This window comes from Barbatula barbatula, assembly GCF_947034865.1.
Source record: "Barbatula barbatula genome assembly, chromosome: 11".
NCBI lineage: Eukaryota > Metazoa > Chordata > Actinopteri > Cypriniformes > Nemacheilidae > Barbatula > Barbatula barbatula.
The window spans coordinates 906,462-978,550 of NC_136774.1; the positions used below are offsets into that span (position 1 = coordinate 906,462).

The 72,089-nt window shown below is 41.6% G+C and overlaps 3 protein-coding genes across 7 annotated transcripts; 1 reads left to right on the forward strand and 2 right to left on the reverse strand.

Annotated features, from left to right (window-relative positions):
* Nucleotides 1–15,721: 15,721 nt before the first annotated feature.
* tlr9 (toll-like receptor 9) lies at nucleotides 15,722–23,451 on the reverse strand (the record flags this gene model as incomplete). The annotated part of the gene is made up of 3 exons (XM_079467104.1): nucleotides 15,722–18,898; nucleotides 22,752–22,889; nucleotides 23,377–23,451. The coding sequence occupies 3 exons, from the start codon at nucleotides 23,449–23,451 to the stop codon at nucleotides 15,722–15,724; spliced, it is 3,390 nt and encodes a 1,129-aa protein (XP_079323230.1).
* Nucleotides 23,452–23,697: 246 nt separating this feature from the next.
* Nucleotides 23,698–34,067, reverse strand: LOC306900363 (acylamino-acid-releasing enzyme-like). Of its 5 annotated transcripts, none has more exons than XM_079467261.1 (24): nucleotides 33,638–34,067; nucleotides 33,338–33,467; nucleotides 32,738–32,864; nucleotides 32,152–32,239; nucleotides 31,630–31,705; nucleotides 31,298–31,389; nucleotides 31,154–31,216; nucleotides 30,942–31,079; nucleotides 29,143–29,234; nucleotides 28,916–28,956; nucleotides 28,728–28,849; nucleotides 28,593–28,653; nucleotides 28,357–28,454; nucleotides 27,655–27,706; nucleotides 27,473–27,561; nucleotides 27,245–27,383; nucleotides 27,074–27,157; nucleotides 26,924–27,004; nucleotides 25,403–25,491; nucleotides 24,673–24,863; nucleotides 24,482–24,584; nucleotides 24,217–24,323; nucleotides 23,997–24,138; nucleotides 23,698–23,915 (listed from the first exon to the last, which is right to left on the reverse strand). In XM_079467261.1, exons 1-23 carry the CDS (start codon nucleotides 33,698–33,700, stop codon nucleotides 24,033–24,035), a joined length of 2,232 nt encoding a protein of 743 aa, XP_079323387.1. In that variant the 5' UTR covers nucleotides 33,701–34,067; the 3' UTR covers nucleotides 23,698–23,915; nucleotides 23,997–24,032. The 5 variants fall into 5 exon arrangements, with proteins under 5 accessions (XP_079323387.1, XP_079323388.1, XP_079323386.1 ...); XM_079467262.1 differs by having other exon boundaries at nucleotides 31,154–31,213; nucleotides 33,638–33,736; XM_079467260.1 differs by having other exon boundaries at nucleotides 28,728–28,956; nucleotides 31,154–31,213; nucleotides 33,638–33,709.
* A 7,901-nt stretch (nucleotides 34,068–41,968) lies between these two features.
* On the forward strand, nucleotides 41,969–45,125 carry LOC306900113 (G2/M phase-specific E3 ubiquitin-protein ligase-like). Its single transcript, XM_079466828.1, has 8 exons — nucleotides 41,969–42,060; nucleotides 42,220–42,417; nucleotides 42,535–42,621; nucleotides 43,045–43,301; nucleotides 43,384–43,509; nucleotides 43,896–44,036; nucleotides 44,390–44,501; nucleotides 44,617–45,125. The coding sequence occupies exons 2-8, from the start codon at nucleotides 42,234–42,236 to the stop codon at nucleotides 44,832–44,834; spliced, it is 1,125 nt and encodes a 374-aa protein (XP_079322954.1). The 5' UTR covers nucleotides 41,969–42,060; nucleotides 42,220–42,233; the 3' UTR covers nucleotides 44,835–45,125.
* Nucleotides 45,126–72,089: the final 26,964 nt, after the last annotated feature.

The following is a 72,089-nucleotide window of genomic DNA, read 5'->3' on the forward strand; positions in this document are numbered from 1 at the left end:
ATGTATCTTCGATGGAGCTGTAGCCATTTAGTTGTTGTGAGACTGGTCGAATCCAAAGCCAAGCTGACCCCTCTCGACCACAGAGGTGATCCTGTGAAAGCTGAGATGTATGGAGCCGTATTCGCAGCCTGCCTCAAGACCTACTTCCATAGACACTGCCGACTCCAGGTCGAGAAATGGTACCATCTTGTCGACAGTCAGACCGTCCTGGGAGCAATACAGCATGAGAGTTATGGCTGCCAGACCTTCTTTGCAAACCGTGTTGGTGAAATTCAGAGCAACACCGATGTCCAAGACTGGTGTTGGATTCCAGGGCTAGCAAACATCGCAGACATTATCACCAGAGGGTCCAATCCAAATGCCCTAACTGAGGACTCCAAGTGGCAGTCGGGTCCAAAGTTCCTCCAACTTCCTGATGATAAGTGGCCAAAGAAATCCACCCGAAACGGGGCTGCCTAAGCTGCTGTCAGAGTCACTAAGAGAGCTCTCCAAAGTCTTGGAAATGTAGAAGGCCTTACCTTCACTGAGTTCCTGACTGTGCTCCAGCTATCTGCCAGTCTTGCTAACGAGAGACCTATCGATGATAGAGTTCAGAGCTGAGAAGAATGCATCCAGTACATCACGCCGAAAAAACGGTTATTTTGTTGAGCCACAAAGAGTGGAGACTTCATTCACAGTAAGTGGTATACTGCTGAAAGGAATGTTGCTGTTGGAGACATAGTTTGGCTTTGCAACCAAAACGCACTAAGAGGGCAGTTCAGACTTGCAAAAAGAGTCATCGGCGTAAATCCTGATTCCAGAAATGTTGTTCGAGATGTTTATGTAAGGGTCTCTCTAAGCTACGGCATTTCGGTGAGAAATCCAAAACCGGGTGCCGGAGATCCCGAATCAAGAACCATTCTGCATCGGGATGTCCGGTGCCTTGTGGTCCTCGTACCAGTGGAAGATCAGGTCGAAGACCAACCCACTTAAGACTGCAATCTTTCCTGGCATCACCACGGAAAAGATTGAGTGGGAGGTGTCACGTTAACTCTGTGGAGGTGTGGCTGTCTTCCGGGTACCCGTCATTTCTTTTTCCTGTGCGCGTGCTCTGGTGCAGGCTCAACCAGGTGAATTGAATTGGGGAAATTAGAAGCTCGCTCGCACCTAGTTCAGTGTTTCAAAGATGTGCATCAGTCATTTGACTGGGGTGCGACAAACAAAGAGGTGGACAGAGGCAAACGCATTCACTGTGAGGAACTGCTGGGACATTTGATTATGACAGGCTATCGGTAAGCTTACGTGGACATTGACTCTCGTTTGGATCATTTGTCTGTTTGGTATTTAATGTGGTAAATGTGTTAACGTTACAGGTAGAGTTTGAAAATAATTATCACTGCATGGTTAAATATTTTAGATTGATATTAGTTTTATATAGAAAGTCTAGTAATATGCAGGGTAAAAAACCAAGCTGTTGTTGCCTGTAAAAAAAGCATTTGACCTTTCCTGTGTTGGGAAAATACTTGTTTATTTGAATTTTTTTGTGTTTATATACAGCGGGGAAAATAAGTATTTGACAGTAAGGGGATTTCTAAGTGGGCTATTGACACAAAATTTCCACCAGATGTAGCCATCAAGCCAAATATTGAAATCATACAAAGAAATCAGAACATTTAAGTATACAAGTTGAGTCATAATAAATAAAGTGAAATGACACAGGGAATAAGTTTTGAACACACTTTATTTAATACTTTGTCGAAAAGCCTTTATTTGTGATTACAGCTTCTAGACGCCTCTTGTATGGAGAGACCAGTCGTCTGCATTGCTCAGGAGTGGTTCTGGCCCATTCTTCCACACAAATGGTCTTTAAATCTTGAAGGTTCCTTGGGCCTCTTTTATGAACTTTGATCTTCAGTTCTCTCCATAGATTTTCTATAGGATTTAGGTCAGGTGATTGACTGGGCCATTCAAGCAGCTTGATTTTCTTTCTTTGAAACCACTTCACTGTGTCCTTGGCCTTGTGTTTGGGATCATTGTCTTGCTGAAATGTCCACCCTCTTTTCATTTTCAGCTTTCTGGTAGATGGCAGCAGATTTTTATCCAGAATGTCCCGGTACATTTCTCCATTCATACTGGCTTCAATAATATGAAGTTCCAGTAGCCCAAACCATGATGCTTCCACCCCCAAACTTAACTGTTGGTATGGTGTTCTTGGGGTGGTGGGCAGTGCCATTTCTTCTCCAAACATGGTGTGTAGAATGACTGCCAAAAAGTTTAATTTGGCTTTCATCTGACCATACTATAGTCTCCCAATAATCCACAGGCTTCTCCAAATGCTCTTTCGCTAACTTTAACTGAGCCTCAACATGCTTTTTGTTCAGCAATAGAGTCTTGCGTGGTGATCGTGCATGGATGCCATGGCGGTTCAGTGCATCACTTATAGTTTTCTTTGAAACAATAGTACCTGCTGATGCAAGGTCTTCCTGAAGTTCTGAATCTTGGAGGACTCTCCTGATTATTCTTTGGACTCCTCGGACAGGGATTTCACGTGGAGCACCTGATCGTGGCTGGTTTATGGTGAACTGATGCTCTTTCCATTTCCGAATAATGGCCCCCACAGTGCTCACAGGAACATTCAGCATTCTGGAAATGCGCCTATAACCATTTCCATCAAAATGCTTTTCAACGATAAGATTACGAAGATCTACAGAGAGTTCTTTGCTTTTACCCATCATGAAGTCTTTCCTGTGTGCCTCCTAGGTAATGAGAAGCCTTTATAGGCCATCAATTTTTTTGCACACTTAAGTCACTTGCACTTTTTTAGTCTAAATTATTATCTGTTCATGTCCACCTGTACATTAATGTTCATAGTATATACCTACTGTCATATTTTCATAGAACATACCTACTGTAAAGTATTTTCATAGTCCATGCCCACTGTATTATATTTTCTCAATATTGTATCCTGTATTTATTCTAACTGTATATCCTGCACTTGCTAATTGCACTTCTGGTTAGACCTAAACTACATTTCGTTACACTGTACTTGTATATGTGTAATGACAATAAAGTTGAATCAAATCTAATCTAATTAGGACTAAAGCAGCTGATTTCAATTAGTACTGATAGGGGCAGGGTTTTTCTCTCAATGCTGACAGATTTCAGATGATCTCCTGGCTTTCTATGCCATCTTGCACCTTGTTATCTTCATGTGTTCCCTGTGTCATTTCACTTTATTTATTATGACTCAACTTATATACTTAAATGTTCTGATTTCTTTGTATGAATTCAATATTTGGCTTGATGTCTACATCTGGTGGAAATTGAGTGTCAATAGCCCACTTAGAAATCCCCTTACTGATAAAAATCCTGATGTGTCAAATACTTATTTTCCCCGCTGTATATATATATTTTTATTTTATTTATTTTTTTTGAAGGTTTTTCACCTCCGAGTGGCCGCTTCGACAATGGAGGCAGAGAACTGTGGCCGTAAGGTCTCCGGTGCCTGTCGAGGCGGGAATCCCCGCAACCGGTGGTAGACACCGGAAGTAAGGGAAACCGTCAAGCTGAAGAAGGAGTCTTATCGGGCCTGGTTGGCTTGTGGGACTCCTGAGGCAGCTGACAGGTACCGGCAGGCCAAGCGGACTGCTGCCCAGGTGGTGGTGGAGGCAAAAACTCGGGCCTGGGAGGAGTTTGGTGAGGCCATGGAGAAGGACTATCGACTGGCCTTGAAGAGATTCTGGCAAACCGTCCGGTGCCTCAGGAGAGGTAAACAGTGCCCTACCAAGGCTGTTGACCTCAACTGGGGATGTCGTCGGACGGTGGAAGAAGTACTTCGAGGATCTCCTCAATCCCACCGTCACGTCCTCCATTGAGGAAGCAGAGCCTGAGGGCTCAGAGGTGGACTCGTCCATCACCCAAGCCGAAGTCACTGAGGTAGTCAAGAAACTCCTCAGTGGCAAGGCACCGGGGGTGGATGAGATTCGCCCTGAGTACCTCAAGTCTCTGGATGTTGTGGGGCTGTCTTGGCTGACACGCCTCTGCAGCATCGCGTGGCGGTCGGGGACAGTGCCTCTGGGATGGCAGACCGGGGTGGTGGTCCCTCTTTTTAAGAAGGGGGACCGGAGGGTGTGTTCCAACTGCAGGGGATCACACTTCTCAGCCTTCCCGGGAAAGTCTATGCCAGGGTACTGGAGAGGAGAATACGGCTGATAGTAGAACCTCGGATTCAGGAGGAACAGTGTGGTTTTCGTCCAGGCCGTGGAACGCTGGACCAGCTCTACACCCTCTACAGGGTGCTGGAGGGTTCATGGGAGTTTGCTCAACCAATCCACATGTGTTTTGTGGATTTGGAGAAGGCATTCGACTGTGTCCCTCGTGGCATCCTGTGGAGGGTGCTTCGGGAGTATGGGGTCTGTGGTCCTCTACTAAGGGCTGTCAGGTCCCTGTACGGCCGAAGCAGGAGCTTGGTTCGCATTGCCGGCAGTAAGTCGGACTTGTTGGATGGAACGGGAGATTGACAGACGGATCGGTGCAGCTTCTGCAGTAATGCGGTCGATGTACCGGTCCGTCGTGGTGAAGAAAGAGCTGAGCAGCAAGGCGAAGCTCTCAATTTACCGGTCAATCTACGTTCCTACTCTCACCTATGGTCATGAGCTTTGGGTCATGACCGAAAGGACAAGATCCCGGATACAGGCGGCTGAAATGAGCTTCCTTCGCAGGGTGGCTGGGCGATCCCTTAGAGATAGGGTGAGAAGCTCGGTCACCCGGGAGGAGCTCGGAGTAGAGCCGCTGCTCCTCCACATCGAGAGGGGTCAGTTGAGGTGGCTTGGGCATCTGTTACGGATGCCTACTGGACGCCTTCCCCGGAAGGTGTTCCGGGCCCGTCCGACCGGGAGGAGACCCCGGGGAAGACCTAGGACACGCTGGTGGGACTATGTCTCCCGGCTGGCCTGGGAACGCCTCTGTGTCCCCCCGGAAGAGCTGGAGGAAGTGTCTAGGGCAGTGGTCTTCACTATTTTTGTCATGAGAGCCACAATAACAGGACAAAGTCAAAAGGGGAGCCACTTTTCATCCAGTCTTAAAAAAAATGTCTGCTTATCAATCTGGCATCCGTACAAATATAGAAGAGGGAAAATTAAACAAGATGATTTACTTTAATTACAAAAAGCAGGATTACCTTAATGCTGCGATGAGCGGAAGCATGCATGCATTTCTTTAACTTTCCTTATATTGTATTTGTAGCTTGTTGTTGCGATGCGTGTGAGGCATTCAAGATGTTCAACTCGGCAAACAATATTTCTGCTGAAGCCAGAAAACAATCTTTGACAATTTCTGAATCTGAGAACGTTTTTTTCCCCCGAGCCAAAATCCACGCGATCTCAAAAGAAGCCTCGGTTAAACGTTCAGCTGTAGAAGTTGTCCTGTGTATGAGCCTTTGTTGTCCAGAAAGAGAGGAAGAAAGCTGTTCTATTTTTCTTTTCCTTATTTCACTTCCAGGCGGGTAACTTTTATTGAAATTTGGATGCGTTGTTCGGAAATGGCATTCCAAATTACTGTGCTTGAAACCAGAGCGGGTTTGCTTGCATAGTAAACACAAAGGGTTCGATCCATGGAGAACAAATAAAAATTCATCTGTCCACTTTTCTTGAAATTTTCTATGCTCATCCTCTATGACTCGTACCTTTCTCTTTTTAGCAGGCGCTGACTCTCCACAAACTCCGTCTTCGTCATCTTTCTGTTGATTTGCGGTTGTTGCATGCTCCGAATCTTTAGTTCCCTGTTTTGTCACCGTCGCATCGCTTTGTTGCTGTCCACTTGGTGCACGACACTGTTTGATAAGAAATCGATAAATTTGTAGTCTGTGTGAAACTCAAGCTGACTAGCCTGAAATGTTGGAAATCACAGTACCTAACGTCAAGTGTTACGTGCTGGAAAGAGCGCCTGTCATGATTCCGCTATCATGTCATGTTTATTCTTTGTCTTGCAGCGGAGTCATGGCATAGCCTTAGGTTTTGTGTGAGAAAGACATGGCTTTGTTTTGATTCTGACTTGCCATGTGCTTTCTCGTGTTTGTCAGTGTTCCCGCCCTTTTGTCTCGTTAACCTTCCCTGAGTGTTTCAGTACCCGCACCTGACCCTTGTTAATTATCCTTTGTCTGTCTCCCTTTAAAACATCCTCGTGTTCTTTGTCCTGTGTATTCATTGTATTTTGTACCTGTATGCTGTTCATGTATCCTGCCCTATTCCCAGTCATGTTCTTGGTCTAGTGTATGTATGGTTTCAAAGTTCCTTGTTTTAGTCCTAGTTGTTTATGTTTGTCCCCCTTGTGGGATGAGTTTGTTTTCAGTTTTTTGTATCCAGTTTAGTTAGTGTTTTCCCATCGTGGATGTTTGGTTTGTTCTTGTTTTTTATAATTAAAGTATATCTGTTAACCCCTTCCTCCGTGTCTGCCTGCACTTGGGTTCTCCCCTCACAATTCATGACAGCGCCAAAAACCGGCACCTGCGCAGTCAGTTAGTATTACGTTAATGGACGTAACGGGAGAGAGAGTATATTTTCTAGTCTATATTCCCATATCGTCATGCCACTGTTTTGGGTATTTTTATATAAATTATTTGGTATAGGCTATTGCAGACACAGAATTCTCTAATTGGTTATGTCTAGATTTTTTTTAAATGAAATATCTTTATTGACCTGCGTGACATGCGAGCCGTGAATTAAAGCTTGGCGAGCCGCAGGAGGCTCGCGAGCCGCGTAATGAGTAAAGCTGGTCTAGGTTGAGGGATGTCTGGGCATCTCTGCTTAGACTGCTGCCCCCGCGACCCGGCCCCGGATAAGCGGTAGAAAATGGATGGATGGATGGGTTTTTCACCTGTTACATCTGATCCTATTACATTGCTACATCAACTGATCAAATAAATATCATTCTGAGTGAAATCCCAAGTCTGGTCCTTTTCAGGTGTGGGCAAATCACAGTTAGAAGACACTTGGCAGTTGGTGTGATTTAATGCACAATTATTCCGGTATTTAAGCTGAAATATAGATCTCACTCATTAACTTAACCTGGCGGACAACGGCAGATAGCCATCTCTTGTGCTTTGTGAATGAAAACAGTGGATTTACCTTGTGTATGTACACTCACCTTAAGGATTATTAGGAACACCATACTAATACTATGTTTGACCCCTTTTGCCTTCAGAACTGCCTTAATTCTACGTGGCATTGATTCAACAAGGTGCTGAAAGCATTCTTTAAAAATGTTGGCCCATATTGATAGGAAAGCATCTTGCAGTTGATGGAGATTTGTGGGATGCACATCCACAGGGCACGAAGCTCCCATTCCACCACATCCCAAAGATGCTCAATTGGGTTAAGATCTGGTGACTGTGGGGGTCATTTTAGTACAGTGAACTCATTGTCATGTTCAAGAAACCAAATTGAAATGATTCGAGCTTTTTGACATGGTGCATTATCCTGCTGGAAGTAGCCATCAGAGGATGGGTACATGGTGGTCATAAAGGGATGGACGTGGTCAGAAACAATGCTCAGGTAGGCCGTGGCATTTAAACGATGCCCAATTGGCACTAAGGGGCCTAAAGTGTTCCAAGAAAACATCCCCCACACCATTACAACACCACCACCAGCCTGCACAGTGGTAACAAGGCATGATGGATCCATATTCTCATTCTGTTTACGCCAAATTCTGACTCTACCATCTGAATGTCTCAACAGAAATCGAGACTCATCAGACCAGGCAACATTTTTCCCGTCTTCAACTGTCCAATTTTGGTGAGCTCGTGCAAATTGTAGACTCTCTTTCCTATTTGTAGTGGAGATGAGTGGTACCCGGTGGGGTCTTCTGCTGTTGTAGCCCATCCGCCTCAAGGTTGTGCGTGTTGTGGCTTCACAAATGCTTTACTGCATACCTCGGCTGTAACAAGTGGATATTTCAGTCAAAGTTGCTCTTCTATCAGCTTGAATCAGTCGGCCCATTCTCCTCTGACCTCTAGCATCAACAAGGCATTTTCACCCACAGGACTGCCGCATACTGGATGTTTTTCCCTTTTCACACCATTCTTTGTAAACCATAGAAATAGTTGTGCGTGAAAATACCAGTAACTGAGCAGATTGTGAAATACTCAGACTGGCCCGTCTGGCTCCAACAACCCTGCCACACTCAAAAGTGCTTAAATCACCTTTCTTTCCCGTTCTGACATTCAGTTTGGAGTTCAGGAGATTGTCTTGACCAGCACCACACCCCTAAATGCATTGAAGCAACTGCCATGTGATTGGTTGATTAGATAATTGCATTAATGAGAAATTGAACAGGTGTTCCTAATAATCCTTTAGGTGAGTGTATATTGTAATATTGCATTTAAACAATCGACAGCCTCTGGTTAAGTTTCATAAACGTATGTCGTAATTAGAAAAGTTGCAATCTTGTAGTATAATACCAAGTACTCATGCATAGTTACCTTTTTTCCTCTGTACTACAGCAACTGTTGCCTAAATGTTTGTGAAGATGCTTGCAACAATGCAGACCTGTGAATAGCCACCTCCATCGTGAACTGATGATATGAAACCAATAGCTTCCTGGTCCTATCTTGAGTTTATAAAGACAACATGTGTTTACACACAAATACTGTACACGTTTATACAATTGATTTCTACTAATGTGTATTGATAAAGCCAGTAAACCACCGACAGGCCTTAAGAAATTATCCAAAGCGACGCACAAATGAGGGATCAGTTACCATTCAATGTTCAATTTGCTTAAACCACTTTCTTTATTCACAGGTCCAGACATCACACCCAATGTTGGTATTGTCTTAAATATTTTATACACCATGTTTCACTTGCTATCCAAACTTTGTCTCTGATGCTCTTTGCTTTTTGTATGATTTTTGCATATCGTGACACAGTAAAAACCACATTGACACTGATGTTGAGTTTATCAGTCTTGGACTATAGTTTGCATTTTGGCTCAGATACTCTCGATAGGCCGAACAAATGGCAGTATTTCTAATATACTTGTTGACAGTTGCATGTCATCTTCACTTTTATTGTCTGGATATGGAAGAAAGGCAGTGATAAGATCTATTGTAGTGTTATGCCAATAGTTCTTGTACTTCCATATGGTCCTGTCAAAACAATCACCTCTGAAAGGCGGCGGTTGCGGTTGGACCATGTGCGTTTTGTATATTGTGACACAGTGAAAACCACAATGACATTATTGGGCTTCAGTGCTCGTCCATTCTGTATGCAAAATATGCAGTAGGGCCACTGAACACCTTGCTCTCAAAGAGGTTTTGATTATAAAAATCAAGTAAATATTGTTATAAAATGCAAATATACAGTATATGAGGATTCAATTGAAGGGGGTTAATCTGGATTTTTCCTTTAGTACTTTAGATTGATTAAATAACATCATGCAGTGCGACAGGTTACCAGTTTGTTTGACTTCATGCAGTGTTCCACAGACCACTCGCCGTATGACATCAAAGTAGAGAAAATGTAAACTGACGAAACTGCAAGAAGGTAGTAGACAATGTAATTGACCATATTTGTTCATGACAACATTTATTCTATTGATTTGTGTTCATGGACCTGAATTACTCAGCACGACTTTCAACCGAATGTGACTGTATAAACATACAGTGCCCTCCACTGTTATTGGCACTCGTGGTAAACATGAGCAAAGAATGCTATAAAAGCAAATCTGCATAGTTTCTGCAAAATTCCAATATTTCATTGAAGGAAAACTTTTTGTATCACATTATAAGAAAAAAAAATCTTCCATACATGTTTGCCTTGTATACATGCATTCTACCATGTTCCATACGATTATTGGCACTCTTGTATTTAATACACGCCAGAACCTCAGTTTGTAAGAAAAACAGCTCTCAGTGTTTTCTTTTGAGTCTGATGAGGTTTGAGTATACAGAGTCATCTGAGTCCATTCCTCCATAAAGAATGCTTCCTCTTCTTCAGTTCATCCCACTCATGTTCTATAGTGTTCAGATCAGGGTTCAGGGATATCTTTGGCAAGATCTTGATTTTGTGTTCGGTGACTCATTTTTTGTTTATTTTGATATTTACTTTAAACCAGTGTGCTGATGGAAGATCTAACCACAACCCATTATAATATTTCTAGCAGATCAAGTCAGGTTAAGATTTTTTATTTGTTGCTATTTGATATAAAACATGATGCCATGTATCTGCACAATATGTCCAGGGACCCGTTTCAGAAAGCAGGCTAAGTGCAAACTCAGTGTTAGTTAACCCCAGAAAACAGGATACTCTGGGTTTTCAGTTTCAGAACGCGAGGTGTATCAAACCCGTGACCGCGGGGTAAGTCAAGCCCGTTTCAGAAATCAAGGTATCTTATACTTAGAGTGAGTAACCATAGTAACCTACTCTGTGAACCTAACCTGGTCGGCAGCAGGTTTTATTCCACTAACCCGAGGTTTGTTACAATCTCCGCCCCTTTTAGAAGCGCCAGCGGTGTTGAAATTGCCTTCGCCGTTTGTTTTTTCATTCGTTTTCCTTAATCGCACAATTTCGTAACGCAGACATTTAAATGGCATGTCCGTTTATTCAGGAACCCGTAGATGAGGAAGCTGCATTCATTCGGAGAGAGTTAAATTTACGTCGGGAGAGAATATGGTGAAGCCCCATTTGGCTGTTTTTTCATATCCGGAGGATTCTTTATTTGAGCGATACCGTTTTTCTTTACAGTCCATTAAATATATTCACAATCTGCTTCATCCTTACATCACAAACCTCACTCGCCAGGGTCGCGCTCTTACATCTGAGCAGATTATTTGTATGGCCTTACGTTTCTTTGCTAATGGAAGCTTTCTATATAACACCGGGGATGCAGAACACGTTAGCAAGGCAACTGTATGAAGAGTAAGTTAACTCTTGCATCGCTCTCAAGCACTTTTATCGCTCTCAAGCACTTTTTATACATTTTTGTTAAGTTTCCTGTGAGAACCATCAAAGAGGAGTTTCATAGGACTGCAGGTGAATGGTGAACGTCTTTCTGAATTAGGCTGATCAAATATATGTGGTCTTGCTGCCACCTCTAATAATACAAATACCCTTTAGGATTTCCCATTGTGATTGGGTGCACATTTAAAAGGTCCCACTTGCCCCGTTCTGCTCGGGCTTCGAACTGATGTCGGTCCGAATGAGAGACGGGCGCTCTAACGAGGAGGCTAAAGACCGCAGTCCCTATAGCGTCTGTCAGTAGAGCGTCTCTGTTGGTCGGGGAGTGAGGCTTATACACTGCACAGCTCTTCACTAGCTGGCCTCCGTTACACATAGCTGAAGCAGGGGCGAGCATGGCCAGTTTTCTGTCTTCTACAGCCACAGTGCTCGGTTCTCATGTCCTCATAACTTTCAAGGCCAGTTTATTAAATATATCAAACATTTCCCAGTCAGGCATCCTACAAGCAAGAGCATTTAAACTCACCGGACTGAAGGATGTTTTTATATTTCATTTTCAGCTGCTGCCATGTTCTTTTTATTGCAGAAGGATTGCACCTACATGACAAAAATCGTAGGTATATATGTTTATATAGACATATATATATATATATATATGTATATATATATATATATATATATATGTATATATATATATATATATATATATATATATATATATATGTATATATATATATATATATAGTGCCTCCAATTAGACTGGCGAGAAATAAACGGAGCGCTTTTTGTCACGTGCTGTTGCCATGGTGAATCGTGTTATCTTCGCTCAATTGATGATGTCTTTTTAAAGCCGCGGTGATCACGCGTAACCTAGAGTAAACTTACTCAGAGTGGATTGAACTCATTGAAACCAGCTGTTCTGAAACAGAAAACTCAGAGTAGCGATTATCTTATCAACTCAGAGTTCATATTTTAACTCAGTGTTGCTTGAACCTCCTTATTGAAACGGGTCCCAGGACCTCATAAATCATAAATAGTAGGTCCACAACAATACAGATCTGGCGGTATATTTAACTGTGGACATGGGGCAATTTTTAGCCCTATGTGCACCAAACCTACCTTGGTGTAAATATCATTGGGAATATACTTGGGAGATATTTTAAGGGTGCCAATAATTGTGACCAGGGTGTGTTTGCGAAAATAAATCATACAAATTGTTTTTCCTTGATGAAATGTTGGAATATTGCAGATGTTTTTAAAGAAAGGATCAAAAGGAGACACAATGCAGATTTATTTTGACAGCCTTCTTTGCTCATATTTACCAAGGGTCAACGCGATCATATTTGTATTATTTGTCAGAAGTATATATAGTAGGTACAGACATCCATTGTGGGTGTTTTTCTGAGGCTTTTAACATTGTTCATATAGTTATTGTAATTCTATCGTATCGACCAAAATAAAGAAATGTTCCTTGTCAGTTTCAGTCTTTGCCCAAGTGCTTCTCCTTTGGGAGTGTGAAGACCCAATTTCATTTGATGACATCTCCAAACCCACAGAAGACTTTTTACAGGAAATTGAAAGTTAAGCTGACTGAACCGAAAAAAGGGGACATTTGTGTCCATGAACACAAATCAACAGCTTCTAAATTTGGTGTCACATAGGACAGCACTGAGACTAGATCGCACAGTCACAAAACATATGAAGGCTAAAGGTAGCACCTAAGTTTCCAATTTAATAATTGCTCTAAAAGTATTTTACACGATAAAATAAGCTCTTAAATCTGTGAAATTATTGAAAATAATTGTTTTGATATGACAATAAACATAACAGTGATTTTTACTATCAGCCTTGATAATCTAGTCTATTCATTTAAAGGCTGCTCATGTCAGCTCAGATATATAAAATGTTTAAGTAAATCTTTTTATGCAACATTAGACATTGTTCTATACTATTTCTTTAATTAAATGACTGACAGAGACCCGTACCCAACTGTCTCCCAGCTTGCTTACTATCACAGTTTCATAGAGCATACCTACTGTGGCAGGCATAAAACGAGGCAGACACAGAACTATACAATTTTAGCCCCGGAGGGTCATTTATTGGAGGTGCTCTTTAAGCAGAGACTTCTGGAGAGAAAACCGTGGGGAAGTCGGTGCGTCCTCAGTCCCCTGAAGTCTTGTGGTGCTTGTGCCTCAAACGTGAAGTAAGTATTAGTCCCGTGGAAGTAAAAGTGCTGTCTGCATAAAGGAAGAAAACCACACGTTGGTCATTCGTATCCCTGTTGAGAACAAGCTCACCCTTTCTTCTTCTTCTTCCTCTGCTTATAAAGGGTGAGCTTGATGGGGATCAGGTGGTGATGATCCGCAGGTGTGGCAGCTTGCCTTGGCGACGCTGAATTGCCACTGGCCCGCTCATCACACTACTGTAAAGTATTTTCATGGAACATGCCCACTGTCTAGTATTTTGTATTTATTCACTGTATATCCTGCACTTGCTAATGTCACTTCTGGTTAGACCTAAACTACATTCGTTACACTGTACTTGTATATGTGTAATGACGATAAAGTTGAATCAATCATCAATTGCCACAAGGTCAACCCCGTCCATTTTTCACTGCATAAGCGGCGTGCGTGTAGGATAACTTCTTTTTCAAATTCTGAACTTTTATTTCACAATGACTTAAAAACCAGTCGAAATGGATTTAATATATACTGTAACTTTGACTGACATTCGTATGAAGTTTGTTCATGAATTTGTTATTAAATTGACAAGAAATGTACTATGTGTTGGTTCCAAAATGAGAATTTTAATTTTATTGTGCAGTCCCATTAATATCAATCAAACTGCAGTTGGTTTCTTTTGATTAAGCCATAATTCATGAAATTCAGCTCACTAACACAATAAAAAACATGATTTCTTTTTTTTAATCCGAGTTATCTCATTTTGGAACCAACTCTTCAAGTACTATAATATAAGAACAATACATTAGATATATATCACAAAACAGTCAGAGAGGCCAGAGACAGACAGACACAGAGGAGAATAAAAAGGATGTAATAACATGAATGTGCGGTGGTTTCCCGGAGCGGGCTTCAGACTATTCTCCGACTAATTTAAATGTAAAAGACGCATGCTGACATTCAAGGTTGATCAGACAGGACACATGCCTGAATGCCCCCACAAACATCCTCACATCAATGACACATGGGACAGTAGTTATTTTTAACAAATGTAACATTATTTTTGTATGTAAGAGTGACTAGACAAACTCGCTTCAAGTCCACACAGAGTACATCTAAAAACATATTCAGTCCAATCCAAGTTGTTGTCAATCAAGAGTGTGGGCACTCCGTGCGGACTTACACCCGGGGACGGCGTGTGTTGCTCTTGCCCTCTGTTGGCCGAAGCAAACCACAACACTGGTCACAAGAGGTATTATTTCAAAACAGGGCTGAAAACCTTTTGATTTTAGCTTGGGGTCAGACTTCCTGGGCGGGTGAAACTTCGACCTTTATGATGACTTTTGTGAGGAGCCCTTCTTTAAAATGTATATCCAACTAAATATGTTTATATATTGTAAACCTGAAGTGTTTATATATCACGTCACATATTGGTCTGATACGCAGCATATCTCTTCTTCATTAAATAAGAAGTCGGAGAATGAAATATTTTACAGGATTGGTGGCAACCCTACACACGGCCCTGCATGAGAAAATGGGTATGTGGCGTGAGAGCGTCTCACACTGAAAATAAGAACTGTCCCCAGACGAGAGGGACATCTGCTCGATTTGTGGGGGGATGGCATTTCCTTGTTGAAGAAAATGAAAAAAAACATCCCCTCTGTAAAACCCCCATCTTGCCATTGATAATTATAACAAACCTTTTATAACATCATAAAATAATTTATAATTCGATCACTGGGTAAATGAGTCAGCACCATCTAAAAACAAACATGATGTCATTTCATCTTGTGGTCCAACAGGTGCTGATGGTTCCTCATCAAAACTTTCAACCTGAAAAAACAACTCAGTCTTTCTGATTTCCCCTTTTTATGCTTCATTTTCTCCCACATATATTTATAGTTTGTAGTTACAGACCTGTTGACACTTTTTGTCTAAAAGAAAATGCTGAGAATCTTTGTTTTAATTTTAAGTGCAAAGTACTTTACAGTGAGGTTGAAAAATGCATGAATAAATGTTGAAATCAACATTCATAAAAATGATGGCCTGGTGGTTAGAGAGTTGGGCTTGTGATCAGAAGGTTGCCAGTTTTAATCTCAGTGTCAGCAGGTCATGACTGAAGTGCCCTTGAGCAAGGCACCTTACCCCTGATTGCTCTGCAGTAATGTGTCACTGTAAAAAAAAACTACTTGTAAGTCGCGTCTGCCAAATGAGTAAATGTAAATGTAAATGTAAGCAAATGTAAAAATTAACAAATGTACATTTATTGTATACTCCTTAAAAAATGTAGCAAATTAAGTGTAACCCTGTGACAATAATTGATCCTGTTGGTAGTTAACCATCCTTTCATGTGGCTAAAGTTATTTAACAAGATTGCATACTGAACAGTAAAACGTGATCAATAGCAGATTTCAAACTATTTATGAATGAGATATATATACATGTCAAATATGACAGTCGGTTATCGTAGACTTTCAGCTGTTTCCTGACTTTTTGGCAGATCACTGATGCACATATTTTCTGATTGACATTTCAAAAAGCTGAAACAACCATGACGTTGGATTGTGAACAATTAAAACAGAAGACAGAAAACAAGTCATTTTTGGGCTTTCAGAGGAAGCTCTCTGTGACGTTCTTGTTGTATTCGCTCACGTTGTTAGAGAGAAGAGCGACACTTAAATTGTTCCAGAAAAGAGGCTGTGCTCGTGGGTTCTTGGGCCAGGACAGAACAGACTTTCTGCAGAGCCATTTTCTCATTTGAAGGTATTTGAATTTAGGAAAGAGAAGGTCTAGCAGAACCAGAACGGCAACATCCACCTTCTCGTCTAGAAGCCTCTGCTGAACCAGGAGGAAGGCTTGTTTCACCACTCCACTCGCTTCAGAGTAGACACTGGGGCTGGTCAGCACAAACACTGTCTTCCGGCTGTTGTAAACTGCCTTGTGGAGATTCTCTATGCACGAGACTCCGGGCATCCAGTCACGTTCCTCCAGACAAAGTCGGAAGTGCCATCTCCCCCTGTTCTCCAGTCTCTCGATCATCTCCTTGTAGATCCATTCTCTGACTGCCTTGTTACTTGTATCAAAAACCACAAACGCATCATAGTGGTTGTCTGATGTGTGACCATTAGCTGGTGTATGTCCCTTGTGTCCGGTCCACAAAATCTGGACGAAGTACCACAGGTCCCAACCGTAGAGATGCTTCAGGAGGGGAATGACGGTCGCTGCCAACGTCAACAGCAAAGTGCACAGGAAAGCAACGCTCCCAAAAATCTCCTGGCAGGAGCGTAGATCTATGGAGAGGACATTCACACCAGCCAGCGACTGCGGGTAAGCACAGTGAATGTTCGTGGTGAGCTGTGGAACGTTCAGTTCAGTTTCTCTCAGGAATTTTGCAAACTCAGAGGTAACGCAGCTACAAGCGAAAGGATTGGCATGTAGCACAAGTTTGCAGGATGTGTTTTGGTGCTGCCCAGAAGCACACAGGGTGCTACCTTTGTGGAATGACCAGGGAAGGGCATGCACGTCAATGAATTTTAGCTGGTTGTGGTTGAGCATTAGGTTTTTGAGGTATTTGGCACGACTGAAAAATGTCTTGGGTATCACCATTAGTCGATTGTGACTTAGGTCCAGGCTTATGAGATTGAGCTCGAGATGTTTATTGGGTAAGAAATAAAGCATGTTTCCACTCAGATTCAAGTAGCAGAGGTCTTTGAGAACTGAAATGTTTCCCCAGGGGAAGTAACTCAGCATGTTGGAATCCACCCGCAGTACTCGCAGCGTCGGAGGCAAATTAACAAAAGCCTTCGGGGAAAATGATTTGAGATGGTTTGCAGAGATGTCCAAGTGCGTGAGCTTGGTAAGGCCCAGGAAGAAACGCATATACCCGTCACGTCTAGAGTCCCACATTATGTCCAAACGATTTCCAGAGAAAACAAGATACTTTAGGGAAGCGCTAGTAAGAGTGGTAGAGATTCGGAGACCAATGTGATTGTTTGCTAGGCTCAGCATTTGAAGAGAAGACAGGTGAGATAGAAACGTGAAGCGATGTCCCATTCCCTTAATCACAAAATGGAATTCATTATTGCTGAGGTCAAGAGCTTGAAGGGTGTCACTTATCTCCTGGAAGGCTTTGTCAGAGTACAGGTCAATGCGGTTGTATGCCATATTAAGGTACACAAGTTTGCTTAGACGTGAGAACTGCTGACCATTTAAAGTTTGACTGATGTAGTTGTAGGACAGATCTATGCATACAGCCTTTTCCATGCTTGTAAAAATACTTGCGTTCAGCCACGGGATGCTGTTTTGAGACAGATCAAACGTCAGGTTTTTCCGGCAAAGCTGCTTTTTGAAACGCCACAGAGAATAATATAAAGGACAGTCATCCCTTTCGGACCCCTGCACAGAGTTCAACCACCCTTCTGTATTTGGTACGCCAAGGTCTTCAGTGTGCCGGTGTCCTCTGTGGGATAGGTATTTTGGTATAGCATTGGACGTGCAAAACGAAATGCACGGATTGAATGCAAGCATGTTTTGGGAAAGTCCCACCCATCTTAATGATCTCAGCTGACTCAATGCACTCATGTTAACAGAGCAGATGAAGTTCATGCGTAACTCGAGGGACTCGAGTCTCGGAAGTTTTGACAGATGTGCGAGACTGTTGTTCGAAAGCTCTTTGAAGAAGAACCCGCTCAGAAACAACTTTCTTAGAGCTGTCATCTTCTCGATGGATGGTGAGAGGATCAATTCTGAGAAGGTGTTCAGGGGCTCATAGTTGTAAAGAAGATTGAGGGACGCCACACTCTGGAGCTCCTCGTAAAAGGTACCATTTTGTATGGTGTAGGCTAACAAATTGTCAGATAGATCCAGCTCCCGGAGCTTGTGCAGGTGGGCGAAGAGGTACCGAGGAAGAGTCCGAATTGAGTTGCCTCTCAGACTCAGACTAATCAAAGAGTCTCTCTGATCCGAAAATGCCCCCTGATGCAGATCCAGGGATTGGTTGTTCGGACACGGGAAACAGGGCTCAGAAGCATGATCGCACCTTTGGCAGTTCCACCCCAGGTTAAGTTGACGCAAGCATGTGAGATTCACGAATGACTCTTTACTAATAGCAGTGATTTTGTTCTCTCCCAAGTCTAGGCTTTCCAGTGAATGAGGAAGGTGTGGGGGAACAAGTGTCACGTTGTTGTAACTAAGGGTAAGATTCAAAAGCTCAGGAAGATCTTGAAACACACGTGGGTGGATGAAGTAAGATCTGTAACATGGGTTGGCGTAGAAACAGTTCTTGCTCAGCAGCAGTTCTTTTAGTCGTGGTGTACCGAGAGGTTTGTCGATATGGAAAATATTGTTAAACTCAAGTCCCAAGACTGCAAGCTGAATCGGAAGAGGAGGAATGGTCTTCAGACTGTTTCCTGCTAAATGGAGGGAGGTTAATTTCTCAAGTCCCACAAATGCATCAGGGTCAATCTTCAGGTAGCACGACGGCCGTCTCGTCTCTTTAGAAACATCAGGCACACAGTTCCACATCAAAGTGAGATGCTTTAGATTGGGTATACCGGAAAATGACTCACTTTTAACTTGGTGTATGTGGTTTCCATTCATATTGAGGGAAACAACCAAGAGAGATTTGAACTGAGGAATTTTAGCGAGATGTCTGTGCTGGCAGTTGACATTTATGAGTCCGTTATTAGTAATGTGATTTTCACATGGATAGAATTCCAGATGCAAAGATGTGAAAACGTGGAACTGATTCAGAATGAGGATCAGGTACATCTTGTGTTCAAACATGGCCTGGACACATAAGAACAAGAGCATTAGAAAACACTGTCAGGCAGGTTAATGGCGCACACTGCACGGACTAAAAACATCTGTTCACATTATTATAAGATGATATTACAGGGGGCATTCATTTTTCGGTCTAATCCAGGACGTGAAATATAATGTTAGCTGGGAAATATTACCGAAAGAACACATATTGAAAATACTCCTTTACTTAAAAAGTCTCTGTCGCCCTTTAAATGATTTCCTAACACATTTTAAACACAGAAAATCACTTACCTCAATGTCTTCAATCTTCACAGCACTCGATATCTTTTGAACTCGCTCACAATCATTCAAAAAATTAAACGAATCAATTTTTTAAGCATGCGCACCTTTTCATGGAAGTGAAAGTCTGCAGAAACTGAACGGCAGTCACACAGACACAGAGAATAGCAGGTGTTCAGAAGGGTCTCCCCACACACACACACATCATCTTAACATGACGATTCACAATATATTTCAGTTTGAAACGAATGTAGTGTCACAGTCATCGTTTCATACACAGTCCACAGAGCGGTGCCCTACAGTAATGTACGGTCACATTTACAGATGTAATGATGTATGAATTACAGCTGTCGTCTGTTTAATTATAGTGGTTAAGCTGACATCATGTGACCTGTGTCAACATACAGTACATCATGTTTTAAAAAGTTATGTTTTCTTTAGCTCTTTCTACATTTTCATTTTATGTTCAGATCTGTTAAATGTTCATGCATTTATATACATTTACATTCAGTCATTTAGCAGAGAGACTTCAGGGAGCGACAAGCGATATAGTTTCAACAAAAGCCAGACCACTAAACAGAACCTTGAATGTTGTTCATTTTATAACTACAAAAATGTAAAAGTTTTAGAAACGAATCTGATCTTTAAGTTTCAGTATTGTGCATTGATATACATCACAGTTTGTAATATGTATTTATATGTTGAACTCCTTCAGCATCATTCATGTACGTCAGCAGTGAGGTCTTCTTGCTTTGAGAGAAAGTCACGTGTGAGGGAGTTTTCGTCAGAATTCAAATCCGTTTCCTCAGATTGTCTTTATGATTGTTAAGCTGTATTTTATTGCTTTGTTGAATCTTTTAGGGCCAGATCATGATGCCTGCTGCTTTAAATGCTCTCCTACCATAACATCTGCGTGTGAAGAGGTTCCTCCTACAAATGCACATGCAGGAAGTTGGGTCACAAGAACAGTCGTGTCGCACCTTTTCAGCACTAATATTCCACTGCGTGTCTTTAGTACATACCAGGATGAATGACGCGTGTGTCCCTGTGGGTTGATTACATCTGAACGGGTTCAAATGTCCAAATCAATTTGCTAGCTACTTACATACATTCTCTTTTCTGAGGACTTCTGGTATCACTTCATTTTGGGAGAATGATTGCTGAAATGTCAATGTGGTGCCATAAAAACATGTGAAATTCTCAATAAACATCATATCAGCTAGCTTGGCATGATCTTATATCAGTCTTTGGTTTTCATTTTCCATAATTTACTATTATTGTAAAGAATATTATCATTCATTTGGGGAATCATATGAATCAAGTCAGATTCATGAAATGAGGAGATGAGGAACATTTTTGTTCATTTTGTGCAGGAAGACACGTGACAGGATATGAAATGACAGAGGAGAACCCTGCTGACATAAGTGAGTAACTCTCTTTAAAATGTGAGCTAATTTGACATTTTTAGTGTGTTGTCGGGTATTCTTAGGTATACATATCAATGTAATCCTGCAGTCAAACCATTTGACAATTCATCATTATTATAAAAATGAGTATCAACTTTAAACATTTCATTTGAAATATTCCCATCAAGGCCTATATGTGTTTACACAGGTGTCCATTCATGCCTGTCAAATTTGGTTTTGAATCGAAACGTCTAACCGGTTTCAGCATTGGACTTCTGTCGCAAACCTTTCTGTTAGAAGCTTGATTATATGATTCTTATTAAAAATGAAATATCAACTAAACTAAATCTTGAAATTTGAAACAACATTCTTAAACAATATAACAATCGAAAATAAAGATAAATACCAAGATAAACATGTTGCTCAACATAACTCATAATATTTTGCTTTAAAACTTATTCCTATTAAAAATTTCTAGCAATATCATATAATGTTAATAGCAGAATGAAGATCGGTGTCTTATAACATCTGTATAATACGATTACATTTCTGATATTTTATAATAAAATATAAGCTATATATAAGATGTAAGACCCCGCGCATGGACGGGCGTTAGCATAAGCTGAAGGTTGAACTACTGTAGTCACATGAACCATTTCAAACACGTCTTTATACCTCACTTTCTGCTCTTTGAGTGTGTGTTGCATTGCAGTCTATGTGGGGAGTCAGAAAGCTCTCTGAAGATAAACAAAGTGAAACATCTTCAGGATGAGTAATTCATGACTAACCCATTCATTCTTTAACCCTTCAACATTGATCACACTACCAGACATGATGATTTCTTGTGTAGTTTTTTTAGCATTGAAAAAATAAAACCACTTTAACTGAACTTGTTGACGATGGCTTTCGGCGGTAGAAGCAACATGGTCAGGTGTCATTTGGTGTAACCAGTATTTTTTCATAAAAATATAATTATCTTCAGAAAAATGTACAGTATGTGGAATAAAAGTGAAGCGCCTAGTTTGGTGTAATAGTATTTGTAGTGAGGTTGGCAGGACGAGAGCCGGGATTGAGGCCGGTGAGTGATAACAAGAGTGAGCTGTACGCGCACCAGACTCGTATCACGGAGGAGATCGGGAGCACAAGAGGACGAGCGACCGGACCGTCAGTGAGAGAGGACCAGGCCTGGCTTTTAGTTATGGTTGTGTGTGTCGCCGGCAGTAGCCCGCTGGCTGTCTATTTACATTTTTTATTTATTAATTAAAAGTTGTTTTATGTTCGCCGGTTCCCACCTCCTTCCTTCCGGTTATTGAACTGTGTTACAGTATTGTTTTTTAACCATTCAACCAACATAATTTGTCAAAGATTATTCAGAAAACAAAGGTGTTTCTAGAGGCATGTCATCAATCTCATATATGTTAACAGATCATCCTTAAAAATGTCCAGGGGTGTATTCCAGAAAGCTGGGTTAATTTACCATCAGATTAACCCTGAACTGTGGGTTGATTAACCCAAAACCTGCTTACTCTGGGTATGTCGGTTCCAAAACACCTGTGTCGAGTTAGTTTAATCAACCTACTGCTAATAACCTTGAGTTAATGCGCGCGCACGGAGAACATATCAAGGCATTTTCAATGGAACGCCGAATTCAGGAGTCACCATGGAAACTAAGGGTGAAAAGTTACGTGCCGCGTACTTCTCTGATGAGGAGTTAGAAGTTTTAATGTTTGCTTATGAGGAGTTCAAGCCCATTAATGAAAAAAAGCAATACAGCTGCATACGCGAGGGAGAGACAATTGGCTTGGCAAAAAATAACTGACAGAGTCAATGCGTAAGATTGTTTTTATAACAAATATGCTTATATTGTAAATATGCTTGCATTTTGTTAATTTGCAAAGTTGAACAATTGTCTTTTTGAGCATGTGGCATGACTCGACAAGCATTTACTACATCAGTTTACTACATCAGAATACAGTGCAATGTATATTGACAAGAAATATTTAGGCCTCTTGTTTTATAAGGTGTAATCCTTCTGGAGCCAAAAGAACTCTTTCCCAAGTCAAAATGAAACACAAAAACATTCTCCAAAAAGGTAATATTTTATTTGAACTGTTGTAAGATCAATGTCTTAAGTTACTTTTACAGTATTCTTCCTATATAGCTAATAGAAAGAAGGCTGAGGCCCGTCTAACTGGCGGGGGTCCACCTCCACCTCCTCTCACCCCATCTGAGGAGTTTAATAAAGGTCGCCCTGTGGTCGATGGGATTCCAGAGGGCACTTCGTCAGACTTTGCTAACTCCCACAACAACTCAAGTTGCGTTTGGGAACCCTGATATTAAGATTAAGAACAAGTTTAAAAAGTCTGTGTAGCCTTTACGTGTATGTGTGTGCAGTCAAAATAAACCTATTAAGAAATGTCATTTAATTGAAGTAGATGACAGAATTTCTGAGAGCAAACCTGCCACCCAGTGGAATTCTTCTTTAATAAAGCGCACAGGTTTATGGCCAGGGAACTGTACAAAAGTGTGTGGAAACCGTTTCAGTGCCATGCATACTGTACGAACTGCTCTAAACACTGTTGCCTTTCCCACATGCTCTGCATCGCCCACATTGTAGAGAAAACTCCCTGTAGCAAAAAAGCGCAGAGCAATACAAAGAATTTGTTCGGCGCCAAGCGCTGACCCGCGGTTTGTCACATCTGAGATGTGTGGTTTTAGTAGGTTTGTTAAATAAATTAACGACTGCCTAGAAAAACGATAGCGCTCCTGCAAATATTCGTTAGGATAAGAAAAGACGTGGATACGTGGTCTTATCACCCTCTCACGGCGAAAAAAACCCCGTAAAATCTGTGCCTCTACGTCCACAGGATCCTCATCGAAAGGGCACGCCATGCTCGGAAACCTCTCTGAAACAAACTAACCCTGTAACATAACCTGCTCCGGAGCAGGTTATCCTCAGAGAGTCAGTTGCTATGGTTACTTACATAACCCGAAAGTTACCTCCGTTTTTGGAACCGAAAGCAGAGGTTATCCGCTTACTTACTCCTAAACTTACCCGGGTAAATCACATAACCTGCTTTCTGGAATACACCCCAGATCTGTGTTAAATCCTTGTTAGTAAAAATGATCGACTGTTGTACAAGTTTAAAACATTTTATTGAAAAGATTGTAAGTCATTTAGTACATCTACAGACAAAGAGCAGAGTTCCTCAGAAAAACAAAGAGTGAACCGTTGAATATCATGACACAAACATGAATCCAGTCGTGTCAGTAATGTAACTGCCAAAAGATCTCCTGAATGAACCCGACTCACGTTCTGTTTCCTCACAAAACAGCCGGCTTTAGTGCTTTGGTGTCTATAACGAAGCAGATAATTATGTTTAGTTTTACTTCAAGTGAAAGGTTGTGTTGATGCAGTATATGTAGCTGTGACTCACAGATCTGAGAAGAGTCTGTAGGAAGAGGAAGTGACATCACAGAGAGAGATGCTGGAGGATCCAGAGAGCAGCGTTCATAAAGCCGTCTGATTCGGCGTCCACTTTGGATAAAGAGTGATTATTGCCCGGGTACCACAACAATCTGTGGACGCAGAATCCTTGTTTTAGATTTCACATAGGGAAGTGTAGCTTTAAAGTGCCATGCAGTCCATGTGCTTACCTCACTGGTACTTGTAAAGCCTTCAGACGCTTGTAGTATTCAATGCCCTGTTTATTGGGCACGCGCCGGTCATCCTCACCCAACATCAGAAGCACTGGCGTCTTAACCTGACCAATGAAATATAGATCACACGCTGACATTCAGGTGCAAACGGTCCTGAGGACAGTTTTTACTGCACAAAACCCCATTACTGACATTAAAGAGTATGTCACAACCCCGTTTAAAACTTGTAATTGATGACATCATGTCAGCAGCATGTGCTCACCTTGATGACATGTTTGATTGGTGACTTGTTTAACATCTGCTCCAGAACAGCAGGATTAAGTTGAATGTCATTATTATAGTCAAACCCCGCCTCCACCACACACCTGAACACAAACCACAACCCGTCACATCTCACCCAAAGATTTGATTTCAAATCATATGAAACGTGTTGTGATGGGAACGCTACGTTACCAGTCGGGAATGTCTGTGCTGCCGATCATGGAGGCCAGATTTGTCACCGGGTTTCTCGCCACACACGCCTTGTAGAAGTCGGGATACTGTCCAATCAGGTGGCACGCTAGAAAACCACCATGAGATCCCCCGATCACAGCGATCTTCTGCTCGTCGAAATCATCTCGCTTCAGAACGCTCTCGACTGCGAACTAAAGTCAGAACTATAAACACATACGACAGATATTCCCCACACACAATTGTGTGTCGTTCAACAATTCCACTAAACATTTCTGGTTTGATGTCGACGCATCTTTGAAATGTTCCGTTGTACAAACCATCTGTAGTTAAAGCAACACTTTGTAGTTTTACGTCTCTAAAATGATTTCAGTGGCAGAACCGGATGGATTCGACTCCCGCTGTTACCTGAGCAGCGGCTAACAGCACACAGTGTAAGTTGTGTGTTTGTGTCGGTACACACAGCCCCGTCCATCCCATGCCTGCGGAAGAGCGTTGATATGGTTTCCAATCAACGTTTCAGCATTCGCCGGTTTGATCAGCTTAGTAGACAAATTCACGTATATTGCGCCGCCCGCAGGGAAACTTCTACAGCGACATCGACGGAAGCGACGGAACTGACAACTGAGCTCATCAACCACATGTGAGCAAAAGTTCTATAGTGCTGCTTTAACCAATCCATCACACACACACAAAAGACTCAACGCATGTACCCCACCCCAAATGTTTTTACCTGCACATCTTTCACGTCCTGTGTGCCGATGTTTCCAGGTAAAGAGTAAATGTTGTCCTGACCAAAGCCAAGAGATCCTCTGTAATTCACTGCAACGCAAAAAAATCTGTAGTGTCATTTTCCTGTTACTTCTACTGTAGATTAGTTTCTTCCTGTATTTACGGTTTGGTGTTTTCTGTAAAGCTTTTCAATGCTTTGCAAACAACAAACACTTAAAATCTAACTAGACTAAAGTCTATCGTTCTGAAAATATGTGCGACAAAATGTGCAATTTGTTTGAAATGAGCAAATGCTGCTTTTTTTTTGGATTTCTTAAAAATGACATTAGTCATCCGGGACAAGAGCCATAGACCCTCTGACAAATGTAAGAATGAAGAATTGGGCTCGCTTATTAAAACTTATTTCAGCTCGACTAAAGGTCTTTGCACACTCGGTCCGAAATTTGTATATGCGTGTTCAAGGGATTTCTCCTAGTGTGTCATCCTGGAAGGGCCTGTTTTGCAACGGGTGTAAATGATTTCATCTCATCGGTTTAAAAAACGATAAAATCTTTTGTGTCCTACACTATGGTTGATTTCCTGCAGTTTATCCACTGTGTTTATGGTTTGTTATTAATATAGGAATGTATGAATGGTTTAATGTCCACAGGAGGACTGGTGCACTTTTTGAGGTCAGCTGATAAAGCCTCTCCCTCGTTTCCTTCAGAATCAGATGTTCCTCTAATTCCACCAGTTTGTAGGGCCCAATGATTCCTGGGGCGGAATCCAGGCATAAAAATGTAATGTGCTGTATAACACCGAATGGCATGAAATCTGGCGAATGCATTTTTTCTTCAACAGAAATTGTGCTGTGAATAACATTAGTATTATTCAGATGCGGTTTAAATAATTGCGTGTACTGCACGTGTAACACCCGCTGCATTGAAGCTATGGTCAAACAAGCTTTGCGGCAACCTGTCAAAATAAAAGTCTTGAATAAGGACTTGAATAACTCATAACACCCACATATTACCCCCTTAGATTTGTTGTAATTCAACCGCTTAGTATATTATTTTCTTTAGTAAATTACTTAGTTAATGTAAGTTAGTAAGTTAATGTGCTAATAAAATAAATATAGTGGTTCATTTAACAACTTATTTTAAGTAGACTTGAAAATAAAAGAAAATGTACTGGTTTATTAAGATATATATATATATATAGTACCTTACTTTTAAAGGTTTTTTTCATTGAATGTTTCAAAGTGTCCACTGTAGGTTGTACGGTGGCTCTAAATGGTCAAAACACCTCTCAAAACGCTTGCTTCAGATGTGAAAAAGTCAGAAAATGGAACCCGGTCTGAAGTTTTTTATCACAAATGAAAAGTTCAGAGACGACGAATAAATGTGAATGACACAACGTGAGGTTGTTTTTTTTGTAAGGTGTGAAAAGATCTTAATTCCCATCCATGATGCGCTGTGAAAACGGTCACTCTACACAAACAAGTTTGATGTAAACATGATGAAGATGTTAGATTGTTCCTCACCGAGCAGAACGCCGAAGCCCATCTTACACAGAACTGCTGTGGACAAGAGCCACTCTGACACCAGCACTGAATGAGGGCCACCTGAACACACAACAACACTCAACACACTGCTGATATAACCGCTGTATACCACAGACACGCTAGACGTACCGTGTGGCATAACCACGAGCGCTAGTTTCTTCCCCGGTGTCATTTCTGCTGGTGTCAAGAGCACACCGTCAAAGTCCAAAGCAGCTGATAAAGAACCAAGAGACAAACAGTCACATCTCACACTCCTGCAAATGCAAACAGGATTCAACAAACTGATGTTTCAGGTCTTACGGTATTGGCTGTTGTCGTCTTCTGGCGGCGGGCTGAAGTTTAAGGTCTGCCAGCTGACATCTGTCTGAGGTTGAGATTCCTCCAGCGTGACCCATGACGTGTTGCTTTCGGAGCCCTTGGCCGGCAGGAATCCCACTCGCTGCAGAAGGCACACAGAGGTCACAGATGTCAAGGCATCTGAACAGGACGATGACAGGACTCGTGATCAACAACTTGAGAACCCTTTACCAGGTCTGGAGGACAGTTTGGTGAAGAGCAGCTGACCACCATCAGATCCCTGCGAATGCTCAGCAAACTCCAGCTTCCTTCCTGTGAACCTGCGTCACACACATCCACATGAGACACACACGCCTCACATCATTTCATCTGTTAGCTCCAGTAAATAACAGAGTTGAGGGAATGTTACACACTGGACGTGACGCGTGAGACTTCTCCACTTGAGGTATCAACAACCAACAGATCCTATCAAAGAAACACACAAAGACGTCAATCAATGTTCACAAAAACGACAAATTCAATGGAACGACTTGTGTTTGTGTATGAATGACTCATGAAACTCAAATCATCTGGCACGTTCTAATTATACGTACTTAAAGTCCCAGTGAAATTGCCATATTTTCTTGCAGCGTTTATAGTTTGTCAGTGTGGGTCATTTTCTTTTTTTAAATTTCGTGTGGCCTCATTATCTTTAGTTAAAATATGAAAATGCACTTTGACGGCTTGGGTGGAGCATCTGTTAACTCCTCCCCTTTAACTGTCAGTCTGCTGCTAGTTCCATTTCAAAATGCAGCCGCTGTTTTTATACATCCAATCAAATATCAGAGAGAGACGAGAGCCACGCCCACAATTTTTTTCATTCAAAACTCAATTTCACTCGGAAATGTGTAAAAAAATACAGAAGCAAAAATAATTGCAACTTCAACTTCACGCGGACTTCAAGAGGTTTTATTTTCAAACTTAAAATGCACTGTTGATAGTAATGTGTTCAAAAAACATATCTTTATATATATATATATATAAAAAGATCCCTCAATCTGTGTAATGTGAGTGTGTGTCATGGGCTTGTGCATCTTAATGCAGTGTGCAATGCAAATGTAAGTGTGCCGGATGACCTTGCGACTCCTCTGAGCGCAGGAGATGATCACGCGCTGACTGTCAGATGACCAGCAGCAGGGAGACAGCATTGAGCTGTAGATGCCCGTGAAGCCATCTGACACACACATAGACAACATTAACGCCAATACACAAATGATGTCACCAAAGTCTAAACAGAAGACTCCAGAGATTAATGTGCGCTGCGAATGATGCGATCGAATGTGAAGAGAAAAGAACGAAAACGTGAACGTACCCTCTCTGGCTCGCCGCACAACATCGACAACAACACTCGTCTGCTTCGTGTACCAGTCATACTGCCAACAAAACACAACGCTGTTACACACACCTCAAACGTCACGTAGACACCAAAGACAGCTCACACACACACCATACACAGACGACTGCACTGCTGGTGTGGGCCGTAGACGTCACACTCCAGATAGACGATGCGGCAGAGGTCAGGACTGAGGCGAGGAGAGGACACGGCTCTGGAGTCACAAGATAACTGCTCTGAGAGAACACACGTCATGTCAAACATCTGCAGTACGCACGGATGCGTGACAAAACACAACTTACCACATTTACCACTCGCCAAATCCACGCAAAACAGAGACGACCTGCAGAAAGCACACGGCTGTCAAACACTATCAAAGGGATCTGTCGTCATGTCATATTAAACCCCTTTGAGAACATACAGTACAGTGTGTATATGTGAGCGATGTTTCAGTCGGGATGGCCACAAGCAAAATCACCAAATAAAAACACCATCAAGCCTTTCCTGTCCAAATACGTTCATCACTCACTTTCTGTTGGGACAGTACTTCAGTCCCAGTCTGAAGGGCTCCTGCCACCAGCCCACAAACACCAGTCCAGTGTCATCCGGTGCCCAGAAAGCCTGCGGACGAACAATAAACAGTTCAGCCAAAGATGAAACTTCACCCTCAGGTTGTTGTATACACGTCTTTGTTCTGCTAAACACAAAGGAAGATATCAGTAACCAAACAGATCTCGTCCCCCATTGACCACCATAGTCGGGAAAAGAAATGCAATGGGACGAGATCTGACATGGTTCTTCCTGTGTGTTTAGAAGAACAATCTGAGATGACAGAGGTTTTATTTTTGGGTGAACCGTCCCTTTAACACTTTCACCTGTGATGCACACACATTCTGAGTTAAAGAACAACGTTTATTTTTCAGTTATATTATTTGGGTATATGGAAGTTCATATTGCTGAATTGGTAAAGAAGCATAGTAAAGAAAAAAAGGCTTTTATTTTAGAAATAAATCATGTGCAAGTGACTTTTTGACCTTTATATTGGCGATATATTGTCTTCCTCCACCTCACGGCGCACTGATTCTGTGTATCATGCATCCTTGTGTTTTATTACAAATGTAAAGTCATTCACGCATCATTGCACTCTTTATGATTTTGTGCATCGGACTTCCATTACATACAGCACTGGTACATATTCACGTCCTTCCTCTCTAGCTTTCAGACCTCTTTAGTCTTAACTCTGGGAGTGATGAATTGCTCACTTGGGGAAAGTGGCTTTTTCTTATCATGCACGCTGGTCATGTGTGATTTACAGTAAACAACATTGATATCTTTGAATGAATTCAAGCAAATGTGGTGAAGCAGACATGTGATCGTTTCCTTTAGAAAGATTCATGGATTGAAGTGAAAAGAATTCTTCTGACTGGAATGTTTCATATTTCTTTAACACTTAATTTAAATACTCAAGATCAATAGCATTTTCAAGGGGTGATGTTGTGAACCGCTTTGCGTATCTCTAAAGCTTTTTTTAATCTATGAAAAATAAGAGAAAAAAGCAACAGCACCACCACTAAAGACCAAAAAGTGTTATTCTTGTGCAAAAGTGTCTAGAGTGCTGCCTTTGGCTGCGAGACCATATATTCCTAAAGCTTGGCTACACCGGACACCCGTTTCAGTGTTTGACAAGCTTTTCCAAAGCGACCACTAAGGTATCACTTTAACATTTCCATGACGACGCGGCACTGCTTATCATGTGACACGCCACAGCAGCTGTACGACTGATGTATTGCTTTTACATACTTCAAAAAATGTCATGAAATATCGGATATTCTGATTGTGGAATATGTGCATGTGAATGTGTTTGGATTTAAAACGACCGCTTTAGTTGAGCTATTCGCAGGTGCCGCCATGTTTGTTTCTGCCGCGATCTGAGATCTGCCGGATTTAACGTTACATAACGTGACTTCTCTCAAATACACAAACGTAAGTGCCTGGTGGACTGGAAGTGTAATAGCTTACATTGCAGATACGGTGTATGTGATGTACATAAAACACATCCCTCAAATTATATTTGAGGAGATTGTTGTTGTCCCTTCCATAGACGTAGAAAGGTTATTTTGTGTATATATCTGAAGCCTAAACATTAAGGACCGTCGGGAACCCTGGAGTTGACGGAGAACTATTATTCATGAAGGTTTGTGTGCGGTTACGAGGCGCTGCATAACTTGTATTTTCATGCATTTGAATTGTGTGGCTGCTGCGTTGGCCAGGTCTCTCTTGTACAAGAGATCATTGGGACTTAAAGGTCAAATAAAAAGGAACACACACCTGTCCGGGTGAGATGTAGTTGGGCATTCCTTCAATCACAGTGATGTTGCTGCTCTCAATGTCCAGCACACACAGCACCGGACTGCTCTTATTGACCAGCGCTTCACCCCAGTCCTCATAAAACTCAAACTGTTGCCCCTGCCAAACACACACACACTAGTCATCCTCCAGATAACTGTAGTGAACACAGGTGACATCATATGAACGTTTACCTTGATCGTCTCATCCTTCTTGACTTTTGTCATGCTCTCGTCTTCATCAGACTCAGGTCGCTGCTGTTGAAGCACAGATGTGTTTAATAAATAAGCAGTGTGTGTGCGCGCATGCGAGCGAGCGTGTGTGTGTGTGTGTGCGACCTGGAAGTAAGACTCAGTCTTCGCTCGTTTCTTCTCAGCGACGTACAGCAGATGAGTCTCAGAATGAGACCAGACCAGACAGCCGAACTGATCTGAAAACACACACTTCAGATTCATTCTCACAAAGCTACCGCTTCTAAGCTTTTGGGTCGTCTATACGCTTTACATTTGACAAAATATACCATTAATTACATAGCCCCAAAATAAATAAATAAATCGTATTTGTTGCTCGTATAAAGTCTGATCAGAAGCATCGCACATCATCAAACCACATGTCATATAAAGAGAGAAACAGACAACAGATGTCTGTATCAGCGTGAATGTTTTCTTACCATCTTCATACACTTTGCCATGTTTGTCAAGTGCCATCAGATTTATAGACTTCAGTTTACTGTTCTTGTGCCAGATCTGAGCGAGAGAGAAAGAGAGGGTCAGCGTATAACATGCTAACAATCCAGTACTACAAAAATGATGCACACCATTAAATGTCATTGAAAGTCTGTTGCGGGATGAAAATACACAGTGCAAACAATTCTTAAACATAATATGAAATTCAAATGTTTGACTTGAGGCTGGAACACACTTCACCACTTTTGAAATCTGGACATTTGTAAGTTTGCATAGAAAAACAGGGCATCACACACTACGCGATGAAACCTGCGTTTCAAGTCTTGTAGTGTATTCCAGTGTTTCCATTGCATTTTACAACTGTTGGAAACCTTAAGATGCACATCAGCGATACCAACTGTATGACAAACCGCCGATAGGATGCGTGCTGAATTTGACCTAAACTGTTTTTATAACAGGCTGTCTTATAGCACACGTGTAGAGTATGGAAATGAGCACAGTCTGACCTCTAGGAACTGTTTGTCTTCTCCTTTGACGGCGCTCTCTCTCAACACGGCCTTCATCTCACCGGACGGCGAATCCATACTGAGTAACCTGAACACATGCAATGAGATTAAAGTTAAAGAATGAATCAAAGGATTCAACACACCCGGGCCAATGACGGCCATCTGAACCAACAAATAAATCAGCAAGAGTCTCAATCTGATCTGGTGAGATTAAACCTGTCGGTGTCCATGTCTCGGCTCTCATCCGAACACTGAAAACCAATGGTTCGTAATACAATGGAAAATATTCAGCTCAACATGAGCAAAGCAATCGGAGGAAAACGTACGGCGTTTATAACCAATAAGACGTCTGTCAAGATGCTCTGAAAAGAGAAAATGTGCAACCTGTTATGTGCAACTCCACCCTAATAAATCACAAAAGGTTTATTAAGCAGAACTTGAATATATAAAAGATGTCTTCACACTGACAAACACAACACACATTTCCCAGTGCTCCACCTGAAGCCATACGACCATCCGCTCAAAGACAAGGACTGAAGAGGCAAAACACAAAACAGGGATGAAAATGTCTTTTCTCAGAACGTACTCGCCCTTGATTTCCGTACAGTTTCCAGAAGCACCAGAGTAAACAACCGATCGCTCATCGTGAAACACAATGTACTGCCGACAAAACTTCACGCTCTCGTTCCTCTCCAAATCCCGCTGGGTCCACTCTGAAATACACAATCATGTCACAGATCATCCACAGTGTCAGCTTGCAGAGTTGTGCCGGTATGATCCATATTGTAAGTGTGGCTTGGAAAACTACCAATATTGTTAAGCTCCTTGACGGAGACGAATAAATGCAAATGCAAAATGCCTGAACCTCAGAATCAAATAAACACCACTTTCATTTGTGTGAACACTCAGGTGACGTGAGGTCAGAGGTCAACTTCAACACTTCTCGCTTTAAACCCTGAAATAAACATCTGGAACAGTCGGACATCAACTTGATATCGTTTGCTTGGACTTGTATTCGATGATTGATAACATTTTTGATATGATGCTTCAATAGAAATGCGGTCAGACTTCCAGGTGTTGATGTGGTTCTGTTCTTATTCAACGGAGGGAAATCGTTTGACATCAGTCCTCTTTACCGGCATAACCACTTCCATCAGATAGACGTGCACTGACGTGTAGTTTGCACCTGTGTATATGTTGCAGTACTGTCCGCCGTAGCGCGAGGTGATCACAGGACCGACGTCAGCGCGACACACGGACGGGAAGCGACACTGATCCCGGTACAGCCGAGCGATCTCTCCAGGCTCCCGGAGCGCCTTAAAAACGACATTCACATACAGCAACCATCAGAGAAACACACAACCTGCACGTGATCGTGTTTTCGGCATGTGACCCGGAAGTTGCTCTTGAGAATGATCTTCGTGCGGTTTATTGTCTGCTGCACAGCAGTGAAGTGTGTAGAAAAGTTGTTTTGAAGTGTGTGTACCTTTGAGCCCATGACAGAGGAGCGTGACATGAGTCTTTGGAGAGAAATCCTGACAGCGAACATAAACCTTGAGGAGGCGGAGCTTAAAGAAAGATGATCGCTATTAACAGACGCCGCAGTTCTTTACATTTAACGAGGAGAAAGTGCACAACGCAAGGCACGTCAGAGAGACACGAGCCAATCATCGATCATCTGGGGGCGGGGCTCCACACCAAGCGTTACGGCGCATGCGCAAAGGCTGGAGAGTAATGTAAAGAGTAGGGCTGTGTCGATTCCGATTCCGGAAGAATCGATTCCCTGTTTTACTACAGATTTGTATTTATAATTTAAAAAGTGTACACATTGTATTGTTCAAGAAACAACAAATAAAGATAAGAGGAATAGCAGGTCTTTATTCCACGTGGGAACACACACATATGTCCATTGCAACAACTCTTCCTCTAGCAAATGCACATCATCTTATACAACACATTACTGCCATCTGCAGGAATCAATTAGTACTCATCACAATAGATAATCATTACATCTCTTTCCCTTTTTTTCTTTTTTTACTATAAGTCCATTCGCACAGGTGGTTTACGAACTCGAGTAGACCTCCGTAAATCAGGAATGTCAGTCTTTGGTACAGATAATTCATGTTCAGGAATTTTGCCTGCAGAGTAAAGCATATCTGAAGATAGCATTTCAGGAATTTGCAGATCCACAGAGGGCATTTCACCAGACTGCCTTTCTTGAGACAAGGTTGACTCATCCAACGGACATTTTTCTGCAGTCTTAAGCAGACTCTGTCGATTTCTCCGTAAGGTCTGCCCATCTTCTGTTTGAACAAGATATGATCTTGGATTTACCTCTTTTAGGACTGTAGCTTTCCTTCTCCATCCAGTAGGCTCCTCAACTCGAACTACATCTTGTTCAAAAAGAGGTTTCAGTTGCCGAGCTCCCTTGTCATAGTATTCTTTCTGCTTCTCTTTAAGATGTTGCATCTCTTTCAATGACAAACTGTTGTTTTCTGTTTTCAGGGATAATTTTGGCAGTGTATCACGCAGTTTACAATTCATCAGTAACTCACCAGGAGATAATCCACAACTGAGTGGAGAAGAACGGTAGCTCAGTAGAGACAGATTTTCATCAATATTGCTTGCTGAAGCTTTTTTCAACAGTCTTTTAACAATTTGTACCCCTTTTTCTGCTTTACCATTTGCTTTTGGATAAAGGGGGCTTGAAGTAGTATGCTTAAAGCCATACTGTTCTGCAAACAGCCTGAATTCACGACTATTATACTGAGGACCATTGTCACTTTGCACAATATGAGGAGTTCCATGCCTTGCAAAAATGGATTTCATGCGTTGAATCATGTCATTCGATGTTGTATGACGAAGCTGTTCAACTTCAGGATAATTGGAATAATAGTCGATAACCACCAAATAATCCTTACCATTCAACTGGAAAAGATCTGTTCCTACTTTTTGCCACGGTTCCGTAGGAAGAGCACCTATCATCATAGGTTCTTTAGCCAGTTTATAGTGATGACTCAGACAGACATCACACTGACTGATGTATTTCTCAATGTGCACATTAATTCCCGGCCAAAAAACAGCTTGTCTAGCTCTTCTCTTGCATTTTTCAATACCAAGATGCCCCTCATGAATTCGACGAAGCATGTCATGGCGCAACGACACTGGAATGACAATTCTGTTTTTCCTCAACAGCATGCCCTCAACCACACTCAGTTCTGCCCTTAATGGAAAGTACTGTGGACACTTGCCTTTGATCCATCCATGATGAAGATGTGCAATGACCCTCTGCAGTTCAGCGTCCTTTGCAGTCTCCTCTGCAATCAGTCTTAACATCTCATCTGAAACTGGTAGATATGAAAACACCATACTCACATGTCTCTCAACGTCGTCCATATTGCTGATCTCTGCAGCTACTGGTGCTCGAGACAGTGCATCAGCCACAATGATATACTTTCCAGGTGTGTACACTACATTCAGATCATATCTTTGTAACTTCATCATCATGCGTTGAATTCGAGGTGACATATAATTTAGGTTCTTTTGAATGATAGATATGAGTGGTTTGTGATCCGTCTCTATTGTAAAAGTAGGTAATCCATAAACATATCCATGGAATTTACCACAGCCAAATACCAAACCCAAGGTCTCTTTTTCTATTTGAAAATATCGTCTTTCAGTCTCTGTCATAGACCGAGAAGCATAGGCCACAGGTCTCCAAGAATCCCCAATGGCCTGAAGAAGCACCGCCCCCAATCCATTTTGAGATGCATCTGTAGAGATCTTAGTTGGCCGTGTGTGATCAAAAAAAACAAGGACCGGTTCAGTAGTAAGAATCTCCATTAACCTCTTCCATTCTTGATCATGTTCTGAAGCCCACACAAACTCTTGATCATTGTGTAACAACTTTCTCATATGGGTATTTTTGGCTGACAGATTTGGCAAAATTTTTCCTAGGAAATTCACCATTCCCAAGGTCCGCAGAATTCCTTTCTTGTCACTAGGTGGAGGCATATCAAGGAGGGCTTGCACTTTTGCTGGGTGTGGCTCCACACCTTTCGAAGACAGCTTGTCACCTAAAAAATGTATCTCCGTGACTCCAAATTGACACTTTTTCTGATTGAGTTTTAAATCATGTGCTCGAACTCTTTCCATCACTTTTACTAGTCGCTGATTATGTTGTTGAAGGGTGGACCCCCACACCACAATATCATCGATATATACACGAACACCCTCTAGACCTTCAATAAGGGTTTCCATGGCTCGATGAAAAATCTCAGGAGCTGATTTAATTCCAAATGGAAGTCGAAGAAAACAATATCTTCCAAACGGAGTATTAAATGTACAATATTTACTACTCTCAGAATCCAATCTGGTCTGCCAGAACCCTTGAGATGCATCTAATTTACTAAAAAACTTAGCACCCGACATTTCACTAATGATCTCTTCACGGGTAGGTATCTGGTAATGTTCTCTTTTGATGCTATCATTGAGGTCTTTAGGGTCTAAGCATACTCTCAAGTCACCATTAGGCTTCTTCACACAGGTTATGGAGTTTACCCAATCTGTAGGCTGTTCAATTTGCTGTATTACTCCTGATTTGGTCATGCGATCCAATTCTTGCTTCAAGGGCTCGCGCAGAGGGGCATGGACCCGACGGGGAGCATGTATGACTGGTGTAGCATTATCTTTCAGTTGTATTTTATAGGTAAATGGTAATGTGCCTTGACCTTCAAAAACATCTGGAAATTGCTTAACAATGTCAGTTACATGGTCAGAGGCAAACGGTAAGACGTCAGTTTCCCTGTTGACTTGATTCACTCTTTTAACCAAATGAAGGTCTTCACAAGCTTTATCTCCTAAAAGAGATTCATGGCCATTGGGAACAACAACAAACATCAAACTTTTCATCTTTCCTTTGACTTGAATCTTCAATCTACATACTCCTCGTGTTTCAATTGGTTGTCCATTATAGGCTTTGAGGGCAACTGTACGTTTTTTAATTAGAGGTTTTTCTTGCAATGTTTTCACATCTCTGATGTTAATTAAATTAACTTTTGCACCCGTATCTAACTTAAAAGGCACTATGGTCCCATTAGCCACAAGAGGAATAATCCACTTCGAAGACTGCACCAAATCCTCACTGGATACCCATGTTGCAGCATCCTGATGTATATCTTCTTCAGAAACCATGTTAACATAAAATGAGTCACTCAAAGAGTCACTGTCATCTGCCTCCTCCACAACATGCACTTTATTTTCCTTCTTCATGTCTTTTGAAAAACACATTTTTGCAAAGTGGTTCGGGCCATTACACTTCGAACATCTTTTACCAAAAGCTGTGCATTGTCTGAACTTATGTTTGCTCCCACAACGCTTGCAAGAGAATGTTTCATTGTCAGTATCTCTGAAATTTCTTGAGTTACCTCTTTTCTTGTCTCTGAATGAAATGGCGTCTACTGCTGCGCTCTGAAATGACGTCACTGACGAATTAGCCCCATCAAACTGCTTTGTTTTGCTACTTCACTTGATTGGCATAATTTGACAACATAATCCAAGGTGAGTTCTGATTCTCGCAACAATCTTTCTCTCAGTTTTTTTTCATAGATTCCAAACACAATCTGATCACGAATCATTGAATCTCTCAATTCATTAAAATTACAAGTCTTTGCCTTTATCTTGAGATCTGTCAGAAAGTAATCAAAAGCCTCTCCTTCATGCTGCACTCTCATTCTGAATACATATCGTTCATATGTCTCATTCCTTCTTGACAAACAATGAGCATCAAGTTTTTCCAGTACCTTTTCCAGTTTCTTCTTGTCTGCCTCTTCCTCAAAATCAAAGGTGTTATAGACCTCCACGGCATCAGCTCCAGCAATGGTAAGTAACAGGGCAATCTTTCTTTCATCCACAGCAGCTCCTTGTCCGATAGCGACAACATACAACTCAAACTGCTGTTTGAAAGTCCTCCAATTTGTGTCAACATTTCCACATAACTTTAACGAACCCGGTGGTTTAATGGCATCCATTGCACCTTTCTGAACCCCACTCCTGGTACCATGTATTGTTCAAGAAACAACAAATAAAGATAAGAGGAATAGCAGGTCTTTATTCCACGTGGAACACACACATATGTCCATTGCAACAACTCTTCCTCTAGCAAATGCACATCATCTTATACAACACATTACTGCCATCTGCAGGAATCAATTAGTACTCATCACAATAGATAATCATTACACACATTACATGTACATTAATTGTTTATTGTTTCTATAACATAAACCTTAACCCAATATGTCGACTGTGTCCTGCAATTCCAATGTGTCATTAATAATACCATTAAATATCTCATCTTTTCAAAAATAGATTTCCATAATCAGTAAATTGTATAAGAGTATTGCATATTCATATTTATTTTGTCCAGCTTTAAACAGACATCCAAGTAAATACAGTATGTTGCGTTATATACAGTAGCTACAATTGTCTTCATGAACATACTGAGGTCATCGGTCGAGAAGAGATGCACTGTCAGCGGCGCATGCGCACTCCAACAAATGCACTGTTAGACACGTTTGTGAATCAAATGGACCTACAGGCCAATTGTTATGGAGCGATTTTAGTCTCATTAATTATTCATGCGTAAAACAAAATACACACATGCGTAAACAGTTTCGCATGCATAAAACCTAATTTACGTGCACATAGTATATATTTACATTTACGAAAAGCAATTCACGTGCGTAAAACAAAACTATTTTCTCACAAATTACGTTTCGCAAACATACAACTGCGCATAAAACTTTCGAAAGGTTAAAATGTACGCGTTTGTCTTGTTTTACGAATGTACAAATCGTGACACACGTGTGAATCGCCTTGGATGTGTGTGTGTTTTGAGACTCTCCTGGCGACGCAACCCCTTCCACTTGGGTAGTCGTACTCTTTAGCCAATCAGATTCAAGCTTACCATTCAACCAATCACAACCCGCTGAGGGCGCCGGACTCAAGGAAAACGGCTCTGCGCACCTTTGGTGCAGTTTGGCTCAAATAGAACGGAAATGACGCATCACCCTCGCCGCACGTTAATCACAACACAATCAAGCATGGCAGACGAAGAGCGGGATGCACGTGTAAGTGAAATAAAGTGTAAAATAATGGTGTAATCCATGTATGTGCACCGTTGTTGTGCCAGGAACAAGCTTGAACACCTTTATTAAAACTTGGAAAAGTAAAATCGCTCTGAGCTTCAGGTACAATTTAAGAATAACGTAGCTTTAAGAAGGTTTCGGGAAACCCAGCCTTGAACATTTAGATTTGCATTCTCATTTGAATTATATCACCTTTTTATGTTTAGGAATATAACATATACACAAACAGTCTTTTCAACCACACAGCATAACAATTTATTTCAAACGATAATTAAATGATCATAGAAGCAATGGCATATAAAAGTTTTTAGTTTGTATATAAACACAAGTTATGCCGGCGATAGGGCAAGCGATTCAACGCTTAACGATATCGCTTAACACTAGAACTCCCGGAAATCTATCACTACGAGAACTGCTGCGGTCACTTTGACCAGGCAATACTAGACTCAATGTCATTTTTGCCATGCAATATTAACATTCAAAGCTTTTATCGAGATTATAGAATAAAGCTTTGAATGTCTGTTGTCGTGATCACACTAAAACCCTGTATAAAATGCACACAAGATTGTGTGAAAAACATGAATACAGTGGTAATGTTTTCCTAAATGTGTATCATCAGCTTTTCAAGTGACTGTTACATTATAAACCTGTTGCTGTCTGTCCAAAGTCTATTAAAAAAAATTCAAAGGGTTGTTGATTTAATATGAACTCATAAGTTTTTTAAAGTACACATTTTTGTTTGACAGCCATTGTCATCTGAAGTGCAATCAGCTGCAAGGGCTCTTATTGATGTGTTAGCCAGGGGTCTAACTCCATCTTCATCGAGTGGCACTGGTACATCAAGGGGTGCTAATACACCGATAAGAGAACATGTCAGACTGAGTGAGCAAAGTGGCCTTACACCTTTGCCTACTTTGCCAGGACCAGACAATAGGGTGAGGCAGGCAATGAAAAGGTAATTTTGTGTAATGTTATGGCTTTGTCTATGTTTATCTTATCTACTGTTGCAACACTGTTTATACATCTTTATTTTTTTACTTTTACAATAGGCAGTTCCCGAGTATGTTTAGGGCTGACAATGACCAGCCTAGAGGCAAAAAACGTTTCTCTGCAGCCAAAGCTTACAGTGTGAGAAAGACAGATTTTCAAATATATGTGCTTGCGGAACCAACCATGTTTACCCCAAAAGGAGATGAAGACCTAGAACTGGTACATGCCGGGCTTGGGAAAAGGCTGTTAAGTGTTCCAGAAACTTTTAAACACAGTGAGGTAGTTGCAAGCATAAACAACGTAATTATAATGTGCATGTAATTTCTTGCCATGAAAAATTTATGATAAATGTGTTGTTACATTTTTAAGATTGTCACTATGCTTGAGGAAGAATTCCCTAAATTAAAAACTCTTCAGGGAGGCTGGATGTTTTACAAATCAACAGGTATTTATTTTTTGCATGTCAAATGTAGATAAAACTGGCTGCATTGATCACTTTTTTACTAGTGCTGTAGTTAAGAGACAATTTAGTGTTTTCTGATTTTTTTGAATGAGCAGTGGAAATTATTCTGCCACCTTGTGATATTGGAAACACTAAACCTGATTCACTGTATGAAATGTTGCAGGAAAATTCCACTGCCCTTGTTGCCCTTACACATTGAGGATTGCAAAAACACTCAAACTGTAGGTTCTACTTATTGTTTATTTTAAATCCATAATACTTTCATAATGTTTCAAGTGCCAGTCTATTTTCCCATTGTTCCATTAGGAGTGTGAAACTGATGTGACTGTTCCTGATGATATAAATGTGAGCGATGTCATTGATCAGCCAAGCACACTCCATACAGATTCTGAACAATCATCCCAGGTATTTGATCAGAATTCATTCCCTGATAAATGCAGATGTTTTTTGTTTAGACATTTTCTAGACTGGTTAAAACATTTTATTCAACAGTTATGTAGAAATAAACAAAAATTAAGTTAAGTTTCTTTACTTTCCATAAACTACAAGGTTTTCTTAATATTTTACAGATTTGCCCCATTTGCCAGATTTCCTTCCCAACAGATATCTTGCCTTATCATGCAAGCATGTGTGGTGAACGGTAAATTTATACTACAATACCCATATTTAAATTTGGCTTTTAGACCATTACTTTTGTTTAACTTGTGATGTTTGTGATGCCAGTTATAGATGTGATAGAAAATACTGCTACCAAAATATGGATATATGTAGATCATATAGATCCAAAGATTATAGCCTCTTTATACCATACTTCTCTCTTTGTAAGGAAATTACAAATTCTGTATTAAAAATCTCTATTATATATAAGCTCTATTGTGAATTTACTATTCAGATCAAAGAGGCAGAGCAGAGTTTATCAAATAATCTTAAATGTGTATCGAGGCTCATTCGGACATCGCAACAGACTGGTTACACAAATAAGGTTTACGTTAAACCAGAAGTAGGCCTTGGTAAATTAGGACAATTCAGAAGTTTTATAAACGTGCCTTTAAAACAGTACTGCTTTTGAATATTTTGCACTTTAGCCTAGAACTCCGCTACATCCTTGTCTGTGATTTATTTGATTTGATTTGATTTAATGTGAAAGACTTAATTCTAAACTGGCTGCATGAATAAAACGGAAAAGTTATTTCTGCTGTGCTTATTTTAGAGAGTTGCGTTTCAGTGGCATCGAGTCTCCAAGCACTTCAACAAGAGACGAACTGCCAGGACCCTCAACTGCACAATCATCCACATCACTTTCAGCAGGTTATAGCCACACATTCTGCTTTGATAGCACTGTTGTAATGCTATGAATCAAGATAATCCAAATAGTCAAACCTTTCATGTGTTGTCGCCATAAATTTGTAATCCAGCAATGGTTTTAAAATGTCCTTTGCACAAAATTAGATTGTTTTTTCTTTTTAGCATGGAAAAATGAAATGGACCCTCAGAAAGCATCTCGGATGTTCTGCGAAGAATTGCTTTCCCAAAATGTCCACTGTCCCCCTCTGTCACTACTTCTCAACCAATTTGATACCGAGGATGAACAGGACAGTACACTGATATCATTTTATAAAATGAATAGTGCTAATTGGTCAGCTCCATTGAAATGCAGATTGGCAGGTAATAATATCAATCATTTATTGTAATTATTAAAAGAGATTTTTAAACAACTATTGCATGTAAAATGCAGTGCAATTTCTTCCATTTCCTTATTTTAATGCCATTTTTTGTTTCTAGGAGATGCTGCTGTTGGCAAAGGAGTCAACCGTCATGTTTTTTCATTGATTATGCAAAAACTGAAAAGTGGCTTCACTGTAAATCTGGGTATGTAATTGGTTGCAATACAGTTACACACAATTAATATACAGATACAATTTTCTCTTCATTCTGATGGTTGATGTAAACATTAACTGGTTTCAGTCCATAACCCAGCATTCTGTCTGCGGGTAAAGCAGTAGATGCCTAGACGTACGTATTTTAGGTCTTTGTTGAGAGCCTGTAACATACAAGATAGTCTGAACTGAAATTGTCCATGATGGTGGTGGTCTGCTTCTGAACAGATTCAGCCGTGAATGGGCCATTTGGGACACACCTTTCAAACATTCAGATCTAGCACCTCAGCATTAAAACAGAATCTGCTCCTTTCCTTATCTTGCTCAGATTGCTTCACTCCAGATGTGCATTAGTTATAGTAAACATACAGTGAAAACATTTTGGCTCAGGTTAAGGTTAATGTTTTTTCTTAAGGTTCTTCTGCTACAGTCCTTTTCGAGGGTGAAAAAAACCACCGTGTTCCTTCTGCATCTGTCGTACTACGTGACAGCAACCTTTTTCAAATGGCTGGCCGAATGATAGGCCATTCTTTCATACATGGGGGTCCTTGCCTTACTGGACTGAGTTTACCTGTGGTGATCCTTCTTACTGGAGGGAGTGTGGACAGTGCAGCTTCAGTTCTGACGCTGGAGGATTGCCCTGATTTGGACCATCGAGAAACCATTAGTTTGGTAAGTACTTGCTTTGTATTAAAGTTTTTTTTTTTTTAAAAGATCACTATATTATTGAAATTATTTTTGCATCTTCTTGCAGCTCAAGAAAACAGATCACACTGAAGAGGAGCTAACTAGATTGAGTGATCTTTGCCTGTTCTGGGATGTACCAGTTCCAAATTCCACAAATCAAGACTGGCTGTTTCAACAGCTGTTGTCACATGCTGTAAATTTGCCGTTTTGTTTTCTATTCATATTACAAATGGGAAACATTGAAAAAGATTTGGTCTCTAATTACCTAACCAAAAGCAAAACTTAGCAGTGTGGTGAAAAGAAATAGCATATTTTAATGTATTAGCTGAAGATTGTAATTTAGACTGCTGCAGTTTCTTATATGCAAGATTAAACAGTTGAAAGGTTAATATGCATGCACGGCAGCATATTTGTGGCTTCTCTAAATTATTTGAAAGTTAATTATGTGAAAATCTATCAACTACATCAATACATTTTTGCCCTCAGCTCATTGCTTTTTGATTGGTGCAAATTCTGTTTTTTAAATGTTTTTATGCTTTTTTGAAATATGCAATTCATTTTTGTACATTTTGTTTTCAGGTGCTAGTGCGTGTTAAGTGCCAGATTAAAGATGTTAGAAAAGGTATAAAAGAAACTGGTATCTGGCCACTTTTCTCCCAGAGACTTGACAGTCAACACATTGTCTTCCCAAGGGAATCAGCTATGGACATTACAGCACAGGTTTGCATAGGCTACTTGTATTTTTGGAATTCACAAAAACATACAGAAAAAAACAGGCAATCTTATGTGTAACTGATTATATCATTACAGACTAACACATTGACAATTGAGAAATCATGATAATCTTAGTTAACAAATGGTTAATAAATGATATTGCTTTGTTAATTGATATCCCACTTTGCAGATTTGTTGCGTTACATAGTCAAACATCAGTACAAAAATGAATCAACAGGAATAATGAAAAACAGCATACAAAATGTATTTCTTTTTCTACTTTATAGAATAAGAACAAGTTTATAATTAACACCCTTTATTCAAACCCTGCCCACCAAACCACCCCATCTCCCTCATAGTCCGTCCTTCAGAAAATTTCTTGGCCAAAGCCTTTTGATGAAGACGACGAAGACATCGCTCTTGAGACTGTCAGCATGATCACAGGCTTTATGCGTAACTTTATTGACGAAGGTATGGATTTATTTATGCTACTTGAGTTGTAAATGGTCGGTGTATTAATGTTTGTGCAGTGTAATAACACTTAAATAACCAAAAAAAAATCTTTTTGCATGAATAACTTTTCCAGCATCACCAAACATGCTAGCGGACCTGCTGAAGTTCTGGGTGGGATGGGAGATCCATGAGGAAAACCTGGTTATACAGGTGGTTACAGCAGAATACCCTATTGCACACACATGTTTTAACACATTGCGCCTTCCATGTCACTATCAAAGCTATGCAGCATTTAGAAAGGATATGTTGATGTGCCTGAACTCAGTCAATAGTGGATTTGGCCTCATTTAACTATTAAGATAGGAAAAACAGAAGGCATTAACTTATTAGTAGCATCTTTAAAGTGGAGTTAAAATGTTCTTAAACGGAGTTATTAAAAAGGATGTTGGTTGGTTGTTAATATGTCTTTAAAAATGTTAATAGATGTTTCTTGACTCAAGTTGCACTAATGTAAAAAAGGGGTTCACACGGTGACTGTATTACAGTACAATGTAAGCTTTTAATACATGTTTTATACCATTTGGTACATATACAAACGGTTACATTTAAACAAAAACTTGTTAAATAAAGCATTCTTATTTGAATACTTGTGTTGAAAGTTATTTTATAGTAACGTGAATAAACATGGAACATAAATTCACACATTCAGAGGACAAGAAATTGTAAATTAAATTTGGCACAACTGAACAGTCCTCAAATATATGTCCACTCCAAAAGAATCAGAATGCACCATTGGGTCGATGGTTTCTTGGAGTTCTGCAATTTCCTCATCAGTTAATGCAATGTCAAGAACAGGAACATGCACCCCAAGGTTTGGGTCCTCAGCATATCCACTGTCCAACCAGTCAATGCTCGATATGACGTCACTCTGAAGAAATCAAATTTGTGCATTTCACTTACATATTTAACATTTGCCTTCATCTTTTGTGGATGCCAAATTTACCTCTGGCTCCAAAACCGGATTCTGGAACTGACCCACTTGCCACAATTGATTGGGCGTCAGATTCTGCTCTGTCCTAATGGGATGATTGTCCCACCCCTCACGAAAGACATCCAAGCTGGCCTGGATGCGTGGCAGGAAGACATAATGGCAGCAGAATAAATGCAAGGAGTTGCTGATATCCAGCATGTGATTTTCCTCCAACGTGTGCAGAATGTTGTAGTAGACACTTGTAACCCCCATGAATACATCACGCCAGAGACGCTCTATTCTGCATTTAAAAAAAGACAATATAGCACAGTAAAATCAACACTGCTATATCACACCATAAATTGATTCTGGATATGCTAATGTGTGCTAGACTCTAGTGAAACACAGGATGGAAAAAAAACCATTCACAGAACAGGTTTAACATAAACCTTAACATATACGATTAAGTGTCTGAAAAAAATATATGCATCTCTTGTCTAAATGGTAAGACATCAATATTTTATGTTCTGTCCAAATCGATGACTCCATTGTATGAGTAAACAGACTTTTACTTGCCACTAATTTATGGATTAAGTGAACAGTGACTTGTTGTGGACAGTGAATTGATACATCGTTGTCCGTATCTTAACAGTACAAATTCTGAACAATGCTGTATCCATTCAGCTTTGAGTCCCTGGAGCTTCAACATGACAAACAGTAATGCTTAAAACTTCCAATGACTACATCAATGCGCCTTTAAAATTGAAGAAAATCAACATTAAAATGAAAGTACCTCTGATTATGAACGCTTTTACCAGCAATGAAGCTGTTGTTGTCTGTGCCACGAACCGAAAACATCAGTTCAGCAATTCCCACATTTTCACCTCTGACTCTATAACAAAAGTTTTATACATTGCGATTGGTTACAAATTCAAACAATTAAATTATAACTGAAGAACAACATTAGCAAACTGAGAAGTACAGAAGAATCATATGATTAAACAATAGTTTAAAAACATTTTAATGTAATACCTCTCCGGAAAACCATGTGTATTTACTGCCTCTCTGAAAAAGGCCAAATGGGTGTCTGAGCAGTTGTTGTTTGCCACCTTTAGGTACATAATCTGTAAAATATATTTTAATGTACTGGATGACAGCTATGGCAATATAGATATATTGTTTCTGTGTCAAACGATGACAGTACAAGTGAAAATAACAGTATAATAACTGTCAACATAATAATAAATATCAACTCAGGGTTTCAACTTTAAGACCTTTGAGGGGATAGTTAATCAAAAATTAACTATGTCATCATTTATTCACCCTCTTGTCATTTCAAACATGTACAGCTTTTTTTTAGCAGAACACAAAAGAAGAATGAACCCTGTCTTACCCATTCACTTCTATTGCATGAACAATTACCAACATTCTTCAAAATATTTTTTCTGTTCTGAGGAGGAAAGAAAGTTTCAAAGGTTTGAAATGACAAGAGCGTGAGTAAATGATGACAGAATTTTCTTTTGATGACATCCTTTAAATGTTGTAAGGGTCTGGACAAACCCCAAGTGTAAAGCATACAAGAGAAATCATCCAAGATGGAGAACAAACTTACAAACTTATTACACATTTAGCATGCATACACACATTTTGTTGTAAAACCATGCATTTAAAATGTATAGTATGACTTTATTTCAGGTTTTCAAAAAAACATTTTTAATCATACGTTTATTTATAGCATATATGCTTAAACCCCTATCAAGCATTAAACGAGTCTTACCTTTCTTGAATAACCGTCTATTCCACCAAAGATCACAAAGTTGTACCTATTAAAAACCAAAATACTTAAAAACTACCCCAAAACAAGAGCATTCTGCACAAAACACACTTTTTTTGAATATTTCTAGAAGCCAGGACAATAACAACATTAAAATTACTTTATCTTGAAATGGAGACCTTCGGTTTGACATACCTGATGACTTTATGGTTGGTGTCTATATGCACCATGAACTTGGGGTAAGGAACAGCATATCTTCTCCGGGCGATACATCTTATGTTGGTCATCCTGGAGAGAACACCTACACTGTCCACTCGATGCATGGATGCACATACGAGCCCCTCGAACCATACGATACCCTGCATCTGGCATGGAATTCTTGACCTCTGTGACAAGGGCATCGAGCTCTTCATCTGTGCACGTACTGTACAAATCTCTCACAGATAAATTATTTTCACTCATCCGCCTGAACAGCGTTGCACGAGAAACACCAAGGAGGTTGGCAATAGATTTGACTGGCAACCCAAGTTCAAGCAGATGGGTAAGATGGTTAATAGAAATTAAACATCTTGGACGCCCACGTCCATGGCCCAGATTCAGCTCCACTGTGACTGATACCTCCTCCATATCCATCTGAGATTGTATGAGGTTGATTAGATTTGTAAGGGCTACCATTACATCCTCTGACACATGTATTATTTCTGACAGGGCATTAATAAATACTTGTTCTTGTCTGCAAACAAAATGTAGATACTCAATGTTCAGTGGCTGTCTCTCCAAGACGTGGACTACACGTTCATAAAGTCGCTGAAGAATATACTGCTTGAGAGATTCCTAAATTATTTAAAAGAATAGATGTATTTTAGTGTACAGTCAGTATGTTATATAATCTTACTTAAAACAAAAGTTTTATACAAAATAAAAGATGCAGTTTAATGTACAGATCGTATATTATAAAATCCTGCTTTAAACAACAACTTATTCGTGACGGCTGTCAGTAATTAAGTAAAAATGCAGGGCTCAAGTGATGATTGCAGAGTGTGGATTCTCTCACATTGGAAAAGCATTTATCTTTAAGAAAAGTTTATATAATTTTGATATGAAGGTAGATTTTATTTCCTTGACTTCGATGCGTATGATTTCATTATATTCGAAATGTCACTGCCAACATATGAGTTTTAATTAAAAATTTGAATAACTTACACATGCATCCCGCTCTTCGTCTGCCATGCTTGATTGTGTTGTGATTAACGTGCGGCGAGGGTGATGCCTCATTTCCGTTCTATTTGAGCCAAACTGCACCAAAGGTGCGCAGAGCCGTTTTCCTTGAGTCCGGCGCCCTCAGCGGGTTGTGATTGGTTGAATGGTAAGCTTGAATCTGATTGGCTAAAGAGTACGACTACCCAAGTGGAAGGGGTTGCGTCGCCAGGAGAGTCTCAAAACACACACACACACATCCAAGGCGATTCACACGTGTGTCACGATTTGTACATTCGTAAAACAAGACAAACGCGTACATTTTAACCTTTCGAAAGTTTTATGCGCATTTGTATGTTTGCGAAACGTAATTTGTGAGAAAATAGTTTTGTTTTACGCACGTGAATTAGGTTTTATGCATGCGAAACTGTTTACGCATGTGTGTATTTTGTTTTACGCATGAATAATTAATGAGACTAAAATCGCTCCATATATTGTAAGTATATTTATTCAATATCCAATTTATTTATTCTCATACAATATTAAGTCGAAGTGAAAGTGTTGTTTTAACTAGATTCAATTCTAACAAGATTAAGTCGAAGTAAAAGTGGTTTTATGAATTATTTGACAAATGTAATCGAAAACGTTCTTTAACATTATCAGACGAATGTTGTAAGTATATTGATTTCATTCATACAGTATTATATAGATGTAAAAGTATTGTTTTAATATATAAGATGATGTTTTTGAAAACTAACTTAATCCTTATGATACCAGATCTATCGCATGATACTTGGGTAACTATACCTGTTCTTCATACAGTAATTTATTGAAGAACTAACGTTATCTAAATTAATTTTGTAGCGTAGCTTGAAAACTAAATATTCAGATGATTCGGATTATTTATATATTCAATAACCTTGTGCATATAGTACAGCTTGTACAGCCTCATATTTCTACACAGCAATTGTTATTTACGTATTTGTTTTTTGCATTTTTGACAGGGGCATTGCACATAGGATAAAACCCGTAAAATGGATTGAAAGGTATCTATCCATCCATATATCCGTCTGTCTATTCAAATCTATCTATCTAAATTGTATCCTATCGTCCATTTATCTATCCCATCCATCTCTTTAAGTCTTATGTATCTATCTTGCTATGAAATTTTGCTTATTCCCTCCTTTCAATATATTTAAGGGTTTTCCAGTACAATCATATGGCAACGACTGTGGTGTGTTTATGTTGATGGTAAGTACATTATGTTTGTAGTTAATATTATATTGTTCCCTTTCTGTCGGTCTCTCGACGTTGTGTCGACAGAATGGGGTTTGACTTGAGAACCTACCTTCTCTGACTGACGATTCCTTAGAGCTTCCCCCTCACGGGGGTCGAGCTCAGGATGAAGCGGACGTCGAGATGTCAACCGTGCTTTCCCGGGCCTGCCGCGAGTATTGGGCTGCAGTGCACCGCACCGCCTCTTCCCCAACGCTCGCGGTTGGACACGTGGTATCTGGGGACCGGCCGTGACTCTAAGCCACGGTCGGCGCCGGTACCATTCTTCCCGGAAGTGCATGAGGAGCTCAGTCGGACCTGGAACGCCCCCTTCTCGGCGCGTGCACGTCAGACTAGCTCGGTCGCCCTGACTTCCCTCGATGACGGGGCAGCTAAGGGCTACGTCGTCATCCCTCAAGTGGAACGTGCAGTCGCGGTGCACCTGTGCCCGCAGACAGCTGCCACCTGGAGAGATCGACCAAGGCTCCCTTCCAAGGCTTGTAAGTTTTCAGCATCGCTGGTGTCGAGGGCTTACAACGCTGCGGGTCAAGCTGCCTCGGCTCTTCACGCCAAGGCGTTGAAAGAGTTGCACGAGGGAAAGTCCGACCCGGGGCTTATGCAGGTCCGCACTGCCACTGACCTCGCTCTTCGGGCGACGAAGGTGACGGCGCGAGCCCTGGGTCGTACGATGTCCACACTAGTGGTCCAGGAGAGACACCTTGGGTTTAACCTTGCGCAGATGCGGGACGCTGAGAAGGTTCGCTTTCTCGACGCTCCCATCGCGCAGGGTGGGCTGTTTGGTGATACAGTCGAGGGCAGCTGTTCTCGACTGTAAAGAAGCAGACGGAGGCGTATCCTGCCCCTATCGTCCGTCGAGGTCCCGCGCGGCGCCTGCTCCCCAGCAGCCCCGCCCCTCGCCGACTCAGACTCCGGCTCCAGCGCCCCCTGCACAGGACGTCGAAGAGGAGAGCACCATCCCATCACCGACCTCCGCGGAAGCAGAAGCGTTCCTGACGGGGTGAACCCAGGGAGATCGAGTTCACCGGGCCCGACCCTGGCAACTACATCGCTAGAGGGTCGGACTGGGACGGTGCCTGCCCCGTCCCAGCAACACCAGCCGGGCCCTTTCCAGGGCCTGGTGCCCACATTCTCACAAAGAGTGCTTTCTCTCTCCCTGGGTCTTTCTCACAGCCGCTCTCACCCTCCGCAGGACGGTGTTCGGCAACCCCACGTTGTGTTCCGGCGAGACACACGCTTGGGTATAACTCTCAGTGGCCACCAGCACATGGTACGGTATGCCGCGATGTCGCCCGGCAGGCACCTCGGCAGAGCCGCTCTCCTCCCCAGGGTCCCCCCCGACGGCGAGGGAGCCGTACTGCCAGCCATCGAACCACCCCCCACGGGGGCAATGAACCAGATCGAACCTTTGGTCCCCCTGTCTCGGTCCCTGGGAGCCTGGTTGGCTCTTCCCAGACCAGCACGGTGGCTAGAGAGAACGATCCGTCTTGGCTATGCGATTCAGTTCGCCAAGCGCCCACCCAAGTTTCGGGGCATCCTCTTCACATCAGTGGGAGTAGATGCTCCCGTGCTTCGGGCCGAGGTCGCTACCCTTCTGGCGAAGGGGGCGATCGAGCTCGTCCCTCTGGCCGAGATGTACTCCGGGTTTTACAGCCCGTATTTCATTGTCCCCAAGAAAAGTGGCGGGCTGCGCCCCATCTTGGACCTGCGTACCCTGAACAAGCACCTACACAAGCTGCCGTTCAGGATGCTAACGCAGAAGCGCATTCTGACGTCCGTCAGGCGTCAGGATTGGTTCATGGCGATCGACCTGAAGGACGCGTACTTCCATGTGTCCATCCTCCCTCGTCACCGGCTGTTCCTACGGTTCGCTTTCGAGGGACAGGCATATCAGTACCGCGTCCTCCCATTTGGTCTGTCCCTGTCTCCTCGAGTCTTTACGAAGGTCGTGGAGGCCGCCCTCACTCCCCTCAGGGAGCAGGGGGTGCGCACACTCAACTATCTCGACGACTGGCTCATCTTGGCGCACTCGCGAGATCTGTTGTGTACACACAGGGACCTGGTGCTCCGGCACCTAGACCATTTGGGGTTACAGGTCAACCGAGAGAAGAGCAAGCTCTCCCCTGTGCAGAGCATCCTTTTCCTCGGTATGGAACTCGACTCTGTCTCCATGATGGCACGTCTTTCTTCCGATTGGCCCAGTCGGTGCTGACCTGCCTGAGGAGCTTCAGGCAGCAGCCAGCGGTCCCCCTGACACGTTTTCAGAGGCTCCTGGGACACATGGCGTCCTCGGCGGGGGTGTTCCCCCTTGGGTTGATGCACATGAGACCGCTACAGCACTGGCTACAGAGAAGAGTTCCTTGGAGTGCGGGGCACACCGGCAACAGGCGCGTCCCGATCACGCCCTCCTGCCGGCGCACCTTAACCCCAGGGTCTTCAATTACCTTTTTGTGGCAGGTTGCGAGGCGCGTCGTGGTGACGACAGACGCCTCCCTGCAGGTTTGGGGTGCTGTGCGCAACGGGCACGCAGTGTCGGGTCTCTGGACGGGCCCCCGCCTGCGCTGGCATATCAATTGCCTAGAGTTGTTGGCGGTGCGGCTTGCACTGAGGAGGTTCCTTCCCCTCGTGCAGGACGAGCACGTGCTGGTCCGGTCGGACAGCACGACTGCTGTGGCGTATGTCACAGGGTGGTATTCGTTCACGGCAGCTATCGCAACTCGCCCGACGCCTCCTCCTGTGGAGCCAGCAGGTGACGAAGTCTCTGTTAGCCACTCACATCCCGGGCGACCTGAACCAGACAGCCGATGCGCTCTCTCGTCAGTCGACGCCCCGCGGAGAGTGGCAGCTCCACCCCCGCGCAGTCCAGCTCATTTTGGGTGCAGTTCGGGCAGGCACAGGTGGACCTGTTCGCCTCCCTGGACACCACCCATTGCCCGCTTTGGTACTCCCTGACCGAGGGCCCCTCGGCACGGATGCCTTGGCGCACAGCTGGCCGCGGGACAAGCGGAAGTACGCCTTCCCCCCAGTGAGCCTCATTGCACACGTCTTGTGCAAAGTCAGGGAAGACTAGTCAAGTGCTACTAGTTGCGCCTTACTGGCCCAACCGGACTTGGTTCTCGGAGCTAATGCTCCTGACGACAACTCCCCCCTGGCCGATTCCCCTGACGAAGGACCTTCGTTCTCAGGGGAAGGGCACGTTGTGGCATCCGAGACCAGACCTCTGGAACCTCCATGTCTGGCTCCTGGACGGGACGAGGAGATCCTGAGTGGTCTACCCCCAGCGGTGGTGGATACCATTGTTCAGGCTAGGGCCCCGGCCACGAGGCGGTTATACGATTTAAAGTGGCGCCTCTTCTCGTCCTGGTGTTCTTCTCGTGGAGAAGACCCACGGATATGCTCGATCGGGAGCGTGCAGTCCTTCCTGCAGTCGAGACTCGAGAGCAATCTCTCCCCTTCCACGCTGAAGGTGTATGTAGCCGCTATTGCCGCTCATCATGGACCAGTTAGTGGGAAGTCTCTGGGACAGCACGACCTGGTCATTAGGTTCCTGAGGGGCGCGAGGAGGCTGATGTCAGCCCGTCCGCGCTCCGTTCCCTCTTGGGACCTCAATGTGGTCCTGGCGGGCCTCCAGAGGCCCCCCGTCGAGCCCCTCGGAGAGCCCCACGTGGGCGAAGAGTAGGCATTCCATCCATCACTAAGCACTCCTCGGCGGCGGGCTCGGCGGAGCAGCCCTGCCTCCCTTGGCCTGTTTCTGAGCTCTAGCAGTGACTCAAACAAGGCCTAGTGCTCCACACGTAGTAACCCCCCCACAGGGTGGTTCCGTCTGTTGTCTTCTCATGAATGGCTCTCAATCGATGGCCCATGACCTCTCCCAGGTGTACTTCACCTGCTCGCGACACCCTCTCGTGTCTGCATGTTCCCACGTGCTCTCCCCTATCCGGTGAGACCGTGTGTGAATCTCCACTAAAGCTCCTCCCTGCGGTAGGAAGTGGTCTCCGTAGCGCGTTCCCTCAGGGGGGAATGACGCTTCCCAGTGGCCTTACGGTGCCGGGCGGCATCTCGCTGTTAAGAGAACTAGGCCGCCGTCCGTGACGGCCGGTGGAAGGGGCTCCCATCTTTTTAGAAAGCTCTGGACTCCTTCCCTTCCGCTGGAAGGTTGCAATTCATGCTAAGCGCTCACGTCTGACACGCCCAGGCCAGTCAGCATCGCTTCGCGAGGAATTGTGACGCGGCACAGCGCTGTGGCGTTTTCCGAGGAACCCCATTCTGTTGACACAACGTCGAGAGACCGACAGAAAGGGAACGTCTCGGTTACGTATGTAACCTCCGTTCCCTGATGGAGGGAACGAGACGTTGTGTCCTTCATGCCACAACACTGGCCGCCCGCTGCAGCAGTCGGGGCACGATCCTTAGGCTCCTCAGCACAAAAGGTGAATGAATGCAGCACGCCGGCTCCCTTTTATACCCGGATATCCGGGGGCGGAGTCCGGCATGCAAATTTCATTCGCCAATTTTCATTGGCCTGTTCAAGTCAGTCAGAGAAGGTAGGTTCTCAAGTCAAACCCCATTCTGTCGACACAACGTCTCGTTCCCTCCATCAGGGAACGGAGGTTACATACGTAACCGAGACGTTTTGCCATAATACTGATGTCTCTTTCATTTATAGTCTGCATTGTACATTGTGCCTGATGCCCCATTTGATTACACAATTGTAAGTATTAGTACAGTTTTCAATAACTTTGAGACTTTTTTTGAGACAAAAGGCATTGACTTTTATGTTTTGAGCAGCAGGACATGGTAGAATGGTAAACATGGTAAAGAATGGCATGTTGTCATGACTAACTTGGTAAACATGGGCTGTATTTTCTCCCCAACAGGAAGAGCATTTTGACGGACAGGTAACTTATCAGGTAACTCCTCAGGAAAAGTACCAGTAACCTTAAAAAGGTAGTCCTAACGGTAACTAAAATGTATATTTGCTTTTTAGGTAGATGAAACCAATCTTTTCATCTGAGTTTGCATCGGAGAAGCAGGTGGTTCAGTCTCCACGAAAAGTAGGTTTTGTTAGAGAGGTTGTGGCCATTATTGTTCAGCATATTTTTATTTATCATCTTCTGCATTGTTATTTGTTAGGAGCGTGTCATGACGGATCTTAAAACTGCCAGTCAGTGGTGCTTGGAGAACTCTGGGGATCTTCTTGGTTCAGTTCAGCTTCCACTTATAATGTGCAGATGGAGGATGATGAAGCTGCAGAGGCCTTGGAACAGTTCTTCAGTACAGATTTCATAGAACATGATAGTGTAGAGCCTGTGATGTTTGCTTTTATGCAGGACATGCAAACATTTTTAGAGAATGTGGTGGACAAAATGCATCTTAGAGTCTTTTGTTGAGTACAAAATTGAACAGGGTTGTACACAATTTCGCAAAAAAACAGACGTGAGCCGTCCTGCTCTTTTATATATATATATATATATATATATATATATATATATATATATAGTATGTCTACTTAATAAAACTTTATCATTAAACCATTGATTAACAAGCACCTGTTGAGTCATTTATGTAATATGTGTGTTTGTTTATAATTTTAGGCCGGAAGAATACGTGTTTCTATAAAAAGGTTTTATTTAGTAATGTATTTTCATTATTAGTGTAGATGTTCAGTAATGTATTTCAGCTATAATTATAATAAATACCTGGCCTTGACCCGGACCACCAGTATTCACGGTACTCTTAAAAAGCAGTAACCTTTACATTTTATTAATAGAATCTTACAGTTCACCTGGTGAAATACGTTAGAGCGTGCATGTGACAAGTGCGCATGCGCTTCTGAGAGTGCATGTGAGGAGTGCGCATGCGCTTCTGAGAGTGCATGTGAGGAGTGCGCATGCGCTGCTGAGAGAGCATGTGAGGAGTGCGCATGCGCTGCTTAGAGTGCATGTGAGGAGTGCGCATGCGCTGCTGAGAGTGCATGTGAGGATTGCGCATGCGCTGCTGAGAGTGCATGTGAGGAGTGCGCATGCGCTGCTGAGAGTGCATTTGAGGAGTGCGCATGCGCTGCTTAGAGTGCATGTGTCTGACAGTGCATCTCGTCTGCAGACAGATGCTATTGCATCGGTCGAGAGTAAGAGGAGATGGTCCGTTTACAGTCGGTCTGAAAAGCAAACGTGCTTATATGATTTGTTAAAGGAATTGTTCACTTTCAACATACATTTTCATGATCATTGACTCAACTGTTGTCATCTAAGATGTTTATGTATTTTGTTCTTTAGTCAAGAAGAAATTAAGGTTTTTGATGAAAACTATTCTCCATATAGTGACTTCAATGGAAGTTCAAAATGACAGTTTCAGCGCAAAGACCTTTAAGGGGGCAGGTGCTCAAAGGAAAAAAGAGGCACATGGAACAAGGCGTTAAACAGGGCTGTGCTCAAAACATCAATACTGTTTATTGTGACAAATTCCTTGCGGATATACGTATCAATACAGAGGCTTCTGTTATGATATACCAGCCAATGCTGTCATACTGTTTTGGAAAAGACACATAACAGGAAAGACTACTTTAATGTTTAGAAGGTAATATATTTTCTTTGGACCTATTAATAACGCTGAGATTAGAAATTGACGTGTATTAAGTTGTTCAAACCTTAATGTTTTTTCTCTCAGTTATACAGAATAATAAAGAACAGCTGTGTAGGACATGGTTACTATTAAAAAATAAACGTGGCCCCTGACATTTTGTTTCATAAGATTGTAGGCAACAGGCTTTAAAACACTGTGGGCTGACATAACTTACAGGGAGCAGCTGGTTTTGAGGGGTTTGCTGGGGATGTACCTGCTGATACTGCTGGAGGTCTTCTGTTACAATAGAAATGAAAACAAACATGGGACATATATTAGCTGACTAAACAATTGTTATGTAACCATGACAAGATGTACAGATTACTGAAAATGTGTGGAACTGGCTCACTTTGACTGACCTACTGTAGTGCTGCAGTTGAAGCCGATTTCATACAGTGGCTGCTGCACACCAAGAGCTGCAAGGTAAAGAAGATACCCAATTCAAAAGAGATTTTAAATCTGGGAATGAAACATTAAGAGTGGGACAGAAAAATCTATATAGACGGAGATATGTGTGTGTTTTGCTTGCTTCTGCCTACAGTACACAATATTGTGATCAAGATTATATTGCATTGTGACTCTGTGATTGTGAGAATCCAGAATTCTCTGTGTCCCATCTATTACAACATTGCAAGTACAGATATATGTTTTGTCTAAGGGATCTCCATTATGACGGCGTGCTCAGTACATGTTGACCTAACAAGTGTCAGATTTATTGTGTTATCTTGTTATTGTGTGAGATGTTCAGATATAAGTGATATGTTCGTCACTTCCTCACTTATGCATATATATACTGAACCCATCTTTAGTAAACTTTGACTTTGGGTGAACTACACTTCTGTGTCTGTGTCATTCTTGGTCCCCGGATCCGGTTCCTCCGATTGCTCCGTCGACTAGACCCTTCAACTCATGAAAGCTGTATACCTAGACAAAGTAACAATCTTACAGTGATATAGTTGAATTTTGATTGATTGCATGTCTAACAGAAAATCTAAATGAAGATGTGTCTAAATGTGTCCTAAATCTAAACGAGGAGCATTATTCTCACCAATAAGTGGAGGAGCTGTTGTGTTTTATAACCATGTCCCTGACATTTATAGGAATATTTTTCTCAATGGCCAACAGAAGAAGCTCAGGTTTTTACCAGCTTCAGTTTTGAGAAGGAGCGTTCCACACTTGCTGTGTGCCATATGTCTTTATCAGCTCAGTCATGTTGGGAAAAACTAGATGTGCTTTGTTTTCCTTGATCACTGAAAGAATAAATGACACATTAACTGGTGGTGGGCACGAGTATAAAGTATGGAAGACTTTCAGCTCTGTCTGCAATTTGTCTTCCTCTTCAATGTTATAAAACTGGCACAGTTTCTTCACAGCTTGGAGTGCTGCTGTTGCAATGCTTGCTGTTTTCCAGTTCTCCGGGACTGCCAGGCAATGAAAGGTATGCAAGATTTCCCATGTCGAATTATCTCCTTTAAAGCGCCTCAGAAGTTCTTGTGTCATTGTGTCCACAAAAACATAATTCCCTTTTAACACGGTAGTAGTCCTGCAAAGTTGGAAAAGCATTTGAACTTCTCTGAAACTTTCCTCTCCCTAGCTTGTCCAGGCACCTCAGATGGAGGATCCAGGCCCACTGATGCAGCATTCTCTGTAGCCTAGATGTTTTCGAACTCTTCTTCTGTTCTGCTGAAAGCTAGTCTCCTTAAAACACCCTCAACAATGCTGTATGCTGCAGGCGGGTCCACGTCTTTCTGCTGCAATGCATCAGATGCAACTGCAGTTACCTGGAAGATTGGACAGGTGATTTCCAGACACAAGAAGAACTCAAAATTGATGCTTTTTAGGAGGATCACTGCATCACCAGCTGAGGAGTCTGGGGGATCTTGCTGAATCATTTCCTCAAGGAACTGAATTACAGATGGGAGGACCTTCATCAGAGTTTTAAGTGCACTTTCTCTACAGTTCCAACGCAGTGGACATTTATCGGGGTGCTTCCTTTTATGCATTTCAATAATTGCAGAGTGCCGTTTTGATGAGTTGGCCATAACAATTTAAAGTTTTTCAACTAAATTAAAAACATTAACAAAACAGATGTATGACATGGTAAGAGTCTTTTCAATGGGAGGTGTATTAGAACTACAGTGCCAAAGCTATACAGGCTTTCCACCTTACACAACTGGAGCCGTAAATTTGATATAGCGTCATTCTTACACTTTCTCTTTTCCAATCATATTGTAAATGACGAGTCAGGGTCGTTTGGATCCATTTGCAATGTTTATTAGAAGGAGTAGTATAATCAGGCAGAAGTCTAACAACAGCATCAACAATATCCCAGACAGTATGAATCGACCTTCTCGTTGATTGAGCGTTTGGAACCAGTATATATGTGGAGTGGAAAACACCTGGTGGTGATTAGTCCGAGGTACAGGGCATATGTGTAATGTAGTCCAGAACGGAATCAGAACTCAGGGGAAGGTGCCCTCCGGTGGCCGTTGGAGAGAGCCACAGAGGCCTGGGTCGTGACACACACATTGGTGGGCGCAGCCGCAGCAGGTGTTCCAAATAGACTCTGCCAACAAGAAAGGGCTATTTGCATTCAGTGTTTATAGTGTCACGGCCCCTCCTCTGCTTTGCAGGGGCGGTTCCTCCTGTAGGCAGAGGAGGGTCGTTAGTGATTGGAGCCACCTGGGCTCAGGGTATTTAAACTGCTTCACTAACTATTCTCACTCTCTCTCTGCTCCTCCAGGTATGATCCTGTTTTGTTTGTACTTTACCTTATGACATTATCACACCTCATTCTTTGTTTTAAATTAATAGTTTTTGGTTTACAATAAAGAAAACACAGCTTGTGACAATAGACACTCCGTTTGTTTAATAATTACCATGAAGTACATAAATTATAACTTCTCATTATAAGTGGAATATATCAGCCTATGCCCACTAGTGGGCAGTGTGCTTACACCCATTTCAACAAATATAATTTTACAATGAAATCGTGTGCCAAACTTAAACATTTTTATTGGATTTTTTTTGGTTTCTATTAAAACTATTTATATGGAAAAATATATTTGTATTATGGGCCTATATGTTTGTGTTGAGAATAAAAAAGCGTTGATAAATAACTTTTTGAGTTTAATAACTTTTAAGTTATTGAGGTTACAGTGCAATAGATGAGTAGATGCAGTTAATTAGGTTACAGTGCAGTAGATGAGTAGATGTAGTTAATGGAGTTACAGTGCAATAGATGAGTAGATGTAGTTAATGGAGTTACAGTGCAGTAGATTAGTTAATGCAGTTATTGAGGTTACAGTGCAATAGATGAGTAGGTGCAGTTAATAGAGTTACAGTGCAATAGATGAGTAGATGTAGTTAATGGAGTTACAGTGCAGTAGATTATTTAATGCAGTTATTGAGGTTACAGTGCAATAGATGAGTAGGTGCAGTTAATAGAGTTACAGTGCAATAGATGAGTAGATGCAGTTAATGGAGTTACAGTGCAGTAGATAAGTTAGTGCAGTTATGAAAGTGGTCCAAAGTGGTGCAATGTAAACAATGTTATAGCACCTTGGAGTTCAAGGTAAGAGAGGTAGTGGAATCAGTGGGGGGCAGAGTTCAATAATGAAACAGCTCTGGGAAAAAAGCTGTTTCTTAGTCCGCTGGTTCTTGTCCGGAGGCACTGGAAGCGCCTACCGGAAGGCAGGAGAGTAAACAGTCTATGAGCGGGGTGAGAGGAGTCCTTGAGAATGCTGCGAGCTCGACGCAAACAGCGTTTCTTCTGGATGTCCTCAATGGCAGAAAGTGTAGTCCCTGTGATGCGCTGGGCTGTTTTCACCACCCGCTGCAGTGCCTTGCGCTCAGCAACAGAACAGATCCTGTACCAGATTGTGACACAGTTGGTCAGGATGCTCTCTATCGCGCAGCGATAGAAGTTCACCAGGATAGTTGAAGACAGTTGGTTCTTCTTCAGTGTCCTCAGAAAGAAGAGACGCTGGTGAGCCTTCTTGACCAGGCATGAGGTGTTGGTGGTCCAGGACAGGTCCTCCGAAATATGAGTCCCCAGGAACTTAAAACTGGAAACACGTTCAACAGCCATTCCATTAATGTGGATGGGGTCGTGTGTGCGTCCTTTCGCCTTCCTGAAGTCCACGATGACCTCCTTTGTCTTGGAGGTGTTAAGGAGCAGGTTGTTGTCTGAGCACCATGTGGCGGACCTCCTCCCTGTATGCAGTCTCATCGTTGCTGCTGATGAGACCAATCACTGTTGTATCGTCTGCAAACTTGATGAAGGAGAAGGGAAAAGGGAGTGAAAAGGGAGTAGAGAAAGGGGCTCAGTACGCAGCCCTGTGGTACACCAGTGTTGAGGGTGGTGGTGGTGGTGGAGCAGATGTGGCCTAACCTAACAAGCTGAGGCCTGTTCGTCAGGAAGTCCATAATCCAGTTGCAGGTAGGGTTGTTGATGCCTAGGTTTCCAAGTTTGACGATTAGCTTGGAAGGGATGACGGTATTGAAAGCAGAACTGAAGTCTACAAACAACATGCGTGCATAAGTGTCCTTATTGTCCAGATGTGTTATCACGGAGTGCAGCACCATGGACACTGCATCATCTGTGCTCCTATTGTTGCGATAGGCAAATTGGTATGGGTCCAGTGTGGGTGGTAGAGAGTCCTTTAGGTGTGCCAGGACCAGTCGCTAAAAGCACTTCATAACAATGGGTGTGAGTGCTACTGGGCGGTGGTCGTTCAGGCACGGGGGGGTAGAATGTTTTGGAATGGGCACAATGGAGGTGGATTTAAAACATGCTGGAACCACTGCTTGGGTGAGGGACAGGTTGAAGATGTCCGTGAAGACCCCCGCTCACACGACCAGGGATGCCATCTGGGCCAGCAGCCTTGTGCGCGTTGATCCGGCTTAGTGCATTGTGAACATCAGTGGAGTTAAGTGTGATGATTGGTTGGTCAGCAGAGGGTGTGAGCTTGGTCACTGTTTCCTTATTATCTCTCACAAAGCGAGCATAAAAGTCATTAAACTCGTTCAGGAAGATGGCATCTGTGGCTATGGGGGTGGAGTGGTTGGGTTTGTAATCACTGATGGCCTGGATGCCCTGCCACATGCGTCGAGGGTCAGAATTGAAAAAATGTTCCTCTAGCTTCAGCTTGTAGCAGTGCTTGGCCTTTTTGATGCCTCTCTTCAGATTTGCCCTAGAAGTACTAAAGGCCTGTGCATCATCCGATCGGAAGGCAGTGTTACGTGCTTTCAACAGGAGGCGCACTTCCTTGTTCATCCATGGTTTCTGATTGAGCTACGTGGTTATCTGCTTCTGGGTTGTGACACTATCAATGATGGACTTTATGTAGTCCAATACAGAGGACGTGTAACTGTCAATATCCGTGTGAGAGCTACTGGTGGCCTGAGAAGCAAACAGACTCCAGTCTGTGTGTAGAAACCTTTCCTGGAGTGTAAAGTCTGCCCCTGCAGGCCACCCCTTGATGGTCTTCACTGATGGCTTCACACGATTAATGAGAGGTGAGTACTTGGGGGTGAGGAACAAAGAAAGGTGATCAGATTGACCCAGGTGGGGGAGGGGGGTCGCGCCTTAGGCTTCAGCCATGTTTGTGTAGACATTGTCCAAAGTTTTGTTTCCTCTTGTTCGCCATGTGTTCTATACCAAAGCAAACACACAACGTGTAAAGCTGTGTTTTCAAAAACTGGATGATAAGTAGGGAGTGGATGACTACATCTCTCCAGAAGCCAACACAATATTGGCAAGGTCACCATTCACAAAAGACTTTGCTAGTGTACTTGAGACTGTCATATCTATTAAAGAGCCAGAGAAGGAAACTGAAATGCACAATAACAAATATCAATGTCCAGGGATACTGGAAATGCTGATGAAAGAGTACATTCAGATTTTCCCACGTGGTCAGCAATAAGGTCAGGAAATCTGAAAAGATACACTGACAGAGAGTCTATCAGAGATGACAATGACCTACAAAAACACATGACACAAATTATCATGCTGAAAACTGGTTTGGTTTTGTCAAAAGCCAAAATCCAACATAAAAAACAAAAAATGTATGCAACCTTACAAGGAAGGCACAGACAACAAATCATGAAACATGACCTTCCGGACAAAATGTTACAGATGCCTTAAAAAACTAAACAAAACAGTTTGGAGGACTTGGAGGAAGAGTGTGTGTGACAGAAAGGAGAAAAAACCTAAATACTTTATGACTGCAGAAGTAGTGCTTCCTCCTAAAGAAAAACTGAGTCTTAAAACTATTTTTAGTATCACAATGATGACCACACAAAAGTTACACATTATTTAAAGTGTCTGTTTGTTGCATTGTAATTATACATTTAAATACGGAATAATAAGACTAGAGGTCTATGGTTAGGATTGGGTTGTGGTTTAGGGTTAGTTTCGAGTAATCATGCATAATTTATATAAATTATATTATACTAAAGGCTCCTTAAAATACAGTGCTACCCTTTTACTATTAATATGAAAAGTTAATTGTTACAGTCTGCTCCATATCCTTCATTCCTGCCTGTTCTTGCAGTCATCAAAGCCTTCTGCCGGACAGGCTAAGTCCAGAAAGAAGGAATCGAACTCTGCAGAAGAAATATCAAAAACTTTACAGGTGAGACTAAGTCCACTTTTGGCATATCTGTCATGATCCTGTCCTTGTCAGTAGTTTCCTAGCTCTGTGGACAAGGTCCTGACAGTATCATGCCTTTTGTGATTGTTATGTTTTGTGTGGAGACACGTGGCCTTGGTTTTGTGCCACCCGTCCTCCGGTGTTGCGTCCTTAGCTCTGCCTCCTTGTTTCTCTGTTTGTCCCATCAGTGTTTCATTCCTCTCACCTGCCTCGTGTAACTTACCGTTAGTGTTTCATTCCCTTCACCCTCCCTTTGTGATCATCCCAGTTAGCGTTTCCCTTTATATTGTCTTAGTGCCCTTTTGTCCCTGGTCAGTTCATTGTATGTACTCACCGTAGTCTGCCTTGCATACCCTCCCTCTTACCTTTCTTCCTGTTTTCAAGTTTGTGTATTTATAGTTTATTTATTATTCTAAAGACCTTGTTTGTTTTTGTCCCCCTTGTGGGAAGTTTGGGTTTGCCTTCTTGTTTGGTTCATGTTTTCCCCATCTATTTTATTTAACTGCCTGCGTTTGGGTTCTGCCTGAAATCCCTGAAAATAGCGATGATATGAAGAGTTCAGATGCAGAAGCCTACAAGTGCCATCTTTTTAATATCAATCCATTGATTCTTTTCATTACCATTCAAGTCAAATAACTGAACACTAAAATAGGAGCCTGAAAATTTTTAGGGATGAACCGATACCACTTTTTTACAAACCGATACGAGTACGAGTATTTTCATTTTTGTACTTGCCGATACCGAGTACCGATACCGATACCTGATACTTCTTAGATTTGGTTTCAATGAAAGTGCAATTAATTTAAAGGAAGGTTTTATTTTTTGCCTATAATAAGGATGAATTCAAAAATCTTATTAGAAGGCTATTCTAAGCCCAAAATATACATATCTTCTTGGTTTTAACACAATAAAGGCAATGTCATCACATTAGACAAAATATTAACATAACCAGATAAAGGAAATGAAAAGTGCTGCAGAGTTAACACACCCAATAACTTAACAAAAAGTGAGCGGAACGATTACTCATTAGCATTCAGTTTCACACAGTCTCAAAACAGCCTCCTGCTTTTAAGTATACAAACTTTATCTTAAACTATGTGGCACTATTCTACTGTTAAACAAATCAACACACTATGTTGTTAAATTACTATTAACAAATAACGTTGCAGCCTCTGAACTAGGCTATGTATTTTTCGGGAAAGTGAGATGGAGATTTTTTTTGATGAACAGAATCATCTCTGCATGATCAGGTGTTAGCCTTTTCTGCTTTCATTCACAATGTGTGAAACTGAGCTAAATAGCCGTTCACTGTCAACGCTACTGCACGGTGCTGAGAGGTATCTAATTGCCATTTTGGCCAGAGAAGGGAACCGCACTTTGTTAACCTCCCAACATGAACGGAACATGAACTGAACTTTTTGGGATGCCCCAATTCTGTAGCATGTCTTCGAATATATTAGCTATAGCTTGGCTGGTGTGAGAGCCCCGAAATGGCTTGGCTTGTAACGCGATGTGGTGAACCGTGAACGCTTCGTCTATCCACTGAGCTGTTAAACTGAGGCGAGACATTGGGCAGACACTACTTGTCCATATATCAGTTGTGAAGCTCATTGCCATAGCATCACGCACCAGGGAACTAACGTGTTTTTTCACTCCATCGTACACTTTTGGCAACATTACATCTGTGATGTAGGGGCGACTGGGAATGTCATACCTTGGCTCTAGCACGCTGAGGAGACGGCGAAATCCAACATTATCGACAACCGAAAGTGGCTGGTCATCGAGCGCTATAAAGTGAGTAAGTGCCTCTGTTATTTTTGTGGCCGGTGGGCTGTCTTTGGACATTTTCTCTCGCTTTAGCAAGACTTCAGTTAAGATTTGTTGCTGCAGTCTTGGACTAGCATTAGTAAACTCTGTGTACTTAGCACTATGGTGCGTCTTTAGATGCTTAATCAAATTGCTGGTGTTAAACGATGTACTTTCCTTTCCGCCCCTTGACACCATAGCAGTACAGATCTTACAAACTGCCTTACTCCTGTCGTCATCTTTTTTCTTAAAATATTCCCAAATCGCGGACATTGCTTACTGTTCTCAGTGAAAATCTTAGCGGTCTGGTCTTGATGCTTTCACATATTGGCAGAATCGCCGAAGCCAAGTTTCAGGCTCGTTGTTTCCCCCTAGACATTGACGTCAGGTAGCACATCTGCGTAGTGAAATACTGTTGAGTGGTATCGGTGCGCGTTATCGGCAATTTATGTACGAATACGAGTACGACTATTTTAACAAAGTATCGGCCGATACCCGATACTGGTATTGGTGCATCCCTAAAAATTTTAGATGGCATGCATTTAGACGCGTTTGCATCTGAACTCCTCATATGTTGCAGTACATCGCACATACACTAACATTTCTAGTGTGTTTCACAACATTTATTAAAATAAATATGGATCTAATGTGTGTGTCTGTGTCTCTGTTTTTAAGGCTTGTTGGAGTTCAAAAGACAGTGAAAGTATTGTAGCAGTAATTCAGTTAATTGACCAGACCGTTACATATACATTGCGCCTAACAGTTCAAAACCTTGAAACCACACAACTGGTTGAATGGGTAGGTAATTATATCTATATTTGTTTACCAATCTGGGATAAATACTCCAGTTAGATTAGTAAGGTTCCCTTTCTGTTGCTCTCTCGACTTTGTGTCAAGATTGACAGAATGGGGTTTGACTTGAGAACCTGTCATCTCCGATTCTACTTTGAAAAGGCCAATGAACTTGACAGTGTTTCCATTCATTTACCTTTTTGTTCTTCGGAACCTGTGAGGCTTATGCTGAGCGATCTTTGATTCTTCCTACTAGATCTATGACCCAGAGCAGCGTAACTCGTCCTGGTGTTTGCGATTCCCTTGGGCGTTTCAGTGGCTGGTCAGAGGTGTCTTCAAAGAGCATATTTCTAAAAGAGCAAATTCTCCTGCAGCGTGCACATGTCGCCAGGTATGTCTAGCCACTGTAGTCTTGCCCAGTCGATGCTGTGCTGCCTGGCCCTTGTCAGGCAGCCGTCATCAGTCGCAATGAAACACTCAGAGGCTCTTGGGGCATGTAGCGTGCTTGTCGGCAGCAATGCCGCTCGGGTATTGGCTTCAGAGTTAGGTTCCCCGGAGAGCGTGGCACACCGGCACAAGATGTGTTCCCATCATGTCTGTCTGCCGGCGCACCCTAGCCCCTCGGAAAGACATGTCCCACTCCGGGCTGAAGTCGCTCCATCCTCGCGGTCCAGCTCATTGGGAGCAGTGCGGGCAGGCACAGGTGGTGAAGTGGAGGAGGGTAGCCTACTTACGGGTAGCCTCCTTGTGGTGTCGGGCGGCCTACTCGCCTCTAGAGTAGCAAGGCCACTGCCTGTACGCCGGTAGTAAAAACCTCTCTTCGTGGTCACACGAATTGATGTCTTTCTACACCAATGGATGGTTACGATTCGTGAGGACGCTCATTTGTGACTGGCCTAGGCGGTCAGTGTTGTTCCGCTGGAAATGGTGACGTGGCGCGATAGAAAATAACAATATCCAATAAAATAAAATATTACATGTATTACAAACTGAAATTTCTAAATTTGCATCAGCGATATGATCAGCCTCAATGACTGCACTCTTACATTTCCTTAGAGAGAGAACAACAATGGTATTGCAGATTCGGGCCGTACCTGTGGAAGCACGCGTGTGATTTTTCTTGAGGCGGCAGTCACAGTCGGTATCCCAGCACAAAACTTCACCAAGGTAAGTCACATGGTTTGATAAAACTGTTTTAATAATAAATCATATTATTTCTGATTATGTTTTGTACTCGATAACTTAAAAAGGCTTAGGGTTTTGTTGCTGGTTAATTCAGTAATGAATCATAATTTTAGCTAACAGAAGACAGGTCTTCAATTACATGAAATGGACGGATTTCATTGGCTATTGGTATTTTTAGCATTCATGTAAATGTAAAGTCAAGCTAGCAAAGGCTAGCAAAATTTGCATTAAATTAATGCAAATTTAATTAAAGTGTTTAAGATGGAGAAAAGTACAGATGGAAGGCAGTAAGTGATTTTTCTAAATGGGAATTCACTGTCACAAAATCGAAATATATTTTGCCATTTGTATTCTCTCGCTAGTGTATACAGCTCTTTGACTGGATACATTTACAGTAATTTAGGCAGGAGAGAAAAGCCTTTTTCTTGTCTCAACAACCTTTTGTGGTCTTTTATTTGCAGGTTCCTCATGGGATTGACCTGTCCTGTTTAGTTTGTTTTAAATTCATCATATGAAATGTTTCAAATGTATTTCAACACACCTCTCTACTGCTGTTTTGCTAAAATATACATTGATAAAAGTGATGAGATTGTTTTTTTTGCACTATTTTAAGGTCAGTGACGTTCTGTAAGCATAGCAAGCTGATAATTTAAAAGAAATATGTTTTTGCATTGTTTTGTGAAATTTTGTAAATGCTAAATAAATCGAAGGTGATTTGACACAAAGTGCTTGAATGTGTTCAATTTACTTTAATATCAAGTTTTATTTAGAATTTTTGCTTACAGTGAAGCAGTGGCTGCTGAGTTCAATGGGTAGGTCCCATGAGGAAAACATCTTGTGAATGAAATAAAAAATGTATTTGAAGTAAAGAGTGAGGGTTAAATTTTGGGGGAGGGTCAGTGTATAGAAAATTCAGTTTTTACAGTGTAAATAAATCATCATATGTTGGCTAAATCAACAATGAAATCTGTATAGGATCCTGAGCTGATCATAAGCTGGCCCAGAGGAGAAAAAAACGGATGTGTGCCGGTATTGGTTGTGCTAAAAGACACCAGCCCAAGCTCCGGACCGCTCACACAGCCTGTATTACACTCGCGTGCCTCACGGAAGGGCCGTTTAAACAGGATTTGTGTGTGCGTGAAGTGTAATACAAGCGCGTATCTGCCCCAAATCAAACAGCTCTACAGCTCAGGTAGACCGGATCCGAGATCACTTATCTAGGCGTTTTGTATTATATTGGCAGCACTATGTACAGTTTTGTCCTATTGGACAATTTTTTCACAAATTTTATTGCAAACTATTGGAAAGACTACCCGGACATCAGGGACCTAAATTGTGGGAACGGACGTGCGTTCAACATTTACCCACAATTACTTAAACAATCTAATCATGACATCACTGATGAACAACATAACGTACAGATCTCTGTTAGTTACCCACAATCACTTATACAATCTAATCATGACATCACTGATGATCGACATGACGTACAGATCTCTGTTAATTACCCACAATCACTTATACAATCTAATCATGACATCACTGATGAACAACATGACGTACAGATCTCTGTTAATTACCCACAATCACTTATACAATCTAATCATGACATCACTGATGAACAACATGACGTACAGATCTCTGTTAATTACCCACAATCACTTATACAATCTAATCATGACATCACTGATGATCAACATGACGTACAGATCTCTGTTAATTACCCACAATCACTTAAACAATCTAATCATGACATCACTGATGAACAACATGACGTACAGATCTCTGTTAATTACCCACAATCACTTATACAATCTAATCATGACATCACTGATGAACAACATGACGTACAGATCTCTGTTAATTACCCACAATCACTTATACAATCTAATCATGACATCACTGATGATCAACATGACGTACAGATCTCTGTTAATTACCCACAATCACTTATACAATCTAATCATGACATCACTGATGAACGACATGAAGTACAGATCTCTGTTAATTACCCACAATCACTTATACAATCTAATCATGACATCACTGATGAACAACATGACGTACAGATCTCTGTTAATTACCCACAATCACTTATACAATCTAATCATGACATCACTGATGAACAACATGACGTACAGATCTCTGTTAGTTACCCACAATCACTTATACAATCTAATCATGACATCACTGATGATCGACATGACGTACAGATCTCTGTTAGTTACCCACAATCACTTATACAATCTAATCATGACATCACTGATGAACGACATGACGTACAGATCTCTGTTAATTACCCACAATCACTTATACAATCTAATCATGACATCACTGATGAACGACATGACGTACAGATCTCTGTTAGTTACCCACAATCACTTATACAATCTAATCATGACATCACTGATGAACGACATGACGTACAGATCTCTGTTAATTACCCACAATCACTTATACAATCTAATCATGACATCACTGATGAACGACATGAAGTACAGATCTCTGTTAATTACCCACAATCACTTATACAATCTAATCATGACATCACTGATGAACGACATGACGTACAGATCTCTGTTAATTACCCACAATCACTTATACAATCTAATCATGACATCACTGATGAACAACATGACGTACAGATCTCTGTTAATTACCCACAATCACTTATACAATCTAATCATGACATCACTGATGAACGACATGACGTACAGATCTCTGTTAATTACCCACAATCACTTATACAATCTAATCATGACATCACTGATGATCGACATGACGTACAGATCTCTGTTAATTACCCACAATCACTTATACAATCTAATCATGACATCACTGATGAACAACATGACGTACAGATCTCTGTTAGTTACCCACAATCACTTATACAATCTAATCATGACATCACTGATGAACGACATGACGTACAGATCTCTGTTAGTTACCCACAATCACTTATACAATCTAATCATGACATCACTGATGAACGACATGACGTACAGATCTCTGTTAGTTACCCACAATCACTTATACAATCTAATCATGACATCACTGATGAACGACATGACGTACAGATCTCTGTTAGTTACCCACAATCACTTATACAATCTAATCATGACATCACTGATGAACGACATGACGTACAGATCTCTGTTAATTACCCACAATCACTTATACAATCTAATCATGACATCACTGATGAACGACATGACGTACAGATCTCTGTTAATTACCCACAATCACTTATACAATCTAATCATGACACAAAATGACGTACAGATCTCTGTTAATTACCCAAAATCACTTATACAATCTAATCATGACATCACTGATGAACAACATGACGTACAGATCTCTGTTAATTACACAAAATCACTTATACAATCTAATCATGACATCACTGATGAACAACATGACGTACAGATCTCTGTTAGTTACCCACAATCACTTATACAATCTAATCATGACACAAAATGACGTACAGATCTCTGTTAGTTACCCACAATCACTTATACAATCTAATCATGACACAACATGACGTACAGATCTCTGTTAATTACCAACAATCACTTATACAATCTAATCATGACATCACTGATGAACGACATGACGTACAGATCTCTGTTAATTACCCACAATCACTTATACAATCTAATCATGACACAACATGACATACAGATCTCTGTTAGTTACCCACAATCACTTATACAATCTAATCATGACATCACTGATGATCAACATGACGTACAGATCTCTGTTAGTTACCCACAATCACTTATACAATCTAATCATGACATCACTGATGAACATTATGACGTACAGATTTCTGTTAATTACCAACAATCACTTATACAATCTAATCATGACATCACTGATGATCAACATGACGTACAGATCTCTGTTAGTTACCCACAATCACTTATACAATCTAATCATGACATCACTGATGAACATTATGACGTACAGATTTCTGTTAATTACCAACAATCACTTATACAATCTAATCATGACATCACTGATGAACGACATGACGTACAGATCTCTGTTAATTACCCACAATCACTTATACAATCTAATCATGACATCACTGATGAACAACATGACGTACAGATCTCTGTTAGTTACCCACAATCACTTATACAATCTAATCATGACATCACTGATGATCAACATGACGTACAGATCTCTGTTAATTACCCACAATCACTTATACAATCTAATCATGACATCACTGATGAACGACATGACGTACAGATCTCTGTTAGTTACCCACAATCACTTATACAATCTAATCATGACATCACTGATGATCAACATGACGTACAGATCTCTGTTAATTACCCACAATCACTTAAACAATCTAATCATGACATCACTGATGAACAACATGACGTACAGATCTCTGTTAATTACCCACAATCACTTATACAATCTAATCATGACATCACTGATGAACGACATGACGTACAGATCTCTGTTAGTTACCCACAATCACTTATACAATCTAATCATGACACAACATGACGTACAGATCTCTGTTAATTACCCACAATCACTTAAACAATCTAATCATGACATCACTGATGAACAACATGACGTAAAGATCTCTGTTAATTACCCACAATCACTTATACAATCTAATCATGACATCACTGATGAACGACATGACGTACAGATCTCTGTTAATTACCCACAATCACTTATACAATCTAATCATGACACAACATGACGTACAGATCTCTGTTAGTTACCCACAATCACTTATACAATCTAATCATGACATCACTGATGATCAACATGACGTACAGATCTCTGTTAATTACCCAAAATCACTTATACAATCTAATCATGACATCACTGATGAACAACATGACGTACAGATCTCTGTTAGTTACCCACAATCACTTATACAATCTAATCATGACACAAAATGACGTACAGATCTCTGTTAGTTACCCACAATCACTTATACAATCTAATCATGACACAACATGACGTACAGATCTCTGTTAATTACCCACAATCACTTATACAATCTAATCATGACACAACATGACGTACAGATCTCTGTTAATTACCCACAATCACTTATACAATCTAATCATGACATCACTGATGAACAACATGACGTACAGATCTCTGTTAGTTACCCACAATCACTTATACAATCTAATCATGACACAACATGACGTACATATCTCTTTTAATTACCCACAATCACTTATACAATCTAATCATGACATCACTGATGAACGACATGACGTACAGATCTCTGTTAATTACCCACAATCACTTATACAATCTAATCA

What these genes read in the sequence shown, in the direction of transcription:
- LOC306900113 (XM_079466828.1), top strand. Translation starts at nt 42,234, where the DNA reads ATGGACCCTCAGAAAGCATCTCGGATGTTCTGCGAAGAATTGCTTTCC. An exon ending in AACAGCTGTTGTCACATGCT is followed by an intron (nt 43,510 to 43,895) that starts GTAAATTTGCCG and finishes TTTTGTTTTCAG; the next exon opens with GTGCTAGTGCGTGTTAAGTG. An exon ending in GCGTAACTTTATTGACGAAG is followed by an intron (nt 44,502 to 44,616) that starts GTATGGATTTAT and finishes TAACTTTTCCAG; the next exon opens with CATCACCAAACATGCTAGCG.
- LOC306900363 (XM_079467259.1), bottom strand. Translation starts at nt 33,700, where the DNA reads ATGTTCGCTGTCAGGATTTCTCTCCAAAGACTCATGTCACGCTCCTCT. An exon ending in TGGCAAAGTGTATGAAGATG is followed by an intron (nt 31,390 to 31,629) that starts GTAAGAAAACAT and finishes GTGTGTTTTCAG; the next exon opens with ATCAGTTCGGCTGTCTGGTC. An exon ending in CAATCAAACATGTCATCAAG is followed by an intron (nt 24,324 to 24,481) that starts GTGAGCACATGC and finishes TTCATTGGTCAG; the next exon opens with GTTAAGACGCCAGTGCTTCT.